General features: G+C 40.5%; 4 pseudogenes; all 4 read left to right on the forward strand.

The window, feature by feature from the left end:
* Nucleotides 1-4,912: 4,912 nt before the first annotated feature.
* LOC149167100 (5'-3' exoribonuclease 3 pseudogene) lies at nt 4,913-25,405 on the forward strand (annotated as a pseudogene).
* Nucleotides 25,402-27,187, forward strand: LOC149167101 (L-aspartate oxidase 2-a, chloroplastic pseudogene; annotated as a pseudogene).
* Nucleotides 27,188-28,958: 1,771 nt separating this feature from the next.
* LOC149167102 (5'-3' exoribonuclease 3 pseudogene) lies at nt 28,959-33,935 on the forward strand (annotated as a pseudogene).
* A 330-nt stretch (nt 33,936-34,265) lies between these two features.
* Nucleotides 34,266-35,770, forward strand: LOC149167103 (L-aspartate oxidase 2-a, chloroplastic pseudogene; annotated as a pseudogene).
* The last annotated feature ends 36,319 nt before the right edge of the window (nt 35,771-72,089 follow it).

The raw sequence follows: 72,089 nt of genomic DNA on the forward strand, positions 1-72,089 counted from the left end.
TTACAAGTAGGAAAACCATTGAGAATTGGATAACATGATATCCGTTCCATATCCAATCTCATCATGGTCTCACACATCGCTAGCTCTATTGGCTTCTAATTCTTATAATAGGAATATATCTCCTAACTTACTTGGTATAAACTCACAAAAAATTATAGCATAACATGCCACTAAATGTCACATGATTTCATTCAATCATTAAACAAAATTTATATGTCCAAGGACTTATTCCTTTACCACATCTAGTGGAGTGTCTATGAATTCAAATATTAAATTTTGATAAATGTGATATTTACCTCAATTCTCTTCAACATCATACACAACCAAATTCATACTGACATAGTTTTTATGAAATTATTTGATGTCATATGGTTAGTTTATATCTTTTAAAGGATCACTCACTCCCTTCAAAAACATCTACATCAACATTCTACCATTCTCATTTGTCTTCATACATGTGGATGTCCTATGTAGTGATGAAATCATCAACATTGTCAACCATTCTATTAACCATTTTCTTGGACACAGAATCTATAGGGTCACACCTTACCAACCATCAATAATATAGAGAATGTCACACTGAACACTAATACTCAATTTTTTCATTTTATTTTTTAATATGACTAACTTAGTTATCATGTAATCATGTTCCTCCATCTATTTCAATATAAGAATGTAACATAAGAATCCACTACTAACTTTCAATTAAAACCAATTCCAAAGAACATTTTTCATCAAGTTTAAAAGAAGATAGCATGTGCTCTTTCTATACTTATATGTGAGATCTAAGTAAGACTAGAAATAAAGCCCCCCATGATTCCATGTCCAAGCATTAAGCTAGATCAATGTATTTTTTCCCCTATATTATTCTAAATAAGTTCCACTTATTGAATTTTGACATCATAACCACAAAAGTATGCCACAAGAACCTAAAATATTATGCTTCTATCACAAAAATCACATATAAGGGTATAAGTATTAAACTACTTGTAACAAGACAATTTAAGGAGGAATATGCCTCTCTTCATCGGTAAATCTAATAAATATGATATGTTTATTGATTCATCAAGTAAAAATTACCAATGGAATTGCTTCAACAATGAGACTAATATAATGAATATTGCAGCAAAAGCAGCCACTGTTACAAATTCAGAAGCATATTATTCTTCAAAAAGTGCCAAATTAAACCATGGACTTGCCAAAACTGGGAACATTAGTTGTTTTCTATAGTCATTAAAGCATAGGACTATACCCATAAATACATGCAACTCAAACGAAACTTATTATGCTCACTTGCAAAAAATCCAACAAAATTGATCATTGTAATATTGTTTCCAACAAGAACCCCCTTTTTAATGAAAACTTTATATAATAAAAGTAAAAATTGTCCTATTCTCTTTTCACACTTCAACAACTTATTAAATTCATTTTCACATTTATACAAAAACTTGCAGAAATAGGAAGCTACATCCATTAAATAATATCTTCATACATTTCTAGTACATGAAAGCTATAGTAAGACATTTACTCAAACTTTATATGCACAAAAGCTACAGTCATTGATGCCTTTTGACAAACACTTTGGAAGCATGAAATATAGAACCATTAAGCCCTTTAGAAAAAAACTTTGCAAGCATGCAAGCTACAACCATTGAGGCATTTTGTCAAACACTTTGCAAGTGTGAAATCTACAACCATTGAGGCATTTTTTTCAAACACTTTGTAGAAATGAATTTGATATTCTTCTTCAACATATTTATCTCATAAAATTCATTAATTGAACTTCAAATCCTAGCATATTAAAATAGGTATTTTCACCCAAAAAAATTGACAACACGCAAACATAGTTAACATCAACAATTTGTAAAATCTCTCAAATTTGCAAATCAGGTTCTGAAAATCATTCTTTTGGAATAAAATCGGGGGTTACATGGTTAAATGGTACGAATACCCCCTGATGTTGATCTTAATCGCAACCAAAACTCTAAGGGAATAGATTATTTAAAACAACAAAACTTTGGATCTCATCTACCACTTTTGTCAAACAAGTAGAATGCAAACTTTCATCTACAACTCTACATGAAGAAAGACAACCCAAAATTATGTTACTATGACTTGTTCATTGAATTTACAAATTTATAAGTTCACTATATGGATTCTTGATAAATTTAATTAATCAAACATTTTATAACCCGCAAAGCTACTTCCCTTTACATAGGTTGACAAACTTATTGCAGCCACTACTACAATTTGGCAAACACATGGCAACCCTAAATTTTACAACCATTAGACTTTCTGTCAATTAATTTGCAATAGAACTACACTAAAAACTTACATACAATAAACTACATCCATTGAGGAATTTCTTCAAACATTTAGTGTGCAACCTTTTTAGAGCTCTAACTTTTAACCAACAACCCGATTCACAATAAGCAAGAGCCATGTATTGAATTGTTGAAAGGCACAATGAAATACTATAAAACATAGAATGTTGGCTTTAGATAATAGACATGACCTGATATGGACAAAATTTCATTATAAGCAAAATTTGAAATCCTTGGCAACACATTCTTGTTTTAATTACCTGAATGTAAATTCTCATACATCGCTACCATGAAACTATTAACTCATTGTTGGTTAGCTCAGAAATAACTTTCTATATATTTCATAAATATTCATAATTTTGTAATAATTTAAAGTAGCAATAATAATCCTTGATCGGGGTGCAAGACAGGGCATTGAACTCAGTGGGATTTGAGTCAAGGATAAAGGCATGATCGCTCATAACGCAAGGTGGTCGGTTCATAGCTCACATTTAATAATTTGCATGTCTAAGGCAACATCGGTAGAGGGAATATATCTTGGGAGTTATGGAGGAAGGCGATGTGGTTTACTCCATTTCTTTGGCTACAATTTTTTATTCGCTCGCTGATTAGAATCAGGAGCTCAGTTCATGTTACAAGCTTGGTTGTCGGTGGGAGATGCAATCATACTAGTGGATTCTAAAAGGTGGGCATCTAGAGTAGGTATGATTATTTTTTCCCCCTAACTCCCTCCTCTTGAACCTGGTTATGTGTCCCTGGTCGGTTGGTTTAATGGTTGTTTCTAAAATGTGGTTCAGGGCAAGTCCTGAAGCAATCTGCATTGGGCCTTATGCTATTAGCATGAAAGGAAAAGTCTGTCCTTTGTGCTCTATCATTCTCTCTATGGTTTATGGAATTTTTCTATCCTTGATGCCTTTGTATCATGCTCTATCGGTCTCTCTATGGTTTATGGAATTTTTCTTTCCTTGATGCCTTTGTATATAGAAATTAAGGTTGAGCTCATTTTTAATGTGATGAGGGGTTGGGTATTCAATGATGCGAGATACCTAAAGAAGCACCAACCACTCCAAGTGGACTAGGTAAATTGGTCGGAGGAGACTCCTGCATGGTAGATATCCATGTCCTCTTTCGGGTTCTAGACTATGTCGAAAACAAGGATAGCCCACTGAGTTATGGCTAGTTTGAAGGCAGATATTTTAAATGGATTTTTGAAATTCTTGCTCATGTCTATTTTGTATTATGCCCTTGTATATGTACAGGTTTATTTTTCCTCTGAATAGGCTCTTCTCCCATGCCTTTCAGTCTATTCAATGGACAGGTGTTTGCTTGGCCTGAATTCTAGTCAATAGGCAGTGGTAGTATTACTTGTCCAAGATCTATGTTTTTTTGGTTGATTTCATTCTGGTTTGGTGGTTATCGAGATTTTTCAAATTGAAGTACTATGGATCACCATGCCTCCTCCAAAATAAATTCCAGCCGAGGCATAAATGTTCAAATCCGAAGTTGTGGTCATGGGTGCGGGAAAATGCAAACCCAGACTTTATTAGTCAAAGGTGGAGATCATTAGGGTATAGTTAGAAAAGCTTGATATGCTATCCAGGTTTATTATAGCATCACCCCTCCTCCTGTTCATCAATTGATATGAGGGTGGGAAGCAAAACTAAAGGAGCAAGCTAAAAATATTGACCATGACTTTGGAGAGTGGCTATATTTACTGCAAGACCCAGGTCATTCTGGGGGAAGATACACCCAATTCTAGTAATCAGTATACTTATACTAGATTATCAAGAATATTATTTCAAAAGATATAGGGTTCGGCTCATATGGTCCATCTAAACCCAATTCTGAGCTCCAGGAAATTCACAAGGAATTTTAGTTGATTCAATGTCAAATTCAACTTCAGAATGTTCATCTCAACTGGATTAAGAAGCATATCCCGTGTCTTCCACCAAATGAGTTGTCGGGTTCTAGTGCCAAAGATTCGGCACTTGTGGACTCTTCTGATGAGTAATGGTTTGAATAGCATGGTTGTTTTGTTTGGAAAATTTTGAGCAATGTTTCGTTTAGCTTCTTAGAAAGTTACTTGTTGTTTTATTGTTGGCTTAGGTTGGGATGACCTAGGTTCAGACTTTATTGTTCACCACAAACCCTTCAACCATTGGCCCTCTCGACAATGACCTACAAGCAGATCGTAGTCTCATTAGGGGAGTTTTGAAGTCTAAAATGGGCCTCCTACGGAAATTATAAAATAATAGTGGAAATAATAAAATAAGATTACCCCTCGATCAGGGTGATAAAAAAGGAAAGTACGGGAAGGTGGAGAGTGCTTGGGAGAGGCTGGCCAGGATAGCCACCTACTACCCTCACCATCGATCAAAAGGCCATGGTGGCATCCTGCATGCCTACGGGAGTTTCAAGGCAATGGAGTGGAAGGAGTGTGGGGAGAGAGGAGGTTAGAAACGACGGCGGTAGTGGGATGGGAATTGGGCCAGATGGGCTGAGGTACTTGAAGGTGGAAAGAGGGGAGGAAATCTTAGTATGCGGCAAAGGAGGAGGAGAACTGTATTGCGCAGGTGTTGGGAGCTTCGATGGGCAAGCGTGAACTCAGGTATGTCTCTTCTGGCTCTCCTCCTGCATTTCTCTCTGCAATTCTTGGTATGATGGAAGAGAGGGGTCTGACAGGAACTGATGGGGAGGAGTGGTGTATGAATGGGTTAGCTTTTTACTTTGCCATGCAAAGTAAGGCAGAAGAGGGGCGTAAGCAGGGATGTGTAAAAGAAGAGCAGAGGCTGAGTGAGACAGAAGGTTGCCTGGTGAGAAAGAGCAAGGATCATAACACAAATATTCCGAGGAATTGCAGTAGGGGGACAGAGAGTCAACCCAAGAAAACTGTGAACCCTGCCCAGGCGATGGCTAGTATGACAGAGGATTTACTCTCCTTCCTTTATCCTGGGGGGGAGAGACCATGGACTCCTCAGAACAACGGAGATGGTTGGAGTGGGGTAGGAAGGCTTAGTGATAAGGAAATGTTGACTGATGGGAAGTCTGTAGCTCACCGAGAGCTAACTTTTGATGGTGATAACTGTAAAAAGGTGACAATAAAGGAAAAAAAGGTGTGCTTGGGTAGAGGCAGGGGGCATGGAGGCAGAGGGCGATAGCGCCAATTGAGCAGAGGTGACCAGCCAACCTTGGCGCTAGCAAGCCAGAGACGAGGAAGGAGATCCATGAGGACAGCAGTCTAGGAGGCAGCTTGAGCCTATAGAGAAGGGATGAACATGGACATTCGACAATTGATCTAAGAAATGGAAGACAGTGTAATGGAAGAGGAATCAGAACCTAAGATGGAGGAATGGGGAGATATCATCCCTGACCCAGGTCACACCAGAGGCCGAATGACACTTTATACATAAGCTCTTCATGTGTACTGGGTGTTAAAGCGGCTACTAGCAAAGGCTCTCGAGCAAGTGGCAGGTGAAGTGGCAGCAATAGCCCAAGGAATGCCGAATATGAAAAAGGAAATGAAAAACTTGCAGATCATCATGATAATGCAAGATAGCAAGCTGGATGAGATCCAACAAAGGCTGATACAGATGACTCTAGCACCTAATGACTCGATGGCAGCACCTGTTAATGCATAATTGGTTACTGATGACTGGAAGGACTAATCCTTCATAGATTCTTCTGATTATTTTGAGGATAGCTCTTCTTTTCAGACATTTATATGCTATTTTTTAGTATGTTAAGTGTTTTTATATGTACAGTGCATGTAGCATGGATGGAAATACTGATTAAATTTTGTTACTGGCTGGCTTATAACAAATTCAAGTGTCCAACAGACTTGGTTTCCCATATGGGCAAGTTGAGGCCACCAAAATGTTGTATATGGTTCAACTTGTTTTTATAAATAGAAAAAGGAAGGTACTACCCTAGCTTACAAAAAAAAAAAAGATTAGATTACATCATTAAATTTTAGAGGGAAAAAAGAAAAAAATATTTTTTCAACTCGTATTTTCAACTTATCACCTTATGCGTTTACTCAAGTTTCGAGTGGAAACACTTGTTGGATGCATAATTTGATTCCTCATACAAGGAGTACCCATGTTGCATAGTTTGATGGACCCTGCTACATACATGAAAAACATGATTGCATTCATGTTTTTTCATGTATTTCTCAGTTTTCATGTAGCAGGGTCCATCGAAAGTATCCAACATGGGTACTCCTTGGATGAGGAATTAAATTTTGCATCCAACAAGTACTCCCGCTCAAAATTTTAGTAAAACCTTAGGGAGATAAGTTGAAAATAAGAGTTGAAAAAATAGTTTTATTATTATTATTTTTTAATATTTTTACTTTTTTACTCCAAAAATGGTGAATCATCCCCCATGGTTGACATCATCATCTTGAATCCTATTGGTTGTTATAAATTTTATTTTGGTTGTAAATTTTTCTTAGGAGGCCCATTTTAGACCTCAAAATTCCCCTAATGCACCCGAAGTGATTATGGGAGGTTGTAGAACCAAGTTTCCATAGCCCGAGGGATGCTGCGATGTGTCACTTCTATATTTTCCTTATTTTTTAACACTTATAAATTTCTTCGCATACATAAATTACTTCACACTTATATATTACTTTGTAGAATTATATTTATCACTTAAACATATCATAAACATTCATGAACTTTATAGTGCTAAAATAAAGTGCAGATATTAAGAAAATAAACACACGTAGACAAAGATTTTATCATGGTTCATCCCAATATGGGACTACATCCATACAAACTATTGCTTATAATATATCATTTGTACAACAAACATTTATTACTTGCGCACACAATTGCAGGGTGTATGTGCACTAATCTATAGATGGTCTGCGCACTCAGTTGCAGACCCAGGCCTATGCGCACACAGATGCGGAGCTGTGCCTCTTCTCTGAAGTATATATCAACATAATACAACCATAAAACACAAATTTCTAATCAATACTTGTCACCTTCCTTCTTTATTATTAATCCCTATATATACTATTACATGAGGGATGACATCGCTACATTACCATGGACCAGATACCATGGTTTCCAAAATACAAGGGACTATGGTCAAAACCATCAACTTATACAATATTCTATGCTTTTTGTTGGGATGGGGTACCTTGGGTGATTTTTGGGGTAAAATCCCAAGTTTTGATGTAAAGTCTCTGCAAATTGCGTATGTGGAGTGCGTAGTTAGTTAGGAGTCAAAAATGGTTTATACCCTCATTTATGTAAAGTTGACTCGTTTTTTGACTCAACTTTACATAAATGAGGGTATAAACCATTTACCCGTGGTTCACGGACCATGGGATTGTATAAATAGGTGTGTCCTAGAGAATCTAAGTTAGATCTTTGTCTTTGGTCTGTGGGTACGATGGAAGGAGTCTTAGAGAGTTAGCACAGAGAAGTAAGTCTTAGAGGGGGAAAAGACTCTGCAGCTGAGTGCTTAGAGGCCTAGAGTAGACCCTTGCAACTGAGTGTGCAGAGGCCTCAAGTAGACCTCTACAGCTAAGTGCGCGGACCCCTGCATCTGAGTGCATAGGGAAGTTTTGAGTTTGTAACCTTATACTGAAGATCAATAAAGAAGATTGTTGTAGAAATTCTTGTGTTTTATCTCTTTACTTTCGTTATTTATGATTGGGATATATGTTGTGATGAAATAGCTTCTTTTGGAATATGATGTATTGATGCACAAATTTACTGGATACATCTTATTAACTGAACGTGATTAATGTTAAGTAATTATGCAAAGATCATAATATATTATGTTATGGTTATCGAGAACTTAGGTAGATCTGAGTAGATTCTTATCTAAGGATAGTTTATGGTGCACGTAAGTACCTGATTCATTTGTTTAGTGTCCACAAAAGCCAATCGTAGACCTTTACGAAGGCCTAGGGGCCATTCGAATGGAGTTGTATCACTAAGCCCTAAGGGCTTATAGATTTTCATGGAGCCAGATCTAGGGCATAACAAGACACACTGATCTCTGGATGTGAAAACTTGGTTCCAGTATCCACCCATACTGCTTTGGGTGAGACTTCAGTTTGCGCTATGTGGGTTGATGCCGAAAGGGCCAGTAGTGTAGGGTTTTGTTTGGTGTAATTAACTTTGAACCTAGGTCAAGACCCACTAAGCCAAAGAATGGTTTTGTTGTCGGGACCAGGATTTGCTTAAGGAGATGCGTGATGTTGCATCACTGGAATCTGATCAAAAAGGAAATAGAGAAGTGGTTATATAGACAAATCCATGAATTCATGGCACAAGAAAATAAGAATATGCACCTGTCAAAATAATAGTGGTTGGATAGATACTTATACACAGAAATCCATGAGATTTTCTTCTGCACCTTCCCAATCGAGCTATATGAGTGAATAGCTAAATTGGCAGACGACCAAGGAAGGTAGAAGTTTGATGGTCCAATAGTGTGGACTCAAGAATTAGTGTGGAGGTTGGAAGCTTCTGAAGACAAGATCATGTGCGCTATCGATCATTGGCTCAATCGAGTCATAGGAGGATCTGTGACAAATTTCACGGTTGATACCTCAGTCAGCTACAGCGAAGCAGAGTGACGCTTCTTCAAGGGACCGCGAGGTAAGTATCTAAGATCTTTAAATACCTAGATTAAGATGTTGTTGTGTGAAAAATGGGTTATTCCATTGCCTTGATGTTCAGAGCTACGTGAAGTGGAAAGCTCTTCAAAGATTAGGGAAGAACAGGTCTTGAATATAGCCCATTGATTGGACCTCCTTAGAGTGACAACGAGGGAGTGGTACAGGCTTCACCGTGGAGTGCTATCCAGTTGATAAGATAGGTTTTTCCATGAATACCTCATCCATTGACTCCACCTCCACATTCACCTCCATAGCATACACCCTCGCCCACACCACCACCACCACCACCATTGTTCAACATGTACAACTCGATAAAATTGCTGATTTTCAAGGGTATAGGGAGTGAAGATACCAATTAGTTCTAGTTTGTCATGAATGTTGTATGGACCGTGTAGCAAATCACTGATGATAACATAAAGAAGGCACATTTAGTTACTTCCCTACAGGACCACACACTGACATGGTATATTAAGTACTATGTTGAGCATCTTGTAGCAACACTAGCAGAGACTAAGGATGCTTTAAACAAAGAGCTTAGTAAGTCCAAGTCTAACTCGCATTCAATAATTGGATTTAAGGAAATCAAAATTAGGGCTAGTGAGACACCCTAGGAGTTAGATCAAAGATTGAAGTGTGTGATCTACGAAGCTAATATGCAGCTCACAGACGGTCAGCATCGTGAGTGGTCTATAGCCTCATTCCTACCTCACCTAAGGGTTTCTTTATCACAACAGAAGATAGTGACTCAGGTGGAAGCCCTGGAAATCGTGATAATGTTGGATGAAACACCTATTTAGGACGCGTCTTTGGGATTTCAGCAAATTCACTCATAGTTGTTGAACCTCTGCTTGGAATTGCAGAGCCTAAAAAAAGGAAAGGAAGCTAGACCAGAGGTGCGCGAAGAAGTATGGTGCCTCAAGTGTAAGAGCCAGGGGCATTATGAAGATCACTACCCTATCTTCGTGAATTATATCACGGGGGGGTGGGGGGGGGCAATGACCCTGAGACAGGAAGCTCCAGCAAGACCAAATACGAGGCCCGCACTATGGTGCACTATTTGTCAAGTGGCTAGAAAACATGTAACAGATAATTTTCATTTGCTGCAAAAGTTTGTGTAGACGCCACAACAATTATTATGTGATTTCTGCAAATCGGTGGGCCACGATGAGCGCCACTACTATAGCTATGAATTAATCATGGAAAGGACACCTACATATCAAATGCAAGAAGAAACTTGGCCTTCGGATCAGGGCACTGGGGGAGCACGCAGAGGATATCAAGGGTGCAGATGAGGCCGAGGAGGAGGACCTGGTAGAGGTCGTGGTCAGGTTATTTACTATAATTGTGGGACGCCAGGACACTACACACGAGAGTGTCAGAATCAGATGTGCCTGTCATGTCAATATTGCACTCAGTTTGACCACACGATATAACAATGCCCTGTGCTGATAGCTAAGATGTAGGAGAATAAGGTGCAACCTCAACACCCTACCTAGAACTTACAGATGATGTGGGTTGAGCCACGCAAGGAGGATCCAAATGTGAATATCATACTGAGAAGTGGAATCATGATTGGTGACGATAAAGGAAAACGACTTGAAGAGGATGGATGGGTTCGCAAGGTCCTAGAAAAGGAGACGTGTTTTGATCCGGAGTGTGTGAAGGAAACATTTATGGAGGTGAAGAAAAGTTTCGTTGAGGCCTCTACCTTAGGGAGTCTGGACAAACTGCCAGAAACTAGCACACCTATAGAGGTTGAGCCCTTTGTGCTTACCACATTCTTGGAAACTTGTATGAAACTACTGCGTGATAGTAAGGTTGTGAAAGGGCTACAGGAGTTGATAAAAAAGTGTGCTGGTAAGGAAAATGCTCCTGATGGGCACCGTATAGTCTGAAGTATTGGTAAACATAAGACAAGAACAGGGCGCGAGATGAGGATCACCACACAAATAGGAGACTATGAGATGGACCAGGTTATTTTGGATTTAGGGTCTAATGCGAATGCTTTTCCTAAATAGACGTGGCAGAGGATGGAGATAACTACGTTGCAGTGGTCTCTAATTCGAGTAAGGATGGTGAACCAGTAGAAGATTATCCCTATGGGATGACTACATGGAGTCATCGTAGATATAGAAAGTGCGAGTGCGCTGGCTGATTTTGAAGTGATAGAAATCATTGATGACAGCAATCCATACCCCGTGCTCCTTGGAATTGACTGGACAATTGATATGAATGGAGTCATCAACTTGAAGAAGAAAAAAATGTCATTTGAAAGGAAATCACTCCGCATTGTAATGCCAATGGACCCTGCAGAAGGACCACGCTATACTAAGCCGATCCACCACTATGAAGAAAGTGATGGTGACTTCAATCAGATTTACAAAATTATAGTGCAAGACCAAGACTGGATTAATCCGACAGTTGATGGATGGATTGCATGGGACTGCAAAATCTCGTGTACCTCAGATTTATATGAAGAGTTGGAGCACTGGCAGAACAGGCTGCATGAAGTATCTACACTATGATGCAACATGATGACTAAATTGTTGTGCTATGTGTCATCGGAGGTAATAAATTTACCTTATTACGATGGTTTAACTGATGTAGATAATTTTTTGGATGCTTTTGAAAGAGAATTCCCTGAGGATCATCGCTTTCAAGTGCTGGATTTGGCATTGCGCACTATGATCACACAATGGTGGGGTGCGCATAAGGACAGCTTTGATGAATGGCATGATTACAAGAGGATGATGAGGTTGCAATTTGGTAATCCTATAGTGCAATTAACTGAGAAATATGATGGGAGAAATGATCCACGTGGTCATTTGGAAAAATGGACTAAATTTTATGGAACGGAGCCTTAGCCAGAGTGGGTGCACTTATTCTGTCACACTTTGGATATAATCCCTATGAATTGGTACCTAGAAACAGAGCTCTGCCATGGGACTGCGAAGTGGGATATCTTAAGGGAAGGATTCTTGATGACCTTCAGTTTTGAGGATGGGTTCGAAAGCATTGATGAAGCTTTGCAGGAGGTTGAGGCAATGATCTTCAGAATTTTGTAGGACCCTTTGGAATTGGTTCAACTGGATTAGAGCACCCAGCTACTCCATGCACTGGAATGCTATAATATGACTATTGAGGGGGAGGATGAAGATCCCAGAAACATTAATATCCCAGAGAAATAAGGACATCGCGAGGTTGAAGGTCTACAGATAGAAAATCCGGACATCACCACACCATTGAAGACTAGGCAAGTGAACATTAGTACTGAAGCAAAGCCAAAATTTGTGAAGATTGGGGATTATTGGGATGATGCCATGGTAGATAAAGTTGATGAGTTGCTCTGCGAATATTAGGATTTGTTTCCTACAAAATTTTTGGACCTAAAGGGCATCATAGGAAATTTGGGTGTGATGAAAATAAATTTGACGCCGGACGTGAAGCCTATTAAGTAGAGGACATATCGCCTTGATCCCAAATACAAGGAAAAGGTCTGATTTGAATTGGACAAGATGCTTGAGTCAAGAATTATTGAACCAGATGAAGAATCTGATTGGGTGAGCCCAATGGTGGTTCAGGAAAAGAAATAGAAGGAAGAAATAAGGATTTTGCGTAGATCTAAGAAAACTTAATGATGGATGCATCCATGATACTTTTCTGAAATCGTTTACAGATGAGGTATTGGACAATGTTGAAGGGCAAGAGGCCTATTCATTCATTGATGGGTTCTCTAGACACCATCAGATTAATGTCACATCAGAAGACAGGAGAAAAACAACCTTCGCAACATAATGGATTTATTTCTAGTATATGGTGGTGCCATTCGGACTCAAGAATGCGCCAGCGATATTCTCTCACGTAGTCATCACGGCATTCAAGTAATTCATTCACAAGTTCTTGGAGGTGTATTTTGATGACTGGACAGTGTTTGGGTTAGTAAAGTGGCATGTAGCCAGTCTACATCTAATGTTGGATACGTTCCGAAGATATCATATCGTGCTGAACCCAAAGAAGTTCTTGTTCTGTGTCCCCTTTGGGATTTTTCTGAGTCATGTGGTATGCAAGCAAGGACTAATGGTGGACCCTACCAAGATCATGGTAATAGTCAATTTGGAGGCCCCAAGGAGTGTCAAACAGCTACGCGCAACACTGGGCCATACTGGATATTATCAAAAGTTCAACAAGGCCTATGCTCAAATTACGTGCCTATGGATAAGCTATTGAAAAAAGATGCTACATTCTATTGCAATGAATAATGTCGGTGCAGTCTGGATGTATTGAAAGAAAATATGGTCACCGTGCTGATCTTGTTCTTCCTAGATTGGAGGAAGGAATTCCATGTGCATGTTGATGCCTCGTGTATTGCATTGGGAGTAGTATTGACATAGGCCGGTGAAGGAGAGATGGATCACTGATGAGCCTAGGTATTGCAACAAGAATGATGCAACTCACAGGGCTGCTAGCTTTACTTATCAACCTGGGGTTCGTACAAACTTGGAGGTGATAGTGCTATATGCACAAGTAGAAGTGAAGATCCTGCTTATTGTCATTGTTTATCTGGCAAGAGACCCAGGGGTTCCAAGCTAGACTTCTATAGGGTCAGAAGAATCTTAATTATTTGATGGAAGGAGAGAAAACCTATTCTAAGAGAGAGCTACTCTACTGTAGTAATGAAGAAAATAGCATGTAATGCTAAACTACACCATAACCTAACTAACCATCTAAACAACTATGCTAACTTAATTTCTCAATCAACACTAACCTAATGTTGCTACCTAAGTTGCAAAGGTAAAGAGCATCAAACTATACTAAGGTGTAAGCAAAGAAACTTAAGCTAAATCGGTTTTCAAGTGGAAGAGCAATTGGAGGTTGAAATCAATGAAAGGAGGACGTAAGGACGCAGTAGCGCATAGGGACCGTTGGATCGATCAATGAGCAGAAGATGGGTGGTGGATATTTTTATCGCGAGGGCTTAAAGGAATAAATGGATGAATAGGGTTAATGAAGTAGATGAATGACAAAGATCTTATCGTGAAGAATTAAGTAAAGAGATGGGTAGACGGGGTAATGAAGCATATGAATGGCAAAGATCTTATTGTGAAGGTTTAAGTGACTAGATGGATGAACAGGGTGAACACACAGGATGAATGGTTGAGGTCTTATCGTGAAGGTTAATTCAAGAGATGGACGGACAGGGTAACAAAGCGATGAACGGCTAGGATCTTATCGCACAGATTAAGTCAAGAGATGGACAGACAAGATTAACTGAAGGATGGATGGTGGAGATCGTATCACGGGAAAAAGAAACATGCGGAAACGATGGAACAGGTTGTTAAGGTGGTAAGTAGTTTCTCGTGTGCCCTCAAGGCCGTAAATGAAATTCTAAAATTTCACGCGATTAGCCTTACTGCGCGACATGTAGCACGAGAAAACCACTTTTCTCGTGTGCTCTTGGGTGGATAATAGTCGTGCAATAATCCGCGCGAGATTGCGCGATAGTCATTGGATCAGATGGGGCTGATCAACGGTGGAGATCGGCCAATCTAGTTGGCGATCGGGTGATGTAATAGCTGTTGGATCAGGTGAGGTAGATCGACGGTGGGGGTTTAAAGTGCATAAAGTGTTTAGGTGACGCGATAGTTGTCGAATCAAGAGACAGATCGACGATGGATATTAAAGCACATAAAGTAAGTGGAAGACTTCACTCGAGGCAACAATTGGAGAAAATAATGAATCAGACGGTGATTTTGAAGGTTTGTTATGGATCGGATGGCGAGGAAGCGATGCATGAAGAACTTGCTGAAGGAGGTTTCAAAGGAAAACAATAGAAAAACCAGTGAGGGTGAACAAATAACTACATTGAACAACAAACTCCATAGCTCATGCGAGAACTAGAAACCTATGTTTTTGGGGTTGCTGAAGGGTCTCTTCCTCAAGTCATGGTCCCAAAGGAAGGAGATGAGGCCGAGACACTTGCGCACAACCTTATGGTGATCTTTTTATCCTAGATAACCTGTAAACTAAAAGAAGGCACAAATGGAAGTAAACTATAGCAAATGCAGCTACTGAAGCAAATGAACAGAAAAACCATGAATAATCTATGCCATACTGCTATAATGAAAATGTAGCTACTTAAAAAAATAAATAGAAAACCATGAATCTACTTAAGCAAATGAACAGAATAAAAATCTATGCTACTTAAGCAAATGAATAATGAAAACCAGGAATCTATGCTAGCATACATGTATAGTAAAGAGGAGCTTTGTCTGCTCAGGTTGGGCCCTAACCCAAGAGCTTCAGCCCTTTGAGTTAACTTAGAGCTGGCTCAAAACGAAACTCATTCTCATTTCAAATCCATGGATTACATAACAAATTGTCACAAGTCTTGCAGCTCAGAAATAAAGTAGAGTTTTACAATAAGAATCTGAATCCTATTGAGGTCCTAAGCCTCTCTATTATACATCTAAAGTCTCCAACGACTTCCTTCCAATTAGGGAGGCTAGGCTCCCCACTCAAGATAAACTCGTTTATGTCACTTTCAATTGCTCGACTGTCTTCTAGTCTTCAAAGTGATGGTTGTTTGCACTCCGAGCTGATGGAGGAATATTTGAATGGAGGGGTAGTAAATGAGGAGGATTTAGCTCCTATAATTACTCTCCCTTGTCCCATTTGAGTTTTTACCAAGGTCTTTGCCACAGTTCCTTTCTTTTACCCTTTATTCCTTTATTCCTACATTACATGCACATTAGACCATAGCAAAATACCCAACTCTAACTCATCTCATAAACAAAATATAATAAAAAGTATGAAATAAGTTGTGAAAATAGTTGGTTTGACTAAGCTAGGAGGTGAATTAAGGCCAATTAAGGCCCATATAATTACCCAATGATGAGGCTCATCATCACCCCCCTATTAAAAGTGTTTCTCACCCTCTGAGCAAATTAGTCAATGTCCATGTCCTTCATGGCGCTGGTAGCCTTTCTGACATCCCATGCTTTTGTTGTGGTCTCTTCCTCTTGTTCATAGAAACCTACTTTCCTTTCTACTTCTTCTCACGGCCTCTTTTCATCTTCTTGTTTTCTCCCTTCTAGCATCCCTGGGAGTAGTGGTGGACTGAGTTTTAAGCCTATCCAATTGACCTTCAACCTTTACGTTGATTGCTTATACATAGGTGTCTTGTTGAGTGCCTCTCTCAACCTTTGAGGGGAGTGATATTCATTGATCTTCAAGTTGTGTGGCAGTGTGTTCCATCTCCTTTAGTAGGCATGTATATTATCATCTCTTAGCATCCTAAAAATATCCTCAAAATGTGAAATTTCTTGCTCTTGGGTAGCAAGATATCTAGGTGCCAGCTGAAGATCATTTTCAATTAGATTATGGGTGCTGATTAGGGCCATGGGATTTGGTTGTTCAACTTTGATGAAAAGAGGTTCATTTTGCTCGCTGGCCAATATTCTTTTCATCTCTGTAGCCCTTGACTTCTCATGGTTCATCGATGATGCCAAAGCCATTAATTGTAGATCTCCTAGCTTTGCATTAGGATCCTAAATATTCATGGCTGTGAGGGCCATGTTGTGCAAGTAAAACTCAGTCATTTTGGCCCTATCCTCTAGTGCACTTTGATCAAAAAGATCAATAAACTACCTGCAGTCCTGAAATGGCATGGTGCCCCTTTGTGCTAGTGTTTTAATATGAAATTGTAGCCATTGTTTTATGAGGTAAAGAGCATATGATTTAGCTTGCATCCTATGCTGGATGGCCTCTTTCTATTCTTTCTCCTTTGTTTTAATGCCTTCTTCCTCCTGTTGTTTCAACATCATCCTCCTTCTTTTCTGTGTCATCATGTCCCTCTATATTTTTTTATTCTTCCTCTTCTGTTTCAGCATCATCCTCCTTCTCTTCTACTTCATCATGTTCCTCTATGGGTTCTTCACCTTCTAAAAAGAATTTTCTTTTTGCCACCTGACTGTCTCCTTTGTCTTCTTTTCTCCATGAAATTCCTAGGGGAAGTGTGGTGACCCTATTGATGAACTCTGGGGTGAGATCTATAGTGAGCCCTCTAACTATAATAGTGGCATGGATTCTGCTATGTGGAGTGAGGGAATGAGAAAATTCTTGAGAAAACAGAGTTTCCTATGTATGTAATCCACTAGCTTTTTAGAGGACTTCTAGATCATTTGTTTGTAAATGGGGATGGATTTTTATATCTTACCTCTTTAGAATGGTGGAAGTGGACAAATCTCTTGATATTCCCTCTTGAACCCCTTTCTGCCTATCCTGTAGACTGCCTCCGTGTATCCTATAGACTGCTCCTGTAGACTATTCTTGTAGGAATTCTCTTGCAAAACGATGGATCCTTGCTTCCAGTGGGTGGCCAGAGTTATGAGAGCTACTTGAGTGAGGGAGTCTCAAGGAGGTGGAATGCATGAATGCATGCAAATGATGTTTTGTTTCCCATTATACCACCTCATCATTCCCACTCCTTGTAATCAGCTCCCACAGTTGTTAAATCCATAGTTAACCACTTCTTGTCCTACTCCTCCTCTATTCTTTGAGTTGATTGTAGCCATGTGTGAGAGGAAACCCTACTTTGTATGTGATGACTGAATGAAGGTGGCCAAGTTAACTGGCCACCTTTTCACTTACAAACCAACTACCTCTTAACCTTTACAACTTTTGATCAAATGATGCATATGAGTGAGTGAGTGAGTGGGATACTTACCTATGGTCTTGATGCCATGCTAAAATTGTCAAAGATCAGAGGTGTTGCATTGTCTATTTGTTGCATGGTCATTCTTCTTCCTCCTTTACTGTCTGTTGATGGTTTCTTGGCTTTTGGAGGTGTTTGTGACTGGAGATCTGATGTTGTTGCTACTGTGGAGCTCCTAGATTACCACTTGGCAATGTTTGGTGTCTCCCTTAGAATTTCTTGATCATGTTGTTGGCTGGTGCTGTGAGGATGCTCTAATGAATGGACAAAGGGAGTAGGAGTGTGTGTGGATGCAAGGATGATGGTAATGGATGAGGTGATTGGTTAGATCATGTCTAGTATGAATTTTGGGGACCTAACCAATCTACCATTCAGGGGATCTTGTAGAAAACACAATCTTTACCTGAATTGAAGCAATGAAGTGAAAAACAAGGGAATTGATGGAGGGATGCATGGTAAGGAGTGGAGGAGATGAATATATGTGAGGCAGGGTTCCCTTTGAAACTTCTCTTTGCTCCTTTATTGTCTTTCTCACCCACCTGCAAATAACAATTATGTTTTTTTTTCTTTTATGATATATATATATATCTATATATATATATATATATATAGATATATATAGATATATTAAAAACACCTAGGCTGCCTCAGAGAGGTTTTCACCCTAGATATCTGCCCTGGACGCCTCAAGGAAGGTTTTCACCCAAGGATCTTCTTACTCTTTTTCATTTTTTCTCATCCTTGGGCCACCTCACGAGGTTTTCAACCCAAAGATGGGACTTAGGTGCCTCATGGAGGTTTTCACTTGAATCCTTATTCTTTTTTCTCCTTTTTAGTGCCCTGATGAGGGAGGAGCTGGAACTTGTTCCACCATCATCACTGTCTTATTGATATTGTCAATGAACTCTTGTTTTGATAAAGACCTCTTGTACATTTTCAATCGATGTCCATTAACAAGAAATGGAATGGCTTCTTCATCTATAGTTATGATTTGCACTAAACCATTATCATGGCATCTTTCCACCACATAAGGTTCGAGCCATCTTGTCCTTAGCTTACTCTTGAAGTCTTTATAAATAGAATCATATAACAGTGCCCAATCTCCCTCTTGAAATTTCTTCTCCTTAATATGTTTGTCATGCCAAATCTTCCTCTGAAGCTAAACTATCTCTGTATGTAGGAGGGCTTGCATTTTGAATTCATCCAAGCCATTCAAATGTAACAATCTTTCTTTCTGTGCATGATTGAGATCCAAATCTAGTTGGGCTGCCATCCTCAATTTGTTATATTCAAAATAAATGGAAAACAAAGCCTTTTTCCCATAGACCAGCTCATAGGGTGTAAATCCAGTGGTGGTCTTCCATGTTGTATTATAGGCCTAGGTGGCATCAACTAGTCTCTCTGTCCAATCCTTCCTATTGCTGCTCACTACCTTGGTTAAGATGTTCTCTAGTGCCCTGTTGGTCACCTCCACTTTCCCATTAGCTTGTGGATGATAAGGAGTGGAGGTCCTATGCTTGATTTTGTGATGGATGAGCAGTTCTTCAATCATGCTGGAGGTAAACTAGCTGCCTTGGTCTATGACTAGCTCTCTAGGGTACCCAAATTTGTAGAATACATTCTCCCTTAGTAACTCAGCCACCTTCTTTTATATTGCTACCTTAATTGCCTTGGTTTCAGCCCACTTAGTCAAATAATCAGTGCACACAATGATGTGTTGTTTTTTCTTTGAAGGAGGGTTGATAGGCCCAATGAAGTCCATGCCCCACTTGTCAAATGGCTCGAAAGTCACTTGAGGTTATAGGGGAATTTCATCTCTTGGAGTAGGCTTTCCCATCCTCTGGCACTGATCACACTGACTAATGTACTTTTTCACATCCTGATGAAGATTAGGCCAATAATAGCCTACTTGCAACACTTTGAATGTTGTCCTCTTTGCTGCAAAGTGATCTCCACAAGGCCCATCATGATAGGTCAGAAGGATGTCAAAGACTTCCTCTTCCCTTACACACCTTCTCAAGATTTGATATGGGCCAAGTCTGAACGGATTTCTACCAATCCAGTTGAAGGGGGCGCTTTTCCTGAATATCTTTCTCTTTTTTTTGGAGGGCAAGTTTGGTGGGAACTGTGCTGATACCAAATAGTTTGTTATATCAACAAACCATGGGGAGAGAACTGAAATAGAAAAAAAATGCTCATCTGATAACTGGTCATCCACCATTCCTTCTTCACCTGCAGGCAGATTCATCCTAGATAGAAAGTCTACAACAACATTTTCCTTACCAAGCTTATAAACAATAGTTAGATCAAGCTTAAATATTTGATTGCAGCATGATCAATATGCACAAATGTTTGATAGCCTATAATGTAATGTCTCAATTTGTTTTATGAATGCACAACAGCCAGGAGTTCCTTTTAATCACAGTATAATTTAGCTTAGCCTTTGACAGGTTCTTACTGGTAAAATAAATGGCATGGGGAAATTTCTCCTCTTCCTGACCTAAGGATGCTCCTATGGATTTGTGTGAGGCATCAACATGAATATGAAAAGCGAGGGCCTAGTTTGGGCCTCTGAGAATTGGTGTAGTGGTTAACTTACCCTTTAGAATGTCTAAGGCCTCTTGATAGCTTTTTGACCATATAAACTCAAAATATTTGGCCAACAACCCAAACAAAGGAGAGGCCAACTTGCTGAAGTCCTTTATGAACCATTGGTAGTATCCAGCTAACCCTAAGAAACTCTTGACATCTCTTTGCTTTTGTGGAGGTGGGACCCTTTGGATGATTGCTATTTTGTTTGGGTCCACTTGTAGTCCTTGTTGAGATATTGAATGACCTAGCACAGTCCCTTCAGTCATTAAGAATTCACATTTTTCTGGGCTGAGAGACAGATTCATTTGAATGCATTTGTGTAATACCTTACCTAGGTTAGTCGGGGCTTCTTGGAAATCACAACCATAAGGTGTAAAATCATCCATATAAATTTCCAAAGCATCATGTACTAATTCAAAAAAAATACTCAATACTGCTCTCTGGAAAGTGGCAGGAGCATTACATAGGCTAAATGGAAGGAACATATAGGAAAAAGTACCTTGAGGACAAGTGAATGTGGTCTTATCCTAGTCTTCTAGGCAAATTTGGATTTGATTCTACCCACTAAATCCATCTAGGAAGGAAAAAAAAAATTCTTCCCTGCCAGGCCATCTAGCACTTGGTCAATGAAGGGTAGGGAAAATGATCATTCTTTGTGACTTTGTTCAACTCCCTATAATCAACACAAATCCTCCACTTACCATTTTTCTTGGGAACTTACACTAAAGGAGAGACACACTCACTGTCAGAGATGGGGTAAATGAATCCTACATCTAGCAGTTTTTGCAGTTCCTCTTTGACTATGTCTTTAAGGGCTGGATTCATCCTCCTTTGTGGTTGCCTGACTCGATTACAACCTTCTTTGATGTATATGTGGTGAGTACACACTGAGCGGTGTACTCCCTTCATTTCCTTATAACTCCAAGCAAAGGCTTCTAGGTTTTCTCTCAACATGTTGCATAACTCTTCCTCTTCAAGAGAAGACAAAGATGGATTAATTTTCAAAGTTTTCTCTGGGCTGAATTCTATGGTTTTGACACAAAGTGGGTTGGAATTGGCCAAGCATAAGTCAATTGGATGATTGTTCTAGGTTTCCCTTACTTCTTCTTCTATTGGTAATGAACTAGGAGTTGACTTTGCAGCAGGTGTTCAATTAAGTCATCCTCGTCTTGTTGTCCTCCTCCTATGGTTGCTTCTGTTAGACTCAGTCTTGTCAGTCTTCTGTCAGAATCGAATTCACCAAGGTTCATTTCTCGTCATTTGCAGTCATCAAATACCAGTTTGGTCAAAAAGGGTCACTTTAATCCTTGAGTCCATGGTTTTGTCTCCAGAAGTGTTCACTAATGCCTGCAGGCCAAAGAGAGCTTCAATAAGGTTTCACTTCAAGATCCACATTATTAATAATGTTGAAGGACATTTCTTCTTCAAAACTCTGTTTTAAAAAAGAAATTATTAAGTTCGTTCAATACATGGTTGATAAGGTTTTACAGCTCTTCAGGCAGCCCTGCCCATCTTTCTAGGTTCAGCAGCCCCTATCCCTGTAAAAGCACAAACAGATAGAACATCATCAGCACAAAGAGACAAAGCAAGATCATACAAAATGGAGTTTGTATTCAAATGCCAGAATGCCCAAATTATACAACTTGGTTTTCCGAATTAGAAGAAATCAAGACAGTGTTGTTTGCTGAGCTTGGCTGATTGAAGCACGTTACAAAAGTGAAGGCTTTGAGAGAGTCCCCTTTTAGAGGATTTGTAATGTCTATGTCATGTAAAGAACCCAACAGCCAGGTCTATAATATTTACAGCATAAAAATGCTACATGAGCGGCATAAGAAGGAAAGTGTGTTGATAAGGAGCTACTCTTTGTTTTACACTTTCTCCAATGAAGACAATGACAAAAATGTCTGAAGAGACCAGGTAGATAGGAAGGTACATTAGAAGGAATCCAGGCCTTTTATTCTTGACGTAGGCCACATTCCTCGGAGTCATAACTCAAATATTTGGAATTTGTTAATAAGAGTGAATACAAGGCTGCGAATTCTGCTATCTGAAACAAAGCTTCAGAACAATTTTTAAGAATAATTTAACACACTCTGTTCAGCAAGACCAACCTTTGTTGATCGTATTTTGCAAATGAAGAATCACAAGAGTGAAGTCTCTGAGGAAGTGATGAAGGAGAAGATAGCCAGACGCTATTTTGCGGAACAAATTTTAAAAAGGATAGATACTGGAAGAAGCAGAGAAAGAAGTGCATGTCGTCAACTATTAAAATCCATGACTGAAGACTTTATTGATGTTTATAAAGGAGATATTTTAAATGAACTTCCCGGTTTAGGAACCTACACTGTGATGTTAAGGCCAACACCCTTGCAAGAGACACTTTTCAGAAAAATACATGAAATAGTTCATATGAAAAAGTCCACCTGTTCAAATGTGGAGTTGGAGATGATGGTCTCAATTGCTCCATACATCCTTGTCTTCTCAAAGATCTGGTATTCATTGAAAAGTACTGGGGGTTTATCATGGAGAGAGGGCAAAACTGGTGATTTTTTCAGACTAAGACTGTGTTATGAGCCTGCGCGGCGCGTAGAGCACATGGCGCGGCGCACATGGGCCGCACAACACACTGGGCGCGATCATACAGTGCAAAATATACACTGGCGCGGTGCACATGGAGAATGGCGCGGCGCACAGGCCCGAAAGCACTAAATTTTTCCTTTTTTTTTCCCTCAAATTGCATAAGGAATTCGCCACGTAGCGCTGGAGTTTCTAATCACCCTTTCTGAGGCAAGAGAGGGTTGCTCCATTTTGGGATATTCAAGAGTAGATTGTTAAAGATCAGTGGGGAATTAGCTGGAAATGTAAACAACGATAACACCAAAGATCCATCATTCTCGTTCGATATGCTCGATGCAATCTTTAAGTCTACTGAAGATGAGGAAGGAATGATGGCTTAGAAGAAAAGTAACAGTCGATAAGAGAATAACACACTCATGAGGAATTCTAGTTATAAATGCATTGCCAAAATTGAAAGGCAATGTAATGAAGATCTAGCAAGGATCAATAACAATGAGATATGCATGTGTGGAAGATCTCTCAAAATAGGTGTTTTCAATGCTAAAAATTAAGAAGCCGAAGCCACATATGGGAAAGCATAAATAATTTCATCTATCCTTTCAGTCTGCAATGTCATCTGCAGCATCGTGTTTTTCCAATTATACTAGTGATTCCACCTTCAGCAACTCATATTTATCTCAGATGCAATCTCTATACAGATATAGTTCCTCCATTTGTACTACTAAAACAAAAGGGAATTCTCATCTTGTGGGTCGTGAAGGCAGAGCATGGAAATGGGTTGTTGGCGATCGAGATTTACATGGAAAATCATCAATTGGAGATGGATATTTTCGAACTACTGAGATACCTTTCAACCTTGCAGATCATACTAAGATGAAGTTAAAGTCCAAAAGGCATAAAGATTCTAGGAAGCACAAGCACCAAACTCTCCAGGCAGGAGGGTCACACGTTTTCTGAATTCTCTGTTCATGATTGGGGGCACCAAGAAGCCAAAGCTTTCGTCATCTTCTTTTAAGCGACTCCCATCCATGTTGTTCCTCTGAAAGAAAACCCATCTCCATGTATTCATCTTCTTCTTCAGTCTAATCCAAGTGATACATGAGGATTATATTGAAAACCACCAACGTTACATGCAAGATGTCATCATACTAGCAAATGACAGTGATGTAATTGCCGAATGTTGAATGTAAAATGATTCATCTGCGTATTCATGATCCAAATTGAATGAAAGAGGCGTTATGTCTTAGGTGGCAGTCATTGCATACTGTGGCAGTCGATCCAAAGAACATACGTGGCGGATTTGACCTAGATTTTTGCATTAAAATATTGGAGATCTTTCCCCTTCTGTAAAGTGGCAAACGCATCTCCAGAAATTTGAGGGGGTTGATGCAGAATTTAAAAGAGAGGAAAAAATGACTTGGAGGGATTTGAACTAAAGCTGAAGAATGTACTTAAAGAAAAATAAGATCTTTTCAATTGTGATGCACCAGAAGGGGATAAGGTTAAGCTAGGAGAGCCTGGGTGGAAAGAAAGGTATTACAATGAAAAGTTTATGGCCCACGCTCCAGAAGAAATCAATGAAGCTAGAAAAGATGTTGTTTTGAAATATACTGAAGGATTGTGCTGGGTTATGCATTATTTCTACCAAGGTGTATTTTCGTGGCAATGGCTTTATCCATATCACTATGCTCCGTTTGCATCTGATCTGAGGGATATGGATCGGTTGGAGATAAGCTTTGAACTAGGGAAGCCATTCAAAACATTCAATCAACTCATGGGAAATCTTCTAGCTGCAAGTGCAAATGCTCTTCCTGAACATTATAGACCCTTGATGACTGATCCAAACTCACCTATTATTGATTTTTATCCTACTGACTTTGAGATAGACATGAATGATAAACGTTTTGCTTGGCAGGGTGTGGCAAAATTGCCTTTTATTAATGAAGCTCGCTTACTCACGGAGGTTAACAAGGTTGAGTGCACCTTGACGGTAGAGGAAATGCACAGAAATACTGTGATGTATGACTAGTTATTTGTGACTATGAGCCATCCATTGTCACCATATGTTTTTTCAATTTATGATCAAGGTAGCCATCTTTCAGGGCAGAAAAGACTTGGAGTAAATGAAGAAATTGATCCTAGAGCTAGTGGGGGGATGAATGGTTTCTTTTGCCTTTGCGATGGAGAAGCATGCCCCCTATCTTAACTTTGCCTATCAAGGGGATGGAAAATATCACAAACAATCAAGTGCTTTCTATTATTTACAAGTTCCCACCAACACACAAACACATTACATGGCCTCCTACTGGAGTAATAAAGCCAAAGAAGTCTATATGCGAGAATGATGTAAATACACAAACTCTATGGCATGAAGATAATGGGAGGAAGGCACATGATCGAGAAAGGCCACACCATACTGGACCTGCCTCAGCTCCTCATCTAGGAAAATCTGCTCATCATCTTATTGCCAACAGTCTACAATTAAGGAACAGCAACTTACAGGAGGTAACACTTAGTGTGCAGCATGAAGCTCGTACTGGGGAGGTACCAACATGATTTATAGTCCTAATTCATATCCAAAACGAGATAATGATCTTGGATATGAACAAGGATATCCTTCAGATAGCTCTCAAAAATATAACAGTAGAGTGTACAATAGCAGTCAGAGTAATGAGCAGGGTTATGTTGTATCTGCTTTTAATAGTTATGGTGAAAGATGTAATGATAATCAGAATCATCGTCATAGCTATGGTAGTTCTTCACACCATCAGTTCCAGTCTGGTGTCCCTATTGATGAGTACTATGGTTACCAAGGACAAAAGGACATTCAGCAGCAAAATGGCAGAATAAATTCCCACTCATATCAGGATAGCATGACACAAGTCTTCAATACAGGGAACTCTTCCACAAGATTATCTATGATGAATGCAAAGCATGTACTGGAAAATAATGGCCAGTTATCCATTGCAATGCACTCAGGGAGGAATAAAATGCAAAAACAACTTTCACTACTGTCCCAGACATTGCTGAAGAACTTCACCTATAAGAAAAGGATTGAAAGATATACATTGGGGATATTTGAAAATATGCGATTTCAGAGCCCTCAGCTTTGCATGGCCTCCATAGACAATGAAGAGAGAAAATCCCCAAAGGCAATTCATGTATCCAAGTCAAGTGCCAAGTTGCAAAACATGGGTATGTGGCAGTCATCACAAAAGCTGAACCACATGAGAGTAATACAAATTATGCGCAAGGTGGTGTTAGTGGAGTTTTTGCTCCTTCAGATTCTGTTGAGAACCACATTCGGGATACTATTGTTGCTGGTGCATACTTATGTGATAAAGAGACTGTAAAGGTGGTATGCACAGAAGGCCCAGATAGAGTTAAAGATTTGATCACCATGGGTTCATCCTTTGATCATGGTGAAAATGGTAGCTTACATCTTGCTAGAGAGAGGGGGGGCATTCTCATCACCGTATTGTTCATGCAGCAGATATGACAGGAAGAGAGATTGAGCGAGCTCTGTTGAAGGCTGTTGTTAATAACCCCAACATCACCATGTTTGAGCATCACTTTGCCATAGACTTGCTTACGTTTGAGGATGGATCAAATATTTACTGTCATGGTGTGGACACATTGAACACCGACACTAATGAGGTGGTCCGCTTCATTTCAAGGGTAACTTTACTTGCATCTGGTGGGGCTGGACATATTTATCCTACTACCACAAATCCTCATGTTGCAACTGGTGATGGTATTGCGATGGCACATAGAGCATCTGCAGTTATTTCAAATATGGAGTTTGTACAATTTCATCCAACTGCATTAGCTGATGAAGGTCTACCAATTAAACCTCATACACGAGAAAATGCATTTTTAATAAGTGAAGCTGTTTGTGGGGCTGGTGGTATTCTTTACAATCAAGCTATGGAAAGGTTCATGCCACAGTATGATTCCAAAGGAGAACTTGCACCTAGAGATGTGGTGGCACGCAGTATTGATGATCAGATAAAGAAACAGAATGAGAGATATGTTCTATTGGATATAAGTCACAGAGCCAAGGAGGAAACATTGTATCATTTCCCAAATATTGTTGCTGAGTGTTCGAAGTATGACCTTGACATAACAGAAAGTCCTATACCTGTAGTGCCAGCTGCACATTATATGTGTGGTGGGGTTCAAGCTAAACTTCATGGAGAGACACCTATAATGGGTCTATATGTAGCTGGTGAAGTTGCCTGTACAGGACTTCATGGTGCCAATAGGCTTGCAAGCAACTCATTACTTGAAGCACTTGTGTTTGCACAGAAAGCGTTGAACACATCAGTATTGTTGTAAGCAGTGCATAAAGGAGAAGGCCTTGAATGACACAAAAGGTGAAAAAGTTGAGAACCAAGCGGTGAAAAAGGCACAGGGAAGGCAAAAAGTTGGAAACCGAAAAGCCAAAATTTAAATCAGAGAAATCTACCAGGGCAGAGAAACAAGATTTGATTTCCTATTCTTCACTTCAGTTATGATCTGCAGCTACAGTTGTCGCCTTTTTTATTGGCCATCAAAAAAGTTTCAAGTGAAATAATGAAACATTGTTCTGTCTATAGAACAGATGGACGGTTCATTTCATATCCTCAGGATTTTAGTTGTAACAACTCCCCATTTGGATCGATTTGTTTTCTCATAGTGGAGCTTATTTATGGCATAAAAAATCATTTGTAAAGGGTTCTGAGTTCTGGCAAACAGTGGGAGAGCTGTGAAGGAAAACTTCACTGTACAGTTTTTTGACAGGGATTTAATGAAAAGATACAGCTCTGACTCCTGAGATTCTTGTGGTGTGAATTCAGCATTTGTTTTTTCCTTTGTTTCATATGTAGCTTGTTATGTTTCCATTTCATTTCATAATCATTTCTAAATGAATACTTTTAAGTGAGAAAGGCAGAATCCAGTTTGCTGCTCTGCCTTGGGAAGGTATTCATGTTTTGTGTTTTCTTCTGTTTGATAAGGATTCATCTATTGCCCTTGTCAACCTCTCAGCATTCTTTTCATTCCATATAATGTCAAAATTGAATGCTAAATTTATTGCCTGTCTTGCCTCCTGAGATAATCTGTGTCTTGGATTTAATTTCCCTGCTCATGCTATTCTCGATCCCACGCTGCCCAGAAAACCCAGTCATTTATCAAATTACCCCTTTCCTATCCATTTACTAGCCTAAAATCAGTTCCCATTTTTAGTCATCTCGCACCCGATTGCTCATTTTATCGAGATTGACTGGAGAGAGCCCTCTCCTGCCCTCGTAGGGCTAGCTACGAGGCTGAGCTTGGTTTGATGTTGCCTCAAGTTTTGCCTTCTTCAACCTGAGGTAGATTCGAGTGCTAACATAGTGGCGACCATACTGGGGAACGAAATGGTTTACTTGTAGATTGTTTTTCCCCAATACATATCTCAAGTTCAGAGCTGATTGTTGATGGTGAACAATGATCAGACATAAGAAGACAGCTGAAATCATTCACCTGGCAACTCCATTCACTGAAGAATCCATGCAATCAGTCCTTCATGGTGACTCCACTGCAGAGGGATCAGTAGCTTTGAGATTTCTTAAGATGGATCGGGTTGTAAGAAGATACGTGAGATCACATCCCAGGTTTTCCAAATAAAATGCCCAAGGTAGATTGGTCAAAGAATTTGCCTGTGTTCAGAAATGTGGAAGGCAATGATGCTGCTCTTCATCTGGTGAAATTTCACATTCATGTGCATAGGTTAAAGATTGATTTTCCTTAAGACTGTCTGATGAAAATGTTTATGGCTACCCTGGAAGACGAAGCCCGATCTTGGTATGAAAGTTTGCCACTTGCTTCTATTTATTGTTTAAAGGATTTTCATGCAGTATTCTTTGAAAGGTACAAAGAATCATATCCATCCTTGACTTTAGTTCAGAACTGTTGTATCCATGTTCATAGTTTTATTGAAAGACTTGAGAAATATTATGAAGATGATAATTTCAAGGATGAAGAGATCATGGAGGCATTGTATGAAATTCCATTTCAGCAGCATACAGAAGTCTTAGAGGAAACTTTGCAGCAGGATGAAATAGATTAGCAAGGTGAAGAGTTCCATATGGCTGAAGGTGATGAAAGAAAAAGTGTCGGTTCAGATCTGTCAATAGAAGAAGACGGCATGCAAGTAAGTTCAGTTCTAATTTCAGAATGTGATAATGTTAGGACAGCTATTTCAGTTCCAGATTCAGATTGTGATGACCAAGAATGCCAAGTACGGAATCCTATGAAAGAGAACTTTGCTATTGAAATCATCTAGGATGAAAAAGACACAGTTATGGATCCAAATGTTCTCGATTCATTAGAATACAACCTTCATGAAGAGGTGATCCAGTCAGTGTATGAAAAACAATATTAGACCTTCATTCAATACATTCACACCACAGAAGATCAAAACATTCAGGATTTCCATTCAGATTCCTCTTCATATGTTTCATGTGTTGAAATGTTTTTCCAAGAAGAAATCTGCTCATTTACTTGTTCAGAATTTTTTGAAGACCCGGAACATACTCTTATTGATGAAGAAAGACCAGAATCAAAGGAGAAAGACATCTTGTTTTTTCAGCAGGAGGCAAATCTTCATGTTTTTCATGATCCAATGGAAAATTTGTTGAAGTCAACTGTGAAAGTGTTTATTGTGGTGTTCAGTGATGAAGGAGATCATGGTAAATTAGCTTTTTGGAGACCCAGTTACAAGCATCTACTGTTGACTAGAAGATCTGATAGGAAGAATCAGTCAAGAAGCCATCTTCTTGATTGGTTGCATTGGCATTTTGATATAGTTTGAGGATATATGGTCTTGTAAGAAACAGAGATGGCCATGTACTGCCACCAAGCTTTAAGTTTTCAGTTCAGGTCTTGGTATTTTGAGTTAGTTTGCTAGAGTTAAGTTTTTCAGTCATTCCAGTTCACATTGAGTCAGTTTGAGTCAAGTTTCAGTCAATAAATGAGTCAGTGTCTTGTGTGGTTTGTTGAAATAATGACTCCATAGCCCAATGGACGAAGGCACTGCCTGCTCACCCAAAGATCTGCAGTTCTTGGCACCTCCACGGAGCGTCAGCTGCCATCCCAATTGGAGCCAATGTTAGACTCAGTCTTGTCAGTCTTCTGTCAGAATCGAATTCACCAAGGTTCATTTCTCGTCATTTGCAGTCATCAAATACAAGTTTGGTCAAAAAGGGTCATTTTAATCCTTGAGTCCAGGGTTTTGTCTCCAGAAGTGTTCACTAACGCCTGAAAGCCAAAGAGAGCTTCAATAAGGTTTCACTTCAAGATCCACATTATGAATAATGCTAAAGGACAGTTCTTCTTCAAAACTCTATTTTAAAGAAGAAATTATTAAGTTCGTTCAATACATGGTTGATAAGGTTTTACAGCTCTTCAAGCAGCCTTGCCCATCTTGCTAGGTTCAGCAGCCCCTATCCCTGTAAAAGCACAAACAAACAGAACATCATCAGCACAAAGAGACAAAGCAATATCATACAAAACGGAGTTTGTATTCAAATTCCAGAATGCCCAAATTATACAACTTGGTTTGCCGAATCAGAAGAAATTAAGACAATGTTGTTTGGTGAGCTTGGCTGATTGAAGCACGTTACAAAAGTGAAGGCTTTGAGAGAGTCCCCTTTTAGAGGATTTGTAATGTCTATGTCATGTAAAGCACCCAACAGCCAGGTCTATAATATTTACAGCATAAAGATGCTACATGAGCGGCATAAGAAGGAAAGTGTGTTGATAAGGAGCTACTCTTTGTTTTACACTTTCTCCAATGAAGACAATGAAAAAAATGTCTGAAGAGACCAGGCAGATAGGAAGGTACATTAGAAGGAATCCAGGCCTTTTATTCTTGATGTAGGCCACATTCCTCGGAGTCATAACTCAAATATTTGGAATTTGTTAATAAGAGTGAATACAAGGCTGCGAATTCTGCTATCTGAAACAAAGTTTCAAAACAGTTTTGAAGAATACTTTAACACACTCTGTTCGGCAAGACCAACCTTTGTTGATTATATTTTGCAAATGAAGAATCACAAGAGTGAAGTCTCTGAGGAAGTGATGAAGAAGAAGATAGCCAGACGCTATTTTGCGGAACAAATTTTAAAAAGGATAGATACTGGAAGAAGCAGAGAAAGAAGCGCATGTCGTCAACTGATAAAATCCATGACTGAAGACTTTATTGATGTTTATAAAGGAGATATTTTAAATGAACTTCCCGGTTTAGGAACCTACACCGCGATGTTAAGGCCAACACCCCTGCAAGAGACACTTTTTAGAAAAATACATGAAATAGTTCATATGAAAAAGTCCACCTGTTCAAATGTGGAGTTGGAGATGATGGTCTCAATTGCTCCATACATCCTTGTCTTCTCAAAGATCTGGTATTCATTGAAAAGTACTGGGGGTTTATCATGGAGAGAGGGAAAAATTGGTGATTTTTTCAGACTAAGACTGTGTTATGAGCCTGCGTGGTGCGTAGAGCACATGGGGTGGCACACATGGGCCACGCGGCGCATTGGGCGCGATCATACATTGAAAAATATACACTGGCGCGATGCACATGGAGAATGGCGCGGCACACAGGCCTGAAAGCACTAAATTTTGCCTTTTTTTTTCCCTCAAATTGCATAAGGAATTCGCCACTTAGCGCTGGAGTTTCTAATCACCCTTTTTGAGGCAAGAGAGGGTTGCTCCGTTTTGGGATATTCAAGAGAAGATTGTTAAATATCAGTGGGAAATTAGCTGGAAATGTAAACAATGATAACACCAGAGATCCATCATTCTCGTTCGATATGATCGATGTAATCTTTAAGTCTACTCAAGATGAGGAAGGAATGATGGCTTAGAAGAAAAGTAACAGTCGATAAGAGAATAACACACTCATGAGGAATTCTAGTTATAAATGCGTTGCCAAAATTGAAAGGCAATGTAATGAAGATCCAACAAGCATCATTAACAATGATATATGCATGTGTGGAAGATCTCTCAAAATAGGTGTTTTCAATGCTGAAAATTAAGAAGCCGAAGCCACATATGGGAAAGCATAAATAATTTCATCTATCCTTTCAGTCTGCAATGTTAGCTGCAGCATCGTGTTTTTCCAATTACACTAGTGATTCCACCTTCAGCAACTCATATTTATCTTCAGATGCAGTCTCTATACAGATATAGTTCCTCCATTTGTATTGCTAAAACAAAAGGGAATTCTCATCATGTGGGTCATGAAGGCAAAGCATGGAAATGAGTTGTTGGCGATCGAGATTTACATGGAAAATCATCAATTGGAGATGGATATTTTTGAACTACTGAGATACCTTTCAACCCTACAGATCATACTAAGATGAAGTTAAAGTCCAAAAGGCATAAAGATTCCAGGAAGCACAAGCACCCAAACTCTCTAGGTAGGAGGGTCGCATGTTTTCTGAATTCTCTGTTCATGATTGGGGGCACCAAGAAGCCAAAGCTTTCGTCATCTTCTTTTAAGCGAATCCCATCCATGTTATTCCTCTGAAAGAAAACCCATCTCCACGTATTCATCTTCTTCTTCAGTCTAATCCACGTGATACATGAGGATTATATTGAAAAGCATCGACGTTACATGCAAGATGTCATCATACTAGCAAATGACAATGATGTAATTGCCAAATGTTGAATGTAAAACGATTCATATGTGTATTCATGATCTAAATTGAATGAAAGAGGCGTTATGTCTTAGGTGGCAGTCATTTCATACTGTGGCATTCGATCCAAAGAACATACGTGGCAGATTTGACCCAGATTTTTGCATTAAAATATTGGAGATCTTTCCCCTTATGTAAAGTGGCAAACGCATCTCCAGAAATTTGAGGGGGTTGATGCAGAATTTAAAAGAGAGGAAAAAAATGACTTGGAGGGATTTGAACTGAAGCTGAAGAATGTACTTAAAGAAAAATCAGATCTTTTCAATTGTGATGCACCAGAAGGGGATAAGGTTAAGCTAGGATATCCTGGGTGGAAAGAAAGGTATTACAATGAAAATTTTATGGCCCACGCTCCAGAAGAAACCAATGAAGCTAGAAAAGTTGTTGTTTTGAAATATATTGAAGGATTGTGCTGGGTTATGCATTATTTCTACCAAGGTGTATGTCCGTGGCAATGGTTTTATCCATATCACTATGCTCCATTTGCATCTGATCTGAGGGATATGGATCGATTGGAGATAAGCTTTGAACTAGGGACGCCATTCAAAACATTCAATCAGCTCATGGGAAATCTTCCAGCTGCAAGTGAAAATGCTCTTCCTGAACATTATAGACCCTTGATGACTGATCCAAACTCACCTATTATTGATTTTTATCCTACTGACTTTGAGATAGACATGAATGATAAACGCTTTGCTTGGCAGGGTGTGGCAAAATTTCCTTTTATTGATGAAGCTCGCTTACTCACGGAGGTTAACAAGGTTGAGTGCACCTTGACGGTAGAGGAAATGCGTAGAAATACTGTGATGTATGACTTGTTATTTGTGACCGTGAGCCATCCATTGTCACCATATGTTTTTTCAATTTATGATCAAGGTAGCCATCTTTCAGGGCAGAAAAGACTTGGAGTAAATGAAGAAATTGATCCTAGAGCTAGTGGGGGGATGAATGGTTTCTTTTGCCTTTGCGATGGAGAAGCATGCCCCCCTATCTTCACTTCGCCTATCAAGGGGATGGAAAATATCACAAACAATCAAGTGCTTTCTGTTATTTACAAGTTCCCACCAACACACAAACACATTACACGACCTCCTAATGGAGTAATAAAGCCAAAGAAGTCTGTATGCGAGAATGATGTAAATACACCAACTCTATGGCATGAAGATAATGGGAGGAAGGCACATGATCGAGAAAGGCCACACCATACTGGACCTGCCTCAGCTCCTCATCTAGGAAAATCTGCTCATCGTCTTATTGCCAACAGTCTACAATTAAGGAACAACAGCTCACAGGAGGTAACACTTAGTGTGCAGCATGAAGCTCGTACTGGGGAGGTACCAACATGATTTATAGTCCTAATTCATATCCAAAACGAGATGATAATCTTGGATATGAACATGGATATCCTTCAGATAGCTCTCAAAAATATAACAGTAGAGTGTACAATGGCAGTCAGAGTAATGAGCAGGGTTATGTTGTATCTGCTTTCAATAGTTATGGTGAAAGATGTAATGACAATCAGAATCATCGTCATAGCTATGGTAGTTCTTCACACCATCAGTTCCAGTCTGGTGTCCCTATTGATGAGTACTATGGTTAATAAGGACAAAAGGTCATTCAGCACCAAAATGGCAGAATAAATTCCCACTCATATCAGGATAGCATGACATAAGTCTTCAATACAAGGAACTCTTCCACAAGATTATCTATGATGAATGCAAAGCATGTACTGGAAAACAATGGCCAGTTATCCATTGCAATGCACTCAGGGAGGAATAAAATGCAAAAACAACTTTCACTACTGTCCCAGACATTGCTGAAGAACTTCACCTATAAGAAAAGGATTGAAAGATATACATTGGGGATATTTGAAAATATGCGATTTCAGAGCCCTCAGCTTTGCATGGCCTCCATAGACAATGAAGAGAGAAAATCCCCAAAGGCAGTTCATGTATCCAAGTCAAGTGCCAATTCAATTAAATATTTTGATTTTTTTATCATTGGTAGTGGAGTGGCTGGTCTTAGATATGCCCTTGAAGTTGCAAAACATGGGTCTGTGGCAGTCATCACAAAAGCTGAACCACATGAGAGTAATACAAATTATGCACAAGGTGGTGTTAGTGCAGTTTTTTCTCCTTCAGATTCTGTTGAGAACCACATTCAGGATACTATTGTTGTTGGTGCATACTTATGTGATAAAGAGACTGTAAAGGTAGTATGCACAGTAGGCCCAGATAGAGTTAAAGATTTGATCACCATGGGTGCATCCTTTGATCATGGTGAAAATGGTAGCTTACATCTTGCTAGAGAGAGGGGGGGCATTCTCATCATCGTATTGTTCATGCAGTAGATATGACAGGAAGAGAGATTGAGTGAGCTCTGTTGAAGGTTGTTGTTAATAACCCCAACATCACCATGTTTGAGCATCACTTTTCCATAGACTTGCTTACGTTTGAGGATGGATCAAATATTTACTGTCACGGTGTGGACACATTGAACACCGACACTAATGAGGTGGTCCGCTTCATTTCAAGGGTAACTTTACTTGCATTTGGTTGGGGCTGGACATATCTATCCTACTGCCACAAATCCTCGTGTTGCAACTGGTGATGGCATTGCGATGGAACATAGAGCATCTGCAGTTATTTCAAATATGGAGTTTGTACAATTTCATCCAACTGCATTAGCTGATGAAGGTCTACCTATTAAACCTCATACACGAGAAAATGCATTTTTAATAAGTGAAGCTATTTGTGGGGTTGGTGGTATTTTTTACAATCAAGCTATGGAAAGGTTCATGCCACAGTATGATTCCAGAGGAGAACTTGCACCTAGAGATGTGGTGGCACGCAGTATTGATGATCAAATAAAGAAACAGAATGAGAGATATGTTCTATTAGATATAAGTCACAGAGCCAAGGAGGAAACATTGTATCATTTCCCAAATATTGTTGCTGGGTGTTCAAAGTATGGCCTTGACATAACAGAAAGTCATATACATGTAGTGCCAGCTGCACATTATATGTGTGGTGGGGTTCAAGCTAAACTTCATGGAGAGACACCTATAATGGGTCTATATGTAGCTGGTGAAGTTGCCTGTACAGGACTTCATGGTGCCAATAGGCTTGCAAGCAACTCATTACTTGAAGCACTTGTGTTTGCACAGAAAGCATTGAACACATCAGTATTGTTGTAAGCAGTGCATAAAGGAGAAGGCCTTAAATGACACAAAAGGTGAAAAAGTCGAGAACCAAACGATGAAAAAGGCACAGGCAAGGCAAAAAGTTGGAAACCGAAGAGACAAAATTTAAATCAGAGAAATCTACAGCGCAGAGAAAAAAGATTCGATTTCCTATTCTTCACTTCAGTTATGATTTGTAGCTACAGTTGTCACCTTTTTATTGGCCATCAAAAAAGTTTCAATGGAAATAATGAAATGATGTTCTGTCTATAGAACAGATGGACGGTTCATTTCATATCCTCAGGATTTTAGTTGTAAAGCTCCCTTTTTGGATCGATTTGTTTTCTCATAGTGGAGCTTATTTATGACATAAAAAATCATTTGTAAAGGGTTCTGAGTTCTGGAAAACAGTGGGAGGGCTATGAAGGAAAACTTCACTGTACAATTTTTTTTGACAGGGATTTAATGAAAAGATACAGCTCTGACTCCTGAGATTCTTGTGGTGTGAATTCAGCATTTGTTTTTTCCTTTGTTTCATATGTAGCTTGTTATGTTTCCATTTCATTTCATAATCATTTCTAAATGAATACTTTTAAGTGAGAAAGGCAGAATCCAGTTTGCTGCTCTACCTTGGGAAGGTATTCATGTTTTGTGTTTTCTTCTGTTTGATAAGGATTCATCTATTGCCCTTGTCAACCTCTCAGCGTTCTTTTCATTCCATATAATGTCAAAATTGAATGCTAAATTTATTGCCTGTCTTGCCTCCTGAGATAATCTGTGTCTCGGATTTAATTTCCCTACTCATGCTATTCTCGATCCCACGCTGCCCAGAAAACCCAGTCATTTATCAAATTACCCCTTTCCTATCCATTTACTAGCCTAAAATCAATTCCCATTTTTAGTCATCTCACACTCGATTGCTCATTTTATCGAGATTGACTGGAGAGAGCCCTCTCTTGCCCTCGTAGGGCTAGCTACGAGGCTGAGCTTGGTTTGATGTTACCTCAAGTTTTGCCTTCTTCAGCCTGAGGCAGATTCAAGCGCTAACAGCTTCCAAAGCATAAAGTTGGGTAGAATAATCCTCATCTTCTTCCTCCTCCTCCAACCATAAAGGTAAATCATGCTCTCGGGAAAGTTAAGTAGGAGGGTATAGGACTAACTGTTTGGACATATGCCCATTCTTGATTGTCATATTCCCAGCTCTACAGCTAATGTAAGCATCATTTGTGACCAACCATGGCCTCCCAAGGTGAGAAGGTAACTAATAAGCTTAGCCTTTGGTTGGCGAACTAGGAAATCTGCAGGGTACTCCCAGGAGTCAAAGGAGACCATCACATCCTCCACAATTCCCTCAGGGGTGACTGTAGAATGGTCTGCTAGTTGCAGAATTGTTGTGGTCTTCCTCAATGGCCCTAGGAGGTTGAGCTTGAGCATGGTGCCCTTGGTTATCACATTAATGGCAGCCCCAAGATCAATCAGAGTGTGTGGGACAATGGTGCCATTGATGTGTACATCTACTACAGGGCTTCCACGGTCCAAATATTTTGGACATATTACCTACTCCAACATTAAGTTAGACAACTGCCCAAAGACATTAATGGTAGAAGCATCCCTTTTTCTTCTTCCTGGATGCTTGAAGCACTTCTACTTAATCAGCTTATTGTAAATGGGAACATCTTTGATTTCCTAGAGAAGGGGGATATTTACACATAGATTCTTCAATTATCCCAGAAGTTCAGTTTCTTCTGGGGTAGGCTGGAGTGGTTGGGCTAATCTCTTAGTAAAGGGTGGATATACTTTAAGGTTTCTTTCCTTTCTTTCTTCCTCAACCTCCCTATGTGGAGAGGGAGGTTGGTTATCAGGGAGAATTATCCCAGATCTTAGGTTGATCTCCTAGATTTCTACAACATAAGCTGGGTATGACGTCTCTCCACTGTATACTTGTTGAGAATACCTATTGTTTGGGTTTGAATTTGGCTGGGCAGGAATCTAGGGTTGCTTGGGTCGAACAGAGTGTAGGATTTGTGGTTGGGTAGGTGGTGGAGGCAATAGGGCTGGAACATTTTTGAATTGGGGCCTCCATCCCTGGAGTGGGGTATTCCACTGAGGTTGTGGATGAACATAAGGTTGAAATGACTGGCTGGCTGGCTGGGAATGATACTGAGATGTATAGGACAAAGGAGGGGGTGTAGACCAAGAAGGATGAGCAGGGGGTCCCCAAGAAGGTATAGTTGTGGTTTGGTTGGGGTTGTAATATGCATGGGATGACCCTTGCATACCCTGCTGGTATGTTCTAGGCCCAGGAGGTCTCCTTTGGTTGATGTAGCAAAGCTACTCAGTGACCCATTTAGCACCTTGATATACAACTTTGAGTCCAAGTAAAGAAGGGCACTTGCCTGTGGAGTGGTTTTCTTCACAAACTGAGCAAATCTTAATACAGTTCAATGGACATTCATTCCTAGGATGCCTCCTGGTGCATCTAGTGTAGAAATTTTGAATAATTTAACACATATTCAATGGAGATTATCCTAATCATGTACTAATGCGGAAAACATACACAATACATAAGCTCCTCTACATTGATCAAGAATATAGCAGCATCAATAACAATAAAACATCAAGAGCATTCACACATTAACACAGTATGTATCACGGGGAAAGCATCTCGCTAAAAACCCCACACTATCTGTATATTAATGATTGAGTCATGTAACATTACACAGCATAATACTTCTCACAAGTATCTCCACCTCTGTTACACACAATACAGCTCAGATCTGATCTCCAAATCTCTTCCACTGCTTGCCTACCTCCACTGCTCAATACCTGCTCAAGAACTGATGAGAATTGCTTCCCAAACTCGATTTTCACCTGCAAAATAGTCACTCACTCTTTGTGGACGTGAGCAAAGGCTAAAATGCGGGCCAAATACGTGAGCAAACTCATTGGCATACTCAATCCTTTGATTGTGCAAGATCTGGTGCACAACTATAGTCACAACTGATAGCAATCTGATTCTCTACCACCTGTCCCTGTTGAACTGAACATGCACTGACATGCAACTGAGTTAACTGATGTATTCTTTAGTTGTATTATGAGTTAATAATTAGTTTAACAACTCATCATTAGTCTATCTGCAGTTAGACTAACTACAACCAGTTTAACTAAGTTAAACTGAACACAACTCCATCAACTGTACCTCCAGTCCACTAAACTCAACTCACTTGAGTTCTAACTGAAGTCATGCATGCAACAACTCAACTGACTCATAAGAAAAACGAATTTCCTTCTGACAGCTGCATGTGCCACTTCCGTAGCTCAAACTGAAGTGCTCCAAGAGAATAAGTTTAAGTTTATAGTCCAAATATTATTGTGAGATAATAATATTTGACTTTTCTATTTTTGACAGCCAGTCTAAAAATAGACTTGATCACTCACACTGTGATCACTCACACTTTCATCAAAAATAGAAGTCCATCTATTTTTCCCAACTTGATCAATCATCCATAAACATAGACATGATCCATATGTCTAAAAATAGACATAGTCTAAAAATAGACTTGCGCCAAAAATAGCCTGCGGGCCCACTTAGTGAAGGCGACTCTTTTCACTAAGCTCCATCATCTTGTTGCAATCTCAACACTCCCTCTCGACAAGATATGGATTATCAGCAACCCCTATCCTGCCTCGGTGGTACTCGAATTTGCTCCTGGTGAGAGCCTTCGTCAGAATATCAGCATCCTGATCCTCCGTTGGAATGTACGAAAGTAACATGATCCTCCGCTGCACACAATCTCTGATATGATGGTACCTGATGTCAATATGTTTAGATCTATCATGAAATACAGGATTAGCCGAGAGTTTAATGCAACTCTGGTTATCACAGTAAATCATAGTAGGATCCAAATGAGAACCGAACAAACCAACCAGGATCTTCCTCATCCATATAGCCTCGCATGCAGCCAAACTTGCTGCCATATACTCGGCCTCCACTGAATTGAGTGCCACGGATCTCTGCTTCCTGCTGTACCAAGAAACTGCTGTCGATCTGATACTGAAGACCCCTCCTGATGTGCTCTTTCTGTCTGTTGGGCTCCCTGCCCAATCTGCATCCGTGAAGCCACATAGCTTCACCTCATCCTCCTGTCTGTACCACAAACCATATCCCGATGTGCCTCTCAAGTAGCGCAATACATGCTTGCCTGCCTTCCAGAAGAGCTTGGTAGGCTTAACCATAGCTTGTGAAAGCTGGTTAACTGCATAGCATATATCAGGTCGTGTATTGACCAAATACATCAGCGACCCCACCAACTGTCGATAAACAGTGGCATCCACTTCTTCTCCCGAAGTGGCATCCTCCTTCCTCCAACCTCTAGGAAGAGGAGTATCAACAGGCTTGCAGCCATGCATGTTGAACTTCTCCAGTATCTCCCGAGCATACTTGCCCTGAGAAACAAACAGTCCACCACTGCGCTGCCATATTTCCAATCCTAGGAAATAGTGAAGGAGGCCCAAATCCTTCATCTCAAACTCTGTAGCAAGATCCTTCTTGCATGACAGTATCAACAGCTCATCACCCGTTAGAATCAAATCATCAACATACAGTACAATGATAAGCAACTTACCCTCCAGCACAATCTGGTATAGGTTCGGATCCGCCTCGCTCTTGGAGAATCCAAGTCCTGTGAAATAGCTGTCTATCCGTGTGTACCAAGCACGTGGTGCTTGCTTCAACCCATACAACGCTCTCTTGAGCCTGCACACATGCGACTCGCTGCTGAAGACTTCAAAGCCTTCGGGTTGCTCAATGTACACCTCCTCCTCAATGAATCCATTGATGAACGCAGTCTTCACATCCATCTGATGAATGTGCCATCCCATCTGCGCTGAGAGAGCAAGAATCGTCCGTATGGAAGAATACCTTGCGACAGGTGCAAAGGTCTCCTCATAATCGATCCCCTCAATCTGTGAAAAGCCTCGGGCAACAAATCTTGCCTTGTACTTCTCCACACTCCCGTCAGCTGCCTGCTTAACTTTGTAGATCCATCTCGAACCTACCACTGATTTCCCTTCCGGTCTAGGAACAATCTCCCATGCACTGTTTCTGACAATAGAATCATACTCTTCCACCATGGCGTCTACCCATGCGGGATCCTCCACAGCTTCCTCGAAAGAGGATGGCTCAGTCACAACACACTTGCTCATAAGAGCCATGTATCCAGTGTACCGATCAGGTGACTGTCTCTGCCTGCGTTGGGCTGTAGGTGGTCCTACAACTTTCTCTGCATCTTGAGCCAGTCGCTCAGCTTCTGTCAAGCGCTTTCGCCCTCTGATGGTTGGCGCTGCATGAGTGGTCTCTTCCACTCCATGAACCTCGTCCTGTGGCTGATCCACGTCCTGAAGCTCATCCTTAGGAACTAATAGCTCCTCATCTGCATGCAAGTGTAGCTCCCTCTCAAGCGAACACTTCATGGCTTTCTCCTCCTGAAATTTTATATCCCGTCGCACAACAGTTTTACCACTGTCTGGCAAATACACACGATAGTTGTGGGGCGTATCAGTGTACCCCACAAATATCCCAACCTCTGCAGTTGGCTCCAACTTCTTTCTGGCATCCTTCGTCACATGCATGTAAACGTTAGCACCAAAAATCCTCAAATGAGAAAGATCAGGCTTCTTACCAGAATAAGCCTCCTCAGGTGTACTCATGCCAAGTATCCTATGAGGACAACGGTTCTGCACATAAACTGTTGTATTGCATGCTTCCGCCCACAAGTGAAGGGGTAGGCCCTGATCATGCAACATTGCCCGTGCAGCACCCACAATCGTTCTGTTCTTCCGCTCAGCTACCCCGTTCTGCTGTGGGTTATGGGGAGCTATGAGCTCTCTACGAATCCCTTCTGCCTTGCAGAAATCCTTGAACTCGTCCGAGAAGTATTCACCACCATTATCGCTCCTAAGAGCCTTCACCTTCTTCCCCGACTCCTTCTCGACCAGTGCTTTGAATTCACAGAACTTTGAATATGTCTCGCTCTTCTTCTGCATGAAGAAGATCCAGCACTTACGAGAGAAATCATCAACAAAAATCACATAATACCTGTGTTTTGCTGTCGAAGCAACTGAGAAAGGTCCACACACGTCTGTGTGAATTCTCTCAAGGATCGTCGTGGCGCGACTATCCTTCTCGTGAAAGGTGGCTTTCACAAACTTCCCCAAAGTACACCCCTTGCATTGATCTGACTGCGCAAGTGTGCCTTTAGGAAGCCCTGTAGTGATCTGCTGCAGTATCTTCAAGGCTCCATGGTGAAGGTGACCCAATCTCCTGTGCCACAACTCGCCATCATCCCGGCTCACCAATCCTTCTGCCTTGCCTGCCATTGCTGCGCATCCATCTACATGCAACTGATAAAGGTTCCTCACTCGAACCCCTATCTTCCGGGTCTCACCAGTTGTCTTGCTGCGCAGGAAGGCCTTTCCCTCGCTGAAAACAACATCATACCCCTTGTCTTCTAACATTGCCACTGAGATGAGATTCTTCTTCAATCCTGGAACATGCATGACTTCCTTCAATACAAAGGGTTTACCAGACTCCCTCTCAAAGGAAATGGTACCGATACCGGTCACACTGTATCTACCATCATCACCCATCTCGATGTGCACTCCAAGATCTTTGTCCTCCAGATCAGAGAACAAATCTCTATCTCCCGTCATGTGAAAAGACGCACCACTATCCAAGAACCACACTGATCCCATCACACTTGAAACCAAGCATGCGATCAACGAAAAATCAAGCTCAAACTGTGAGGCTAGAGCCTCTCCTGCTGAAGATCCAGCAGCCTGCTTGTTCTTCTTCTTCTGCAGACAATTAGTGGCATAGTGTCCGTGCTGGTGACAGTGAAAACACTTCACTTTGGACATATCCTGCTTCTTGCCTTTCGCACCGGAATGAGAAGCTTTCTCATTCTTCCCTTTCTTTGCTTTGGCAGCCAAAGCGCAATTCTCTTCATCAGATACCTTTGATGAAGATCCATTCTCACCTTTATTGTTACTGAGTTTATCCTTGAGCGCCAATTCGCTCTTGCTTTGGAATAACATTTGCAATCCGTTGAAAGACATTTTCAACAACACTGCTGCAAATTCGAATTCCACCAGCAACCAACTCAACTGCTTCCGATCAACCCTCGCTTGATATTCTGTAAAAATCTCTTCTACAAATCAAGCTGCTCCGATACCATGTAGAAACTTTTTCTACAATTATCTAGCTCTGATACCATGTAGAAATTTTGAATAATTTAACACATATTCAATGGAGATTATCCTGATCATGTACTAATGCGGAAAACATACACAATACATAAGCTCCTCTACGTTGATCAAGAATATAGCAGCATCAATAACAATAAAACATCAAGAGCATTCACACATTAACACAGTATGTATCACGGGGAAAGCATCTCGCTAAAAACCCCACACTATCTGTATATTAATGATTGAGTCATGTAACATTACACAGCATAATACTTCTCACAAGTATCTCCACCTCTGTTACACACAATACAGCTCAGATCTGATCTCCAAATCTCTTCCACTGCTTGCCTGCCTCCACTGCTCAATACCTGCTCAAGAACTGATGAGAATTGCTTCCCAAACTCGATTTTCACCTGCAAAATAGTCACTCACTCTTTGTGGACGTGAGCAAAGGCTAAAATGCGGGCCAAATATGTGAGCAAACTCATTGGCATACTCAATCCTTTGATTGTGCAAGATCTGGTGCACAACTATAGTCACAACTGATAGCAATCTGATTCTCTACCACCTGTCCCTGTTGAACTGAACATGCACTGACATGCAACTGAGTTAACTGATGTATTCTTTAGTTGTATTATGAGTTAATAATTAGTTTAACAACTCATCATTAGTCTATCTGCAGTTAGACTAACTACAACCAGTTTAACTAAGTTAAACTGAACACAACTCCATCAACTGTACCTCCAGTCCACTAAACTCAACTCACTTGAGTTCTAACTGAAGTCATGCATGCAACAACTCAACTGACTCATAAGAAAAACGAATTTCCTTCTGACAGCTGCATGTGCCACTTCCATAGCTCAAACTGAAGTGCTCCAAGAGAATAAGATTAAGTTTATAGTCCAAATATTATTGTGAGATAATAATATTTGACTTTTCTATTTTTGACAGCCAGTCTAAAAATAGACTTGATCACTCACACTGTGATCACTCACACTTTCATCAAAAATAGAAGTCCATCTATTTTTCCCAACTTGATCAATCATCCATAAACATAGACATGATCCATATGTCTAAAAATAGACTTGCGCCAAAAATAGCCTGCGGGCCCACTTAGTGAAGGCGACTCTTTTCACTGAGCTCCATCATCTTGTTGCAATCTCAACATCTAGGACAAAAGATGGCCAGGGCTCTTCCTGCTTCCTCTTGCTTCCTTTTAATTTTCATGGTGTTCAATTGCAAGGAAAGGGTTTACAACATATCACTTTTGAAATCTTCCAGCATATTTCCAATTTCACCCTTGATGGATGAGTTGGAGGATGATGTATTGACCATAGGTTAACTACCTCTACCCTTTTTCCTGGTTGCCCTAGAATTATTTCTAAAGACAGTCTTAATATCCTCATAGGGTAATTGGTAGATATCTCATCTTGCTAACATATGTAAGGTATCCAGAAGATCCTCCCTTCTCTAAGCAGGACCAGCTTCAGTGACTCAAGGTCAAGTGTGCACCTGGCCCTTTTGTAACTAAGCTGGAATCTTTCTTCATAGTCTTCTAAGGATTCATCCTGGCCTATGGTCATCGTGAAAATCTCTTCTTTATTATCCTTTGACCTACAATAGTCCCTATATTTGTTGTTAAAATCCTATTGCATCTGAGCCCAATTTGTGATGCTATCTCCAGGTAAACCCATGAACCAGCGCAATGTTGCATCCTTGAGGGTATATGGAAACAATTTTAACTTTTTCTCATCATCTGTATAGTCATAAGTTTGGCATATAACAGCAAAATCAAATAGGAAAGTATCAGGGTCCTCTATGGTCAGGCCATGGAAATGAGGTAGAGTAGAGGGGCTTATATTCTTCATCTTAGTGTCCCCATTGGTCTCCCTGATGGGGAAGGCACCCTCAATTCTCTCTCTATTTCTTTTGTCATTTAGGTTTTCAACCATTGGTTCAGTAGGAATGGGTTCTTCCTCTTCTTCCTTCCCTGTAGATTCCTCAAATAGGTAAGGTTTCTCACCTAAAGGGTCTTCCAATTCACCGTCACTGAAGAAGAAAGAAGGTTGACTGTCGGATGCAATGGGGGTATTTGACAAGAATTTCCCTGAATTGTCCCTATTCCTACGAGGCATGAAAGAAAATGTTTTTGGGTTGGTTTTTGTAATATTTTTTGTTTTTTTTTTTTTAAAGCTGGAAAGTACTCTGCAGAAAGTAGATTCCTGACTGAATGAAAAACCACTAACAAGAAAAACGACTTGTTGAATTGAAATTCTACTTGTAGAATGAAAAGGAAAGTAGATAATGACAAATGAAAGAAAGGAAGCTACTAAAAAAGAAACTACTTGCTGAATTGAAATTCTACTTGCAGAATGGAAAGGAAAGCAGATAATAACAATTGAAAGAAAGGAAGAAACTAGATTACTTTTGTAGAAATAAACTAATGGAAGAAAATTGGAGACTAGAAATAGAAGAAAGCAGTAATCACATTCTACTTAGACACCTCCTTGACAACGACGCCAAAAAGTGATGAGCCTAGGTATTGCAACAAGAATGTTGCAACTCCTAGGGCTACCAGCTTTACTTATCAACCCAGGGTTCGTACAAACTTGGAGGTGACAGTGCTATATGCACAAGTAGAAGTGAAGGTCCTACCTATTGTCATTGTTTATCTATCAAGAGACCCTAGGGCTTCCAAGCCAGACTTCTATAGGGTCAGAAGAAGCTTAATTCTTTGATGGAAGGAGAGAAAACCTATTCTAAGAGAGTGCTACTCTACTACAATAATGAAGAAAACAACATGTAATGCTAAACTACACCATAACCTAACTAACCATCTAAACAGCTATGCTAACGGAATTGATAAATCAACACTAACCTAATGTTGCTACCTAAGTTGTAGAGGTAAAGAGCATTAAACTATACTAAGGTGTAAGCAAAGAAACTTAAGCTAAATCGGCTTTCAAGCAGAAGAGAAATTGGAGGTCAAAATCAATGAAAGGAGGACGTAAGGACGCAGTGACGCATAGGGACCATTGGATCAATCAACGAGCAAAATATGGACAATGGAGATCTTATCATGGGGGCTTAAGCGAATAAATGGATGAACAGGGTTAACGAAACAGATGAACGATGGAGATCTTATTGCGAATAATTAAGTCAAGAGATGGGCAGACAGGGTAACGAAGCAGATGAATGGCAGAGATCTTATTGCGAAGGTTTAAGTGACTAGATGGATGAACACGGTGAACGCACAAGATGAATGGATGAGGTCCTATCGTGGAGGTTAAGTCAAGAGATGGACAGACAAGGTAACAAAGCGATGAACGGATGATATCTTATCGCATGGATTAAGTCAAGAGATGGACGGACAAGATTAATCGAAGGATGGATGGCAAATATCGTATTGTGAGAAAAAGAAACGGGTGGAAATGATGGAGCAAGTTTCTAAGGTGGTAAGTAGTTTCTCACGCACCCTCAAGGGCATAAGCATAATTCTTAAATTTCACGCAATTAGCCTTACTGCGCGACACGTAGCAAGAGAAAACCACTTTTCTCAGGTGCTCTCGGGCGGATAACGGTCGTGTAATAATCCGCATGAGATTTCACAATAGCTGTTGGATCAGGCAGGGTTGATCAATGGTGGAGATCAGCCAAGCTAGTTGGCGATTGGGTGACGCGATAGTCGTTGGATCAGGCAACGCAAATCGACGGTGAGGGTTTAAAGTGCATAAAGTGTTGAGGTGATGCAATAGCTATCGAATCAAGAGACAAATCAATAGTGGAGATTAAAGCACATAAAGTAAGTGGAAGACTTCACGCAAGGTAGCAGTTGGAGAAAATAAAGAATCGAACGATGATTGTTAAGGTTTTTTGTGGATCGGACGGCGAGGAAGCGATGCATGAAGAATGTGTTGAAGGAGGTTTCAAAGGAAAACGACAGAAAAACCAGTGAGGGTGAACAAATAACTGCATCAAACGACAAACTCCATAGCTCATGCGAGAACCAGAAACCTGTGTTTTTGGGGTTGCTGAAGGGTCTCTTCCTCAAGTCATGGTCCCAGAGGGAGGAGATGAGGTCGAGACACCTGCGCACAACCTTATGGTGATATTTTTCTCCTAGCTAACCTGTAAACTGAAAGAAGGCACAAATGGAAGTAAATTACATCAAATGCAAATATTGAAGCAAATGAACAGAAAAACCATGAATAATCTACTCTATACTATTGTAATGAAAATGCAGCTACTTAAACAAATAAATAGAAAACCATGAATCTACTTAAGCAAATGAACAGAACAGAAATCTATGCTAGCATACATGTACAGTAAAGAGGAGCTTTGTCTGCTCGGGTTGGGCCCTAACCCAAGATCTTTATCCCTCTTAGTTAACTTAGAGCTGGCTCAAAACAAAACTCATTCTCATTATCAAAACCATGGATTACATAACAGACTATCACAAGTCTTGCAGCTCAGAAATAAAGTAGAGTTTTACAATAAGAATTTGAATCCTACTGAGGTCCTAAGCCTCTCTATTTATATATCTGAAGTCTCCAATGAATTCCTTCCAATTAGGGAGGTTAGGCTCCCCACTCAAGATAAACTCATTTATGTCACTTTCACTTGCTCGACTGTCTTCTAGTCTTGAAAGTGATGGTTGTTTGCACTCTGCACTAATGGAGGAATATTCGAATGGATAGGTAGTAAATGAGGAGGATTTACCTCCTATAATTACTCTCCCTTGTCCCATTCGAGATTTTACCAAGGTCTTTGCCATAGTTCCTTGCTTTTACCTTTTATTCCTTTATTCCTGCATTACATGCACATTAGACCACAAAGCAAAATATCCAACTCTAACTCATCTCATAAACAAAATATAATCAAAAGTATGCAATAAGTTGTGAGAATACTTGGTTTGACTAAACTAGGAGGTGAATTAAGGCCAATTAAGGCCCATATAATTACCTAATGATGAGGCTCATCAATCACCCTATAGCATTTGCGAGTAGGAAATTATCAAAGGCTAAGAAGAATTACTCAACAACAGAGCGCAAAGGATTTGCTATGGTGTACACGCTTCAAAAGTTCAGGCACTATCTTTTGGGTAGACATTTCAAGATGTACACGGATCATTCCACCTTGAAATACCTAGTCAATAAGCTTGTGTTGGGGGGGGGGAAGATATGTAGATGGTTGTTGTTATTTCTAGAATATGATTTTGAGCTAATTGTGAAGCCAGGAAGGTTGAATGCAGGACCTGATAATCTATCGCGGATTGAAACAAGGGAGGAGCCTACTAATTTGGAGGAAGGTTTGCCCAATGCGCAGCTCTTCATGGTGCGTATAGCGGATAACTAGTTTGCAGATATTATCCACTTTTTTACTACAGGGACAACTCCAGAAGGATACACCAGTCAACAAAATAAAGAGTTGGTAGTATGCGTGGAAGATTTCTTATTCATTACAGGAAATTTATATAAGATGGGTGCTGATGAGATCTTGTGGTGGTATGTGCCTGAGTTTGAGAGAAACAAAATCCTTGCATAGGCTCATGGAGGGGTTGTAGGAGGACATTACGGAGGAAAGGCAACGGTGCAAAATATTTTGCGTGCTAGGTTGTGGTGGCCTACACTACATAAAGATTCTAAAGAATATTGTAGGGCATGTGACGCATGTCAGAGAATGGGAAGACCATTGCGGAGGGATGAGTTTCCATTAAATCCTCAAGTATCTTTGCAGCCATTTGAAAAATGGGCAATTGACTTTGTGGGGCCAATCCAGCCTCCAAGAAAGAAGACAGGTGCACGTTATATCATCACCGCGACAGAATACCTAACCAGATGGGCGGAGACACAACCGGTGAAAGATTGTACAGGGGCCACAACAGCAAAGTTCTTGTTTGAGTACGTGTTAACTAGGTTTGGCTACCCAAAAGTATTGATGAGTGATCATGGTATGCACTTCCTCAATGAAATTATCAACACATTGACTAAAGAGTTCCAAGTCTATCATCAGAAGAGTGCACCATATCATCCTCAAGCTAATGGGACAATTGAGGCCTTTAATAAGATCTTGGAGAACCCATTGAGAAAGATTTGCAATGCACAGTTGAATGATTGGGATGTGCACGTACCGATAGCACTGTGGGCATACAGGAATACTTGCAAAAAGCTAACAGGTCAGACACCTTTTCGATTGGTATATGGCGTAGAATCTATGATGCCTATGGAATATATCGTGCCTAGTCTACACATAGTAGCTTTCATAAGGATGGTAGACTATGGAGCCTTGGAAGAGCAGCACGCGTAGCTAATAGAGCTCAAATAAGATAGATTCTTGGCTGGATTCCATTAGCAAGTTTAGAAGGAACGTGAAAAGGCTTGGCATGATCAGCACATCAAGCTACACACATTCAAGGTAAATGATTTGGTCTTATTATATGATAGTAAGTTTGATCAGTTTCCAAGAAAGTTTCAAATGCATTGACTGGGGCCATATTTCATCAAAGAGATCACAGATGGGGGCGCGTTTCAACTAGCAAGGTTGAACAGAGAACCTTTTATGGGAAGAGTAAATGGAAGCCGATTGAAGCCATATGCAGGAGATCTGGCTCAATGACTATATGATGGTAGGATAGTCTTAGTGCTCCAGGCAGCTGCAAGGAAGGGCGAGACTATAAACTACATTGCCCAATTTTGGGGTCTACGCGGCAGGGGATCTATGCGCAAAAGGAGGATGTCACAATATTAGAGGTTGCGCGAAGGGATTTGCACTATGAAGTGCAACACAACCAGAAATTGACCGTTAGAGTCACTGTTCATGATTTGAAAGCCAAGATATAGTTAAGAATGGAGGATTGGGACCTGGCTGACCATGAGAAATTCCCTCACCTCACGACAAAAAATTATATGAGGCAAGTGTATTACCAAGACTCAGGTGTCACTGAGTTGGAGATAATTGAATGGATCCATGGAGCGGAGCAATCTGAGTTGTTGAACCTGTTGTGGGTGCCCCACTACCACCGCTCTAACATTAACACCACCTATATACGGAAGCTACTTACTCTATTTCACGATGGTTTCTTATGGCTTGGCATGCCTATACCCATCACAAATATGCTCATCCATAGGATCACACACCTACTGCATCAGGGTTTTATTCTAGCCAAGGATTTTGGAAGAAAGGTAGGCGAAAGAGACTTGGTGGAGAAGATGAAAAAGAATTTTGAGATTATTAAGAAGCCACGTGACTATTCCATCACATCCATAAAAAATCCCCCGGTGAAGATTGCCACCCAAATACTGGCCGAGAAAGTCTTGAGGAAGTGTCGTGCGGACGAGGTTCCGACACTTGTGGTGTCATTAGCTGCACAATGTGCAAAGGGCGTGTAGTTTAACAAGTCACAATAATTATGCATTGAATTCCTTGTGAATTGTCATGAGGTCCAAGATGAGAGTAAGCCCTTCCACTATGCATGGTTGTTGCTTTCCATTGTGCTGGTTGCTTGGGAGCTACTGGAGGATAGCCAGTTTCCTCCATTGAAGTCAGAATTGTCGGAGGTCGCATAGTTTGTCTCCCTCTGGGCCACAAAGGACCTCACACGGGTCACAGAGATGAATATTTTCTCGGTATTAATGGAGGCAAGCTTCCGCATGGCCATCAACCAGTGCCCAAGGTTGTCCCAAACCTTGTATGAACATTTTCTGAGTATGCTATGTTCAAGGTAGATTTCCACCACATCTACATTCAGGTGCATAAGGACCCGCAACAGAAGTGGTTTGATTTTTCATAACTGGTCACCAATGATGCCACAAAAGAAGTGATCAAGTGTTGGCTAGCAGATTGGCACACCCTATCTAACTTGGATGCAGGTACTAGCAAAGGTGTAGGGAGCTCAGGGGAGAAGAAGAGGAAGGATGCCACAAAACAGGTGGTGCAAAAATTGGCCGCGTAGCGAAGGAAAGAAGCCGAAGGGAAGGCTCGAATGGAAAAGGAGTGTGCTACAAAGGAATAGGTCGAGCTAGAATAGTGTGACTCCAAGCAAAGCGGAAAATCTCCTTCACCCGAAACCAAGGAGGAAGAGTAGTCTGCGCAGGGTGGTGGAGGCGATAAGGGGTAGAGCACCCCATTTTGGATAACAAAGCGTAGAAAACAGCAGTAGGAGGGGTCCCTAAAGAAGACAAAGTCAGTTAAAACACGGGTGGATCCCATCACTCTGGCCACAAAGTGCACGACACTATAATTGAACTATTGTAGCAATTCGAGAAACAATACATGCAGTCATTGGGAAATGTCTAGAAGGATCTATGCAAACTACAGATCTAGACAAGCAGAATATAGGTGGCCATAGGTCAAGTGAGCACCGCACAGACGAGCCTGGCACTGGGGACAAGTCAGGCTGTAGAACTTGTAAGAGCAATGGACCTTTAAATAGTTTCTCTACTAGAAGGGACCTTAAGCACGAAATCAGCCGATGAAAATATCATCATAAGTACCCTGAAGAAAATTGGCCTCAATATTGTAGCACTCCCCAATGAATTTCTTCATGTGCTTCAGACAGGAGTGACAGTGGAATTGAGAGCTCGGAAGCAGCGCGCTCTCAGTTTAATAAGCGAGTACCGGATGAAAAATGAACAAATTTTCACCAAGAAGACACAAGCCCTAAAGGAAAGGGATATGATCCAGGCACAGAGCTCCCATTTGGCGGCCGCTGTTGCAGAGGCATGTAGAACAGTGCTAGAGTTGCACATACCTAAGTACACACAACAGGAGGCCACGATCCGGAAACTAGTTACAGGCGTCCGTGATGCAAAGGCAGAGGTGGAAAGAGTTCAATTTAAACTCAACATGAAAATCATAGAGCTGCAGCTCAAGTCACAGCCTTTGACTCTGCCTGAGGTCATGGAACAGTGCGGAGCTGCCATTAAGGAAGGGATGGCCACTGTGGATTCCCTAGTTGTTGACTGCACAACCTTTTTTGAATAGGCGATGGAGTTGGTGATGACGCTGCAATTAGAAGACACCAACCTATAGATATTGAGTATTGAGATCCATGAGCTCCAAAAGCAGTATGACAAGGTTAGGGTGATGTTGTGCTCAATTTCTACAGTGCAACACCTCGCCAAGTTGCAGGAGGGGAAGCACCTCTTCTCAAAAGTGGAAGTAGCTCATAAAAAGAGGTGGTACTTAAGGCCAGGTTGGGTCCTTGGTTGGAAGAAGCCTACCAAGTCTCAACCAACATTCAAGAGAAGTTGAAGAACTTGCAGCTCACATAGTAGAAGATGAAGTTTCCCAGCAAAGGACCAGCTACGGAGCAGCTCGTCGAACAAGTGAAGCAAGCATCTACACAGAGTGCCACTGACGGAGAATTTGTGTAGGTAAATATGGGGGATCTTCACAGCAAGATCACTATGTCAGCAAAGTGACTCGAGGGAGATTCAAGACCTTTGTGTTGGGGGCCTGTTGGGATGGGGTCCCCTGGGTCAGTTTTGAGGTAAAAGCCCAAGTTTTGATGTAAAGTCTCCGCAAATTGTGGATGCGGAGCACATAGTTATTTAGGAGTCAAAAAGGGTTTTTACCCTTGTTTATGTAGATTTGAGTCGGTCTTTGATATATACCCATGGTCTGCAAACTATGGGATTGTATAAATAGGTGTGTCTTAGAGATTCTAAGGCAGATCTATGTCATTGGTCTATGGGTACGAAACGAGTCTTAGAGAGTTAGCACAAAGAAGTAAGTCTTAGAGCGGGAAAAGGCCTTGAAGTTGAGTGTGCAGAAGCCTAGAGTAGTGTTCGCAGCTGAGTGCACAGGGAAGTTTTGAGTTTGTAACCTTATACTAAAGATCAATAAAGAGGACTCTTGCAGAAATTCCTGTGTTTTATCTCTTTATTTCCATTATTTATGATTATAATATATGTTGTGATGAAATAACATCTTTATGGAATAATAATGTATTGATGCGCAAATTAACTGGATATGTCTTATTAACTAAATGCAATTAATGTTAAGTAATTACGCGAAGATCATAATACATTCTATTATGTTTATCAATAACTTAGGTAGATCTGAGTAGATTCTTATCTAAGGATAATTTATGGTGTGCATAAGTAGCTGATTCATCTGTTCAAGGTCTACAAAAGCCAGTCGTAGACCTTTGTAAAGGCCTAGGGGTCGTTCGAAGGGAGTTGCAACACCAAGCCCTAATGGCTTATAGATCTACATAGACGCAAATCTAGGGCATAACAAGACATCACACTGATCTTTAGATGCGGAAACTTGGTTCCAGCATCCCCCCACACTGCTTTGGGTGAGACTTCAGTCTACGTTACATGGGATGGTGCTGAAAGGGCCAATAGTGTAGGGTTTTGTTTGGTGCAATTAACTCTAAACCTGGGTTAGGACCCACTAAGCCAACACTTTTACAAAAAGGAAGGGGCTTCACTGCAAAGCCCCTATGTTGTGCAGTGATTTTATTGTGTGGTCTTCATTGTGCTCTACTACTCTATTGCATGGTCCACTTTGTACTCCGTGACATCTTTTCTACTACGTGCTCCATAAAACTTAGGTTTCTTGCCTGAAATCTAGTCAAGTTGGGTTGCGCCCAATAGGCCCCCAACGCTCACCTTTGACTCATCCTTAGTTGCTTAGCTATTGTGCCTCTGATCTTTTCTTCAATGTTGTTATAGGCCTGGTTAAACTCTTGGCGCACTTATGTCATATGTTTATCCTTGCGGCGTGATTCCTCTAGCAATGCTTATGTTACATGCTCTGCAACCTTTGGTAGTAATGTTGCCTCCTTCTGTCAAAGCTGCTGAATCTTCTCATATAATTTTTGTGATTGTTTAAGTTCCTTGTCCTACCAAGGTTGAGTTCTTTCTATCAATGTTTTCTCTTCCCTCTTCAGCTCTTCTATCCTCTTCTGCAGTGCCTTCGCTTCATTAATATTTGCAAGCTTCTGTGATATAGGACATGTCTTCGCAGCTTCTCAAATTTCCTGTAACTATTGTTGCTTTTGCTGCATCTCCTCCTATAGTTTCTAAACATTTGGATCTTCCTGCAATGAAGTCCAAATATGCACACTCTCGTCTAGCAGTTTCTTGTAATCCTCCAATGTTGCGGAGATCCTAACCAAGACTAACTTTAGGTCAGCCTCCCTCTAGTATCTTACTTCCTGCGGCATAGCTGGTTGCAACTTCAATTGCATCTCACTGATTTTGACTTTGTATTCAAATTGTACTGTGGAAACTTTGGCTTTCTACTCCTTGATTGCAAGGCTGAGCTTTGTGACCTTTTCTTCTATCGATTCCTCTTCACAGACCTCCATGTCTGGAATTCCCTTGCATGTTTTTTCTATTGCGTCCTTCAGTTGTTGATATTCTTTTGCTATCTGATCTCTCTCTTGTATTGTCTAGTCAAGTTTATGTGACAACGCAACCCGCTCCTATATGTTGAGATGCGATGTGTGCTCTTCCCTTAACTTTAGTTCCTTTGTAACCTCTTCTGGCAGCTTATGTAACCTTGGTAGCAACATTTCTGCGATGTTCATATTTATGTGTGTCCACTCTTTGGCTTGTTGCTAACTTGAATTGTAGATCCCCTGCAGGTATCTATGTCAACCTCGCTACAAGGGTAGGCATGATAATCCTTCCTTCTATAATCCTTTCCTATATTTGTGCATGTTCTCTAATTGACAATGCCAAAAGCTTCAACTCCACAATCCTCTCCTGGACACTTGTGATAAGCTCATTATAGTGATCTTCCACCATGTTCCAAAATTCCGTTGTGATCTCCTGAACCTTGTTTCTAATTTGGTCCAAGTATCCCTCAGTGAGAACCATTGGTGTGAGCTCCTTTAGCTTATCTTCTTTATGCTTCTTTTTTGCCTTGGTGGAAGCTTCACCTTGGCTCTTCCTTTTCTCTACAAAAAATTTCTCTATTTCTACCTTCTTTGTCTGCGTCATTGTATCCTTGCCTCCTTGAGTATCCTATTCATCATGATGTTCTTCTTCATGTTTTTTTATTCATCTTCGTGTTCCTCTACTTCCTTCTCCTTGTCTATTCCACTGCCTTCACCATGGTGCGAAGTTTCCATCTCTTCTTCTTCTATTGCACTGTCTCCTGCCTCCTCTAGCAAATTCATCCAATCTACGGGCCATGTATGCACTACTTCTAGTAGATCATCCTCTTTGACCATATATGGAAATGCATGCCATTTCTTCTTCACATCTTTGCGCGCCTGTATGTACAATCTATGAAAATCTACCTTGAACCTTGCCACAACGTTGTACTATTTGTATAAACTTCATGAGAGGTGTGGGTACTGGTTTATGAGCATGTGCAGATCCATCTGGTATAGTATAAAAAATATCTTGTTTTCCTATGTGCACGATGGTTGAGTGTTATGCCACAACAAATCATACCTCACGGCCTCACATACATCTTCTTTTATCAGAGGAAACTGTGTATCCTCCAATTCCTTCCATGTCAACATAGAAATGATTAATAGTAACCAGGCATAATGGAAAGATGTACCTTTCTCCTAGACCTCATGGTAGTCGTCTAGAAATTCCTTACATAAATACGTAGCCCAGTTATACTGGACTCCATTTGCACACTACACAGCTAAATCCACCACAAATGCAAGTACTTCATTTGCACGACACTTCCTCATAACCTTGCTTGGTCAATGATGGAGTTTATGTCATAGCCCCTATTTCCTTTCACCAATCCATACTTCTACTTCATGCTTTCTCCCAAGGCACGGTCCTAGTCCTTCCCGACGAACTCCTCTTCGGGGTTCCTCCCTTGGTATGGTCATCTTGTGATCGTCCAGATCAACATTCGATCTATGGGGATTTTACTCCCCATCCACAGGTGTCCTTCATGTACCAACATCAACAATTTTCATGCACATGGTGTGTTTGATGAACTCTTGCTGAAGTGAGACACATTTAACATGTTGAGCAGTCCTGACTGCACCAACCCATTTTCCCATCATTGTGGTTCTAATCTTGTCACTCTGCTATCTGGGTAGTGAACCTGCTGCAAGTACCGGCCTAGTGTGAAGTGCAGGTACTTCGTTTAATCATTAAAATCACTATCTGTGAATTTTAGCTCCAGTATTTTTCCTTAAATATCTCCTTCGAATGATACCTTGTCCAAAAATAGAGGTGTGAATTTCCCATACTTTTCATCTTTGGCATCCTATATAGGCTTAGCATTCATCTTCCTTGGCGGGATATATGTGAGAATAGTGAGATGAACATTGCCCCACCTTCCTCAGCCTGAATTTCCTCCACTTCTTCTTCAATAGTGACCTACTGAGGTTTCTTCTGAGGCTTCATAGGTTTGGTAGACTTCTTGTCATTATTTTTCCTTGTTCTAACTTCCTTGGGTTTCTTCTACCTCGACAATGTCCACAACTTCTATTGTGGTGATGCTACTACTGGGTGTGTTGCTGTTATGGGTGGTGCGACTGGTGATGTTGCAGGTGTATCAGTTGTTGCTGCGGTGGTTGCTTCCATAACTCCTTGTATACCTCTCTCGTTAACTATTCACACAAATTCTTTATCAGATAAGATATTCATGCAATAAATCTCTGCAACTTCTTCGTACTATTACTCTCTCAAACTCTTGATTAGAAATTTCTTAATCTGAGCAGGATTCAGCTATTTATAACAATTCTGGCCTTTAGACCTCATCATTAGATTTTATTTGTCCTAATTTTGTTCATATTGCATCATTGAATGTGTATTTATCATTAAATTATGCCAACTATTGTCTTAAATGCAACCTGACGTGTTCCTTTTCCCTTTTAATGATCATATTTCTACTTTTCCGACAAACTTCAACACGTCCCCTATTGTAGTGCACCTTTGTCTTACATTGCAGCTTCCTACAAACTTCAAGATATTCCTGACTATAGCGAAGTACTTTCTTCATTGAAGCTCTCTATGTAGCATGGTTTATAGTCCATTGTCCACTTTCCACTGCATGTGACACTAAGACATTCCCTCCTTTTTTTCTTTTTTCTTTAGGGTGAAGCTGTAGGTACAGGGTTATCCCTGTAAAACTTCAATCTACTACCATTCACTTTTCCTTGAATTAATTCTCCATTTCACCTTGCTAACTGTACTGCGCATCCATCAGTAATATATTTAATAACATATGGGCCTAACCAGTGTGTTTTGAATTTCCCTAAGAATTTCACAAACATGTTGTCATAGAGGAGAACAAGGTCTCCTAACTAATAATTATTTTTCTTAATGTGTTTTTCATGCCAAGCCTTTTCTCTTTCTTTTTGCACTTGTTGATGAAATCTTTCTATAAAGTTGTATTCTTCCAGAGCAATTAACTGAGACATTCTTTCTTCCATTATGTCGAGGTCTGCCATATTTGTAAAAGTTGCAATTCTTAGGCTAGGGACAATGTATTCCATGGGCATCACAACTTCTTGCCCATAAACCAACCTAATGGGTGTTTGACCTATCAACTTTTTGCATGTATTCCTGTAAGAACATAATACTGCTAGAATTCTAAGATCCCAGTCATCCCTATTCAAATTACATACCTTGGTCAATGCATTCTCTAAAATTTTATTAAATGCTTCCATAGTTCCATTTTCCTGAGGATGATGAGTGATTTTTTCGTGGTAAACTTGAAATTCAAGAAATGTGAACCTTGATCACTCATCAATATCTTTGGGCACCCAAATCTAGACAGTATGTATTCAAAGATGAACTTCGCAACAGTTTTTGCACTAAAATCCTTCATTGGTTGTGCTTCATCCCACCTTGTCAAATAATCAGTTGCATTGATTATATACCTAACACTAGTCCTTTTCCCTGGTGGATTGATAGGTCCGACAAAATCAATAGCCCATTTGTCAAAATCCTGCAAAGTTTCTTGTGGCACTAGTGGCATCTCATCTCTCCTTGAAGCTTTTTTTGTTCTTTGGCATATATCACAAGCTCGATAATACTCCTTTGCATCTTTGTGTAGTGTAGGCCACCATAGTCTTGCTCTTAAAATTTTCTGTGTGTTATCTTTCCCTTCATAATGTCCACCAGTTGCGCCATGATGAGATTTTGTTAAAATTATTTGTCTTTTGTGATTAGGAACATACCTACATAATATTTCATCTAGTCCCATTTTATACAAATGTTCTGCTAGCAGTGAAATTTGTTTTGCTTTAACCACCAATTGTTCTTTTTTTGTGTAGTTTATTCTGAAGGATCCATCCCTGTGGTTAAGAACTGAATAATATCAGTGAAGTTATCATCTATTATCCTAATTGAAAATAGTTGCACATCAGGAAGATTATCCTCTATATTCGTTGGTTCTTCTCCTATCTCCAACCTTGACAGATGATCAGGTCCAACATTTAGTCTTTCTAGCTTGACAATAACTTCAAAATCATACTCCTGAAATAATAATAGCCATCTGCAAATTTTTCCTCCTAAAACAGTCTTATTGACCAAGTACTTTAGTGCAAAGTGGTTTTTGAACGTCTTAAGATGTGATCCTAGCAAATAATGTCTAAATTTCTACAAAGCATATACCATAGGTAGTCCTTCTCTTTCTGTAGTTGTATGGTTCTCTTCTGCTTTAGACAGTTTCCTACTTACAAAAGCTATAGGGTGGTCGATTTCTCCTACACAAGGTTGTGCCAAAACCACTCCTAAAGTTATGCATCAAGCATCCAGATGAACATGAAATTCCTTATTCCAATCTAGAAATACCAGTATAGGATCAATTACTATTTTTTCTTTTAGTGTGTTGAGGTTCTTTTGAAATTCTTCGTTCCATAGGAAAGTAACATCTTTCTTTAGTAATTTTTCCATAGGCATAGTAATCTGTGCATATCCTTTGATAAATTTTCTGTAATATCCTGTATGTCCCAAAGTGGTGCGAAGCTATCTCACTATTTTTGGTGGAGGTAAATTCATAATAATAGCAATCTTTGTAGGATTCAACATCAATCCCTGCTTGCAAACAATATGTCCCAGAAATATACCAAAAGGTACATAGAATATGCACTTCTTAATATTCAGATAAATCTGATACTGTCTGCATGTGTCGAGCATCAGTCTTAAGATTGTAACATGTTTCTTCAATAACCCAAATATTGTCCAATCATCAAAGTATACTTCTAATAACTTGTGAATATATTCTTTGAAATTTGCAACTACCACTCTTGAAAATATGGCAGGGGCATTCTTCAATCCAAAAGGCATCATTTTATATTGATATGATCCCCATTCTATATAGAAAGTAGTCTTATGTTGATATTCTAGTGTAATTTTGTTGGCTTGATGGGGCCTGACCAAGGTTCAGTGTTATCTGCACCAACCAACAAAACCCTAACTTTTGGCCCTTTCGGAAACAACCTACGTAGCACAAGTTGCCAGAACCAAGTTTCTACATCCAGAAGCTTGTGTGATGTGTTCCTGTAGTCCTTATAGCCTAGATCTACCTTCATGCACCTTCAACCCTTCCAAACATATAACTACTGTAATTATATTTAAACAACTTCCATACCTTCATGAAGGTTCCTAACTATACTTATCATGCATGAATATTACAGATCCACTAGTTTTTCACAGTAAATAAGCATTAATTCATATAAATCATAACACAGAGTAAATATACATAAACTTTGTAGAAGTAATAAATAATACATAGATGCATCATATTTGGCTCAATATAGTCTTTATTAAGTATAGTAGTTCAGATACAGACTTCTTTTCCCTATGCACTCAACTACAGGGGCCCGCGCACTCAACCTATGGACTTACCAAGGTCTCCGCGCACTCAACTGCAGGAGCCTTCCCCTTTCGCCTAAGTACAGGAAACAGACATTTCATGCCTTAGCACCTTTCCCTTACAATTATCCTTCTCCAAAAGTTCAATACTTAGACTCACTATGACTCATCTATATATAGCATTTCTCTTACAATACCATGGTCTGTGAACCATGGATGGGTCTCAAAAACCTCCTATCACCTACCCACCTAAGGGACTAAATCCCCTTTGACTCATACTAGCTTTGTGCTCCTCTTCAACATTTCGCGGAGACTTTACATTTGTTACAAAAAGATATTACAAAATTTACCAAAACTTGACCAAAATGACCCCAGGGACCCTATCCCAATAGGTCTCGAACACAAATTGGGTGACTCGCCCTCGAGTTGCTCGACTGGCACATCAATCTTGGCTTGGATTTCATGAAACTCCACCTTCAGCACTTGCAAATTAGTAGTACCCTGCACCATGGCCTATTGTACCTCTTCGACCAGCTTCTCTGTAGTTGGGCCTTCCACCATGAGGCCCATTGTCCTTTTTGTCTGCTGGATGGTCTTCAATTTTTTCTGAACTAACAAAGTGAGATGGCTAGCTTCCTCTATCCATGGTTGTATCTTGGCCTTCAATATGGCCTCTTTTCTTTGCAGCTCCTCAATCTGTCTTTGCAACTGTTTTCCTTCCGTCAATCAAGTGAAGTGCTGGATTGGTGCCAAAGTGTGCGAGTCGCCCTGAGTTCGTCAAATTGTTGTTTCTTCTCCCTAATATCTGTACCAAATTTCTACAAAGTTGGGTCCTCCCGTAGAGATGTCCGTAGTTCCATTGCCTACTCAAAGAGATCTATGTAGTCCTTGACTACTGCATCTAAAGTGGTCATTCCCTCTTTGATGGCTACTCTACGCTACTCCTGGACTTCTGGTAGAGTGGTTGGCTGCAACTTTAACTCTAATTCAGAGATCTGCATCCGTAACTCAAATCAGACTCGGCCAATTTCCTCCTTTGATTCCCTGACTGCTACAGCGAACTTCTGAATCTTTGTTGCTAAGGCTGCATCTTCAGGAATGATGATTTTTGGCAGCGCATTACATGCCTATGTAATGGCTACCTCCAAGTTTCGGTTGCACGTGGTCAGTTCTTCCTTTTCCTTTCAGCGCCTATGCCTTTTCTTTAAATATTTGTTTGTTGTTGGTCTTGACTTCGTTGATTACTAACATTGTGCGCTGCTCCCTGACCCTGATCTTGTCAAATACTCCTTGATGTAATTCATGGAGGCTCTAGATAGGCAGCACCGTGAGGTTGACACCCACATCCTTGATTTATGCGAGCTAGGTGTTCGTTTCATCTGTTTGTGTGCATAGGGATCCTTCTAGTGATGGTATGACTCTAATATCCAGAGGTTGATCTGTTTCCAGCACGATCACACTTGTTTGTTGCAGGCTTGCTTGAATTACGCTCACACATCCAACGCTCACTTGAATCTGTCCTATTTGAATCTGCAGCTCGCACAAATCCTTCTACACATTACCAAGTGCCTGCTAGTATTGTTACTCAAAATGTGTCCATAATTCTTTCGACAGGTCATGGACCTTATCCCCGATCTCATCCAAGTCCCCCTCAATGAGGATCATTGGATCAACATGTGCATGCTTATCGGATTTTTGCTTTTTCTTGGGTCCGGAAGTCGTCTCTTTGTGGAGCTTTGTGATTCTAAAGGGAGTGCTTTGTTCCTTGCCCCTGCCTCCTTTGACAGTAGATTCTCTTTGTCCTCAGTGTGCTAAGAAGAGGACTCCTCAACATCAACAATGGTCTCCTTAATAGTGCACTCTCTCTTAGCAGCTACCTTAGCAGCAACCACCTTGGCCGCAACTTCCTTCTCTTGTTGTGTAGCTTTCTCCCAAGTTGTAGTCTGCTTCAACCTCTTTCTACTTCTACGTTGTTGTTGTCTGTGTGGAGGAACTCTCTCTCGCCTTGTTGGTACCTGCACTAGGATCTACAGGGTGAAGCCACTCCCTTGGCCATTTCCCCACAACTTCTTGTATTTTGGCCTCACCTTCCAGGTATGGTATCTTATAACATGTCATCTTTGGATCCCGTCGTGCGTGGATAGACACATTGTGAAAATTCACCTTAAATTTTGCATAAGATTCCAACTTATAAAAGAGGTATGGTGATAGCCTCGGCCTCTGGCTAATCACTATGCAGAGATCCATCTCAACCAATACCCATAGAATCTTCATATACATGACCCTCGCAAGGTCCTTTACCACCCATAGCGAAGCGAACTTCGCAGCTTCTGGTAACTCAACATCTTGTGGAGGGAATTGATTGTCTTCTGGAAGCCTCCACGCAACTAGGGCAATCAAAAATAGTAGCCAAGAATAATGGAATGCCTTGACATCATCCCGTGATTCATGAAAATTAACCAAAAATTATTTACAAAGTTATTTTTCCCAATTGTACTACACTCACTTAGCACATTGGGACACAAGCGAAATTACTGGTGCTGGAACCTCGTCCGTGCGACACTTCCTCATGACCTTGCAGGCCAAGATTTGCGTGGTAAATTGGACCACCTTGTCTATGATGGAGCAAATGGAGTATCTACATGACTTCTTTACTAAGCCAAACTTGCTCTTCATTTTGTTTGAGTTTCCTTTCCTTGGTATTTCCTCCAAACTCCTCAACTGGATCCACCTCTTAGTAGGGAAACCTTGTGATGTGGTGGATCAACATATCCGTAATGGGGATGGGTTCTCCCAACCAGAGACACCCATCATGTACCAAGGTAAGAAATTTTCGAATGTAGACCATATTGATATTTGTCCTACTGAAATGTGGCACCCACAACATGTTCAAAAACACTACCTTTTCAACCCCCGCGACCCATTTCATTGGTTCCATTCGCATGACTCCAGTCTCCTCATAATAGATCTTCACCAAATACTTGTTTTGCTTCAGCTGGGGGAATTTCTCCTAGTCTTCCAGATCCCAATATTCCATCTTTAGTGTAGGAATGCGCCCTAAGAGCATGCCTTCAAATACCACCTTCTCCGATAGCAGTGGTGTAGAAATCATAAAATTAGCGGTATCTGGGTCTTTTGGCATCTTTGTTTTGCCTTTTCAAAAAGGGATATACTTTGGGAGCCAAGTGATAGGCTCACCCTATTCAACATTCAACTCCTTAAGGCCTCCATGAAGCTCTTCTTCATCCAGATCAAGGGGTTCATGCGGCTATTTGGACTTGTCCATTTTCCCCTTTTGGCGAACTTCAGTGGGGTTTTTCCTCGGTAACTATCTCACTGGAATTAAATATGGTTTATTTTGTTTCTTCTCAGCAGAAGATGGATTAGGCCTAGGTGACCTCGGCGTCGTAGGTACAGAGGGTGTTGCTTCCATTTCTTGTGCAACTTCAATGGTTGCGACTTCAGAGGCAGCAACTTCAGAACTAGCAGCTTCTGCGGGGTTAGTGGCTATCATTCTCTCCAAGAAAGCCTCACAGAATGCTTCGGGCACATTAGTTAACCTTGGATGTAATAAAATATCTTCCCAATCAGACCAATTCATAGACTTAAGGCATGAAATATCACAAGTGGTTTTCAAAGAGAAAAGTGTTCTAATGCAGGGCAGAATGCCAAATTTATAGGTGATTCCAAATTCAAATTTGACCGTTCCCTTCAAATATCTACCATAAATGCATCTTTGGCGGAAAATTGCTAAACGTTTGCACCATAAATGCATCCTACCTGCTCCTATTAATAGAATTTTTGTCATCCCATCATCTATAGTGAATTCAATGGTTAGTTTCGACTCTATTGCATGGCACCAAACTCCATGGCACAACCCTCCTGGCGCACTTCTTTCTTCCATCGCATAGTCACCTTACTTCATTTTTCCACTTTTTGGGCAGTGTATTTTATAGTTGCATACTTCCTTGCAGCTTCCTGGAGTATAAAGATTATCGCGTCATCATGTAGTCATTTCGTAAGGGCAGGATCCCCTTTATACAACTTTAATCGACTTCCATTGACTCTTCCTAGAAATAATTCCCCATTCAACTTCACGAGCTGAACTGTGCCACCATCTATAATTTCCTTGACTACATAGGGTCCCAGCCAATGCATTTGAAACATCCTAGGGAACTTCATGAATTTTCTACCATAAAGTAGCACCAAATCATTCACCTAAAAGGTGCACAGCTTAATATGTCGATCATGCCAAGACTTCTCGTGCTCTTTTTACACTTGTTGGTGAAATCTTGCTAAAAACGAGTCTTCTTCTAATTCCAACAACTGTGCAAGTTTCTCCTCCATATTCTCGTGATCTTCCATATCAGTCAATGTTGCAATCTATAGACTCAGCACAAAAAATTCCCTGGGCATCACAACCTTTATCCCATAGACCAACTTGAATGAAGTTTGGCCTATCAACGTTTTACACGTCGTCCTATATGCCCATAGGACTGTTGGTATGCATACATCCCAATCATTCCTTTACACGTTGTGGACCTTTATCAACGCATTCTATGGGATTTCATTGAATGCTTCCACTGTACTGTTAGCTTGAGGATGATAGGGCGTACTCTTCTAGTGATAAACCTGAAATTCTTCAAGCATCGTGGAATTTGTTTCATTTAAGAAATGTGTACCCCTATCGCTCATCAGTTTCTTAGGACACCCAAATCGAGTTAAGACATACTCAAATAGGAACTTCGCAGCTGTAGCAACGCTACAATCTTTGACTGGTTGTGCTTCCACCCATCTCACCAAATACTCAATTGCAGTAATAATGTACCGTGCACCCATCTTCTTCCCTGGTGGTTGTATCGAACCCACAAAATCAATCACCCATTTTTTCATCCCTTCGCAAAGGTTTTCCCATCCTCTGACAAGCATCACATGCCCTGCAATATGCCTTAGAATCCTTATGCACCATCAACCACCACAATCTTGCACGCAAAATCTTCTGCGTGGTTGCTCTGCCTGCATAGTGTCCTCCCACCACTGCTCTATGTGCTTTAGTGAGAATGCTAGATCATTCAAACTTTAGAACATATCGATGCAATATTTCATCAGTGCCCATATTATACAAGTGTCCCGCAATCACAGAAAAATCATCCGCGTGGACAACTAATTCCTTTTTCTACTGCATAGAATATCCTTCTGGGGTCGTGCCAGTAGTTAAGAACTAGATTCTATCAGTGTTGGTTTAGGGGGTCCTGACCCAAGTTTGGATTTAGTTACACCAACCAAAAAAACCCTACACTACTGGCCCTTTTAGCAACAACCCACGTAGCACAAGATGCAGTCTCACCCGAAGCAGTATGGGGGGATGCAAGAACCAAGTTTCTGCATCCAGAGACTAGTGTGATGTCTTCCAATGCCTTAGATCTACCTCCATGAAAATTAGCAAACTCTTAGAGCTCATCACTATAACTCTGTTAAAAATACCTTCAGACCTTCGGAAAGTCCATGATCAGTCCTTTCCGACCCCTAATAGTCCATCTACCCACTTACGAATATCAGAAAGAAATCCTAAATTGGCGTTCACAAAGATCTACTTCAGTTGTCATTAAACATAAGAGAAATCACCAGAGACTTCGTGGAAGTGTTTAGTCATGCATTTCATACATTATTAAGACTGATTCAAGATAATCGCGTAGCATTCAATCAATATTTCATAAAACAAGCCATTTATCAGTAGTATATGACATAAACAGATATAAAAATAAATACTCAATAATTCACCTGAAATTGTCTTTATTGATCTTCAATTCACAGATTACAGACTCAAACTTCCCTACACACATAGCTACAGGGGTCCATGCACTCAGCTGCGGACTCTACCTAGGCCTCCATGTACCCAGCAATGGAGCCTTTCTTTCCATATCTAAGCGCAGGATACATAGCCTTCCTGCCCTAGCTCCTTACTAAGACTCTTCGATCAACTCAATTCTCTATCTTCGCTTCCTATAGTTCTACCTCTTCCTTTCACTAAGACTCAACTATTTATATACATTTTCATACAATGCCAAAAACTGACTCAAAACTTTACTTAAAACAAGGGGCTAATCCCCTTTGACTTTTATTTAGCTACGCACTCTGTATCCACAAATCATAGAGACATTACATCTTTTACAAAATTTGTTAGAAAAAACTACTAGTTAATTCCTTTCTTCCCCTGTGGACCCCATCCCAACAGGCCCCCAACACAAATATTGTGACTCACCCTCGAGTCACTCTGCTAGCACTATGATCTCACTGTGAAGATCCCCCAGCTCCACCTGGATCACTGCAACTTTAGCAGCACCTTGTGTTGCTACATGTTGAACCTCCTTGACCAATTTTTCAGTGGTTGGTCCTTCTACTGCCAGCGTCATCATCCACTACGTCTGTTGCATTCCCTTAAGCTTATCTTGAATGGATATCGTGATCTGATAAGCCTCATCCAACCAAGGCTGCAACCTGGCCTTTAGCAAGGCCTCTTTATTATGTGCTTCCTCTACCTGTGCCAATAGTTTCTTTCCTTGTAACTTGGCAAGATGCTATGCTGGTGCTAAGGTGCACACAGTCACCCTGAACTCATCATATCGGCACTGCATCTCCCTTACCTCTATGTTTAATGTTTTTAAGTTCGGATCCTCCTGCAGATTGGTCCATAGATCCATAGCCTGATAAAACATTGTCACACAGTTAGTGACTATGGTATCCAAGGTAGCCATGTCCTTAATTGCGATTCTGCGTTGCTCCCAAACCTCAAGCGGAGTTGTGGGCTGTAACTTCAACTGCAACTCTGCAATCTTCATGTTGAACTTGAAATTTACTCGTCTAACTTCTGCTCTAGCCTCATGCACACCAGTGGCTAATTTTCTGAGTTTGGCTTCAAGTTGTGCATCCTCTAGGATGTGAATTTCAAGCACTATTTTACAGGCATCTACTACTGCTGACTCCAGACTTGAACTGTGCGTCCATACTTCCTTCTTTTCCTTCAAATCCTGTGTCTTCTCAATGAACATTTGTTCATTGTTGACTTTGTACTCACTGATGAGGTTGCAGCGCATCGACGGTTTTGAGGGAGAGTGTCACTATATTCATTCTTTTATCCTTTATTGTACTAAGTACAATACGATCCTTGGCTAAGTCTACGCGAATGGACCCTTTTGGCAATGGTATAGTTTTGAGATCCATGGTCCTTAGTAGCTCTGTAACTTGTCTAGTCCTAGGTGTCAGGCTCTCTTGCTCTGTGCTTGCTTGTCCAACACCCACTTGTATTCTGTTCGTTTGGATATGCAGCTCACAAAGATCCTTCTAGAAGCTCCCCAATATCTGCATGTATTGCTTCTCAAACTTCTTCAACAGTTCTGTCATTGTATCCCTTACTTTGTCTCCGATCTCATTGAGATTGCTTTCTGTTAGTACCATGGGAACAACCTGCACTTTATCAGATTTCTGCTTTTTTCATGTTCCACCTTGTTGCTCCTTTCCATGTATTTTCAAAATAAAGGGGGTGCTCTTCCCCTCATCACCTCCTACACCGTGGTCTGAAAGCTCTTCTTCCTCTGTCTCTGACGAAGGTGACTTATCACCTTTTTGTGACTCACGCTGCTCTTTTTCCACCTGCTCCTTAGTAGTGTGTTCTTGCTCTATGCGAGCCATCTTTGTAGCTTCCTTATTTTTCTATTCTACTAGCATACACACAACTTTCTGAGTGACCTTCTTTCTTTTCTACACAGTAGAAATTTCGCTCCTGTGCTTGTTCCAACATCTAATTCTAATGGACGCACCACTATGTAGGCCATAGCCCTACGATCTCCTGCACGTCCGTTTCTGACACTAAATAGGGAAACCAGTGCCATTGCTACTCTAGATCATTCCATGCTTGGATATAGACTCTGTGGAAGTCTTCCTCGAATGTCGCATAGGCTGACAGCTATGTGAACAAGGTTGGGGACAACCTTGGATGCTAACTGAGTACCACATGGATATCCATTTCCATAAAAGTCCAAAATAGCTTTGTTTCTGTAATCTGCGTAGAATCCTTTGTAGACCATAAAGAGGAGAATTGGCGACCTCTGCATATCCTTCCTTGAGAGGAGGAAATTGGCTATCCTCCAGAAATCTCCATGCAACGAGTACAATTGTTAGCAACAACCAAGCATAGTGGAGCATCTTGGTTTCCTCCTGGACCTCTCAGTAGTTCACCAGGAACTCCTGAAAAAGGTACCTAGCCAAATTAAATTGTACGACTTTCATGCACTGTACAACAAGGGAAATTACTGGCATCGGAAATTCGTCCGTGTGACATTTTCCCATAACCTTTCCTACTAAAATTTGGGTAGAAATTTGAACTACCTGGTCTGAAATAGAGACAATGGAATACCCTCGTGACTTCTTGAGGAGGCCATATTCCTTCTTCATCTTGTCTACAATCTCTTTCTCCTTGGTCTTCCCCCCAAACTCCTTGGCGGGGTTTGCACCTTTGTAAGGTAGTCGCGTGATTTTGTGAATCAACATGTTTGTGATGGGGATAGGCTCTCCTAGCCATAAGCACCCATCATGCACCAACATGAGGAGATGGCGCACACACACAGTATTGATGTTAGAGTGGTGACAATGCGACACTAGTAGCATGTTCAACATTCCTGACTGCTCAACTCAGCGGACCCATTCCATCGGCTCCAATGATGTAACACTCGTTTCTTCGTAATAGATTATTTGCATATATTTATCCGTCACCAAATGTAGAAACTTAGTGTGGTCCATGAGGTCCATATCCTCCATATTTAACAACGGGATCCACACGATCTGAGGACCTTCAAAGGGGACCCGCTCAGGAAGTAGGGGCGTGGACACTGTAAACTTCTTGGTATCAGGGTCCTTCGTTACCTTTGCTTTTCCCTTTTGCAGAGGGATATACTTTGGTAGCCTCATCATGGGTTGGATCCCTTTGGCATCCACATCCTCCATGCCTTAGAATTATTCTTCCTCAAGGTCCACCACCTGTTCAGGTTACTTATCCTTTTTCTCTCGGTTCTTCCTCAATGACATCCTCACCGACACCTTCTTTTGCTTCTCCTTCACGGATTGTTTTGGCTTGGCTGGTTGTTTTTCTCTGGTAGGGATGTGCTTCATCCTAGGTAATCTCGGCATCGTAGGCACAATAGCTGGATCTTCCATACTTACAACTTCTAAGGTTGTTGCATTAGAGACAACATCGTCACCACTGATAGTTTCAGCAGGGTTTGTTGGAAACATTTTCTCAAGAATAATCTTTTGGTTTATCTCAGGAAATTCGGCAAACACTTGGCTCACAACTAAATCTTCCGAGAACACTCGACTCATCGGCGAAAGATAACAAAATTCAGCAACAAGTCTTAGAGCACAAAGTTTTCTTTGTTGGATTGGTACACATAATTTATGGGGGTTTTTGAATTCAAATATGACCGTTCCCCCCAAATTTTGATAATAAATTTTGTTTTGGCAGAAGATATTCAAATATTTTTTTCCTTAATTTTCGCCACCCCGCTCCACTTAACTATCTTCTGGCCATCAAGTCATGAACAGTAACTTCAACTATCATTTTTCTGTTGGGTTGCACAATACCTTCCCCCATGGCATAGCTTCCTAAGCACAACTTCATTGGTTGCATCTTCGTCATTCTCTGCGCAGCCTACTCACTGCGTTGTCCACCAAGTCGAGTAGTGTAGTTTATAGTCTCACACTCACTTGCAACTTCTTGGTGCACTAAGACTATCCTATTGCCATATAGTCATTGCGCAGGATCCCCTATATACAACATCAACCTGCTCCCATTCACTCTTCTCGGGAAGGGTTCCCCATTCAACTTCATGAGCTAAACTGCACCACCATCTGTAATTTCTTTGACAATATATGGCCCTAACCAATGCATCTGGAATTTACCTGGAAATTTAGTGAATTTACTATCATATAATAGGACAAGATCGTTTACCTTGAATGTGTGAAGCTTGATATGGTGATCATGCCATGCTTTTTCACATTCCTTTTATACTTGTTGATGGAATCTTGCCAAAAATCAGTTTTCTTCGAGCTCCATCAGCTGCACAATCCATTCTTCCAAGGCCTTGCGATCTGCCATATCTATCAAAGTTGTTATGCGCAAACTAGGAACAATGTATTCCATCGGCATTACGGCTTCGACCCCATAGATCAATCTGAACGGTGTTTGTCCTATTAGCTTCTTACAAGTAATCTTATAAGCCCATAGAACTTCAGGTACACGTACATCCCAATCATTCTGCTGAGCATTGCAGATCTTCGTCAATGCGTTCTCCAAAATCTTGTTAAAGGCTTCAATAATTCTATTGGCCTGCAGGTGATATGGTGTACTCTTCTGATGGTAGACCTAGAACTCATCAGTTAACGCGTTGATTGTTTCATTTAGAAAGTGTGTACCCCTGTCACTCATCAACACTTTCAGGCATCCAAATCTGGTTAATACATATTCAAATAATAATTTTTCTTTCGTAGCTCCTGTACAATCCTTTACAGGTTGTGCATCCACCCATCTGGTTAGATTATTATCGTAGTGATAATATAGCACACTCCTGTTTTCTTTCCAGGGGGCTGAATTATCCCAACAAAATCAATCACCCACTTCTCAAATGCCTACAAAGGCACCTGAGGATGTAGTGGCAACTCATCCCTTCATGATGGTTTGCCAATTATTTGAAATGCATCACACGCCTTATAGTAGGCCTTGGAATCCTTGTGCAATGTTGGCCACCATAGACCTACGCGTAAAATCTTCTGCACAGTTGCTTTGCCTACATAATGGCCTCCCGTAGCTCCCCCATGAGCTTCAATGAGAATGTTGTCCCGCTCAAAGTTTGGCACATATCTTTGCAATATTTCATTTGCACCCATTTTATACAAATGTACCGCAATAACTGAAAAATCGGTTGTGCGCACCACTAATTCCTTCTTCTAATGAGTTGTATATCCTTCTAGTGCCATCCTTGTAGTTAGGAAGTGAATAACGTCTGCAAAATGGTCATCTGCTACATGTACGACAAAGAGTTGTGCATCTGGAAACCCTTCCTCCAGATTACTAGGTTCATCTTTTGTTTCAATCCATGACAGATAGTTAGGCCCCACATTTAACCTCTTTGGCTTCAAAATGACTTCAAAGTCATACTCCTAAAATAATAGCAACCATCTGCAGATCTTCCCCCCCAGCACAAGCTTTTTGACCAAGTATTTCAAGGTAGAATTATCTATATACATCTTGAAATTCCCTCTTAATAGATAATGCCCGCATTTTTGTAGCACATAGACCATGGCTAGCCCTTCGCGCTCAGTCATGGAATAATTTTTCTCGACCTTTGATAACTTCCTACTTGTGAAGGTGATAGGATGGTCCAGTTCTCCTTCATCGGCCTATGTTAATACTGCACCCAGCGCAATGCAAGAAGCATCCACATGTACATGAAACTCTTTTTTCCAGTCGAGGAATACCAAGATTGGCATAGTGACCATCCTCTCTTTCAACACATCTAAGATGCACTGACATTCTTCGTCCCAATAGAATGTCGCATCCTTTTCTAGCAATTTCTCCATGGGCGCGGTAATTTGAGCATAATCTTTGATAAATTTTCTATAGTATCTCGTATGTCCCAGCATCGCACACAACTGCTTGACGTTCCTAGGGGCCTCTAGGTTCAAAATCATTGCAATTTTTGTAGAGTCCACCATCAATCCTTGCTTGCACACAACATGACACAGCAAGATCCCAAAAGGAACACAAAATATGCATTTTTTTAAATTCAGCACAATCTGGTATCTATGACATGTATCCAACATCAAGCACAAACTTGCTACATGGTGCTTCACTAAACCAAACATCGTCCAATCATCAAAATATACTTCCAGAAACTTATGAATGAACTCCTTGAACGCTGCTATGACTATGTGGGAAAATATCGCAGGCACATTCTTGAGTCCAAATGGCATCACAGTGTACTGAAAACAACCCCAATCCATTGCGAAGGTCATTTTTCTCCTATCGTATGGTGCAATCTTGATTTGACAATACCCCGAAAACCCATCAATAAAGGAATAGGCCTCCTTCCCTCCAACATTATTTAATACTTCATCTGTAAATGACGATGGGAATGGATCGTAGACACATGAATCGTTAAGCTTACACAGATCTATACATATTATTATTTCACCTTTTTGTTTCTTCTCTTGAACCACCATTGGGCTCACCCAATCAGATTCTTCAATAGGTTCTATGATGCATGCCTCCATCA

The sequence above is a fragment of the Pinus tabuliformis genome, chromosome 5_1 (genome assembly GCF_031772625.1).
Source record: "Pinus tabuliformis cultivar Carrire ecotype Pingquan chromosome 5_1, CPIR1, whole genome shotgun sequence".
Lineage (NCBI taxonomy): Eukaryota > Viridiplantae > Streptophyta > Pinopsida > Pinales > Pinaceae > Pinus > Pinus tabuliformis.